At 40.8% G+C, this 55,218-nt stretch overlaps 2 protein-coding genes across 5 annotated transcripts; both read right to left on the reverse strand.

Annotated features, from left to right (window-relative positions):
- Nucleotides 1-8,582: 8,582 nt before the first annotated feature.
- On the reverse strand, nucleotides 8,583-35,322 carry fkbp15b (FKBP prolyl isomerase family member 15b). 3 transcript variants are annotated; one of them, XM_085424339.1, is made up of 30 exons: nucleotides 35,155-35,322; nucleotides 25,152-25,255; nucleotides 24,985-25,063; nucleotides 24,724-24,793; nucleotides 24,557-24,631; nucleotides 24,259-24,357; nucleotides 23,900-24,049; nucleotides 23,716-23,784; nucleotides 21,339-21,482; nucleotides 21,071-21,213; nucleotides 20,940-20,988; nucleotides 20,737-20,853; nucleotides 19,119-19,203; nucleotides 18,942-19,042; nucleotides 18,756-18,810; nucleotides 18,534-18,643; nucleotides 18,338-18,436; nucleotides 18,156-18,250; nucleotides 17,502-17,604; nucleotides 16,930-17,013; nucleotides 16,244-16,415; nucleotides 14,514-14,650; nucleotides 14,253-14,408; nucleotides 14,000-14,137; nucleotides 13,503-13,595; nucleotides 12,624-12,737; nucleotides 11,095-11,202; nucleotides 9,946-10,610; nucleotides 9,293-9,401; nucleotides 8,583-9,122 (listed from the first exon to the last, which is right to left on the reverse strand). In XM_085424339.1, the coding sequence occupies exons 1-30, from the start codon at nucleotides 35,202-35,204 to the stop codon at nucleotides 9,045-9,047; spliced, it is 3,651 nt and encodes a 1,216-aa protein (XP_085280465.1). In that variant the 5' UTR covers nucleotides 35,205-35,322; the 3' UTR covers nucleotides 8,583-9,044. The 3 variants fall into 3 exon arrangements, with proteins under 3 accessions (XP_085280465.1, XP_085280464.1, XP_085280466.1); XM_085424338.1 differs by having other exon boundaries at nucleotides 8,584-9,122; nucleotides 14,000-14,152; XM_085424340.1 differs by lacking the exon at nucleotides 16,930-17,013 and having other exon boundaries at nucleotides 8,585-9,122; nucleotides 14,000-14,152; nucleotides 35,155-35,321.
- A 4,054-nt stretch (nucleotides 35,323-39,376) lies between these two features.
- fgf17 (fibroblast growth factor 17) lies at nucleotides 39,377-47,420 on the reverse strand. Of its 2 annotated transcripts, none has more exons than XM_085424342.1 (5): nucleotides 44,124-47,420; nucleotides 44,002-44,038; nucleotides 43,584-43,728; nucleotides 41,630-41,736; nucleotides 39,377-39,823 (listed from the first exon to the last, which is right to left on the reverse strand). In XM_085424342.1, the coding sequence occupies exons 1-5, from the start codon at nucleotides 44,153-44,155 to the stop codon at nucleotides 39,542-39,544; spliced, it is 603 nt and encodes a 200-aa protein (XP_085280468.1). In that variant the 5' UTR covers nucleotides 44,156-47,420; the 3' UTR covers nucleotides 39,377-39,541. The 2 variants fall into 2 exon arrangements, with proteins under 2 accessions (XP_085280468.1, XP_085280467.1); XM_085424341.1 differs by having other exon boundaries at nucleotides 43,584-43,761; nucleotides 44,124-47,416.
- Between the last annotated feature and the right edge of the window lie 7,798 nt (nucleotides 47,421-55,218).

Consider the following 55,218-nt stretch of genomic DNA (forward strand, 5'->3'; position numbering starts at 1 on the left):
TCTGCCCCGGGGCCTCCTCCCGGTGGGACATGCCCAGAACACCTCACCCAGGAGGCGTCCTTGTCAGATGCCCGAAAAATAAAAGGGGTTTCTTTTTCTTTAGGAGTCAGCTGAGGTGGTTCAAGGTTCAAGGTTCAAGGTTCTTTATTTGTCACATGCATATACTTGTATAACTATGCATGTGACAAATAAAGAACCTTGAACCTTGAACCTTGAACCACCTCAGCTGACTCCTAAAGAAAAAGAAACCCCTTTTATTTTTAGATAATTTGTTATTAGCAGCCTGTCACAAAACAACATTTTAGTTTTTTTTAAATTGTGTTGTCTCAGTTTTAATTGTCTCAAATTGCGTGAGCAAACAGCAAAGGTAGGGGAGTGGCCAGTTGCATTAAGATATTTAATTGGGCAATACAGAGTCAGTAATGACAATGAACAAATGGGCTGCTGTCAGTCCTTGTACGGCCGGTGTACAGCAGCCATTCAGGCCGCCATCGGCCCAAAAGTGTTGGTCCACCGGCAAAGTGCCCAGGAAATGCCCTGTGTCCCAGATTAACAGTCCAATCACTATCTGCAGAGGGTCAAGCAAGTCCTTATAGTCAGCTGAACAGTGAGAACAAGATCGGGGCTATCAACACCTACGCCCTGCCGTGCCTGTCAGATACCCTGCTGGGATAATAAGCTGGCCACTAACATCAAAACCAGGAAGCTCCTGACCATGCATGGAGTCAGTACCACAGTCCAGGATGAGACAACAAACATCCACGAGTACATCAGGAAGATGTAGAAGATTAGAGGCACTAATCATGGCAGCAAAGGAAAAAGCTCTAAGTACAAGTGCCATAGAGGCTGGGGTTTGGGGGCAGGATGCAAGACGCTACCAGGCAGGGCATACATGGAACGCCATAATCAATAGTATACCGAAACATCTGTGCTGAGTATGGCCTGGAAGTCCTGAGGTCAAAATGGTAGACGTGGTCGACAACGACCGAGCTAAGATCCTGTGGGACTTCCAGACAAGTAGAGGAAGACGACCACTGTGTGTAGACATAGCGATACTGAATAACAGCGACATCAGGAAGAAGGAACATGAAGAGCTGGAGAAGTACCAAGGACTCAGAGAGGAACTCGAGAAGATGTGGAGGGTGAAGGTAACAGTGGTCCTGGTGATAATAGGAGCACTTGGTGCAGTGACCTCACAAGCTAGGTGAGTGGCTCCAGCAGATCCCAGGAGCAACATCAGAGATTTCTGTCCAGAAGAGCGCAGTCCTGGGAATAGTAAAATATTCCCAGTGAAAGACCCTCGAGCTCCCACGGCTCTGGCAGAGGACCTGAGCTTGAAGGATAAAGACCATCCGAAGGGGTGAGAGGGGACTTTATTCATACATGTATATAACCGGAGAGGGAAAGGAAAAAGTTAAATAGACTGGTAGCTCTGTCCTGACCAGTATCCTAGACCACATAGAGTAGGTGGGCTAGAGGAAGATGTTAGCCAAGATAATGTCCATTAGGGACGACACCTCTCACACCCTGCATGACTGTCAAGGCCCTGAGCAGCTCCTTCAGCAGTGACTGTTACAGCAGCACAATACCCACAAAGGATAAACACTGTTAAAAATCCATGAGTGTTATTATCGCTCCCACTGCACGTTATGTACACATAAGCAAAAAAAATTTCCTACATCGTCATTATTCCATCCACTGTGCAATGCACCAGTACCACTGGCAGCAAAACAGCCCCACAGCATTATGCTGTCACCACCATCCTTGACTGTTGGTGTTCTCACCTTTATTCCTGCAAACATACCTCTTGTTATTGTGGTCAAACAGCTCAATCTTTGTCTTGTCTGATCCTTTGGCTTGTCCATGTGGGCAGATGAAAATTTTAGACAAGTTCGAAGGTGCTGATTTTGGAGTAGGGACTACTTTTTTGGTCGGCACCCTCTCAGTCCATGGCACTGTGGGTCTTGGTGGTTCCTGGGTTGTTCACCTTAACCAGTTTCCTCTTATCTGACAGTCTGGGTCTTCTTCCAGACCTTGGGAAAATGTTGAAACTGATTTTTTAATAAGTGTGGGAGTGTGTTATTTGAGCTTGTATGTATACTTTTAACTATGTGCAAGAAAATCCAAAGTACATTTCAAATTTCAAATTATACGCCTTTGACGTGGTATATCAAAGGTGTACGCCATAATTCAACCCTGGAAAAGGAACAATTCAAAGAAATAATCAAAAGCCCAAAATTACATGACATTCATGCCCAAGATGAAAACGTATGTAAACTTTGGATCACAACTGCATGTGAAGCTGAGCACTAACTAAAGAAGGAAAAAAGAACTTGTATCAACTGGCGAGGCAGAGAAATAAAGCTGGAAAGGATGTGCAGCAGGTTAGGGTGTTTACAGATGTACTAACAAACATTTCTTGTTGAGACTGAGAAGAGAGGCCCCGATCAATGAGCAGCAGAATGACTTCTTGAGAATCAGTAAGAGCTCTTACAGATACAACGTTTGCTTTGTGCGTGTCAACAGATAAGTACAGAGAGGAGGTGCATAATGTCTGTGAATCTAATGACAGGATATGATCAGGTGAATCAGTAGAAGCAAGACAGAATGCATGTGTGTGAATGAGACAGAGCCAAGAGTGAAGCTACAAACAGTAGAGTGAAATGTGGACACGTTTAAATACTCAGAGTCAACTATCCAAAGCAATGGACAGTGCACAGAGAGGTGAAGAAGAGATCGTAGGTAGGTTGGAGTAAATGGAGGCGATTATTAGAAAAACTTTCCTTTACGTTTGGTGTGAACAAACTCCGTAACACACTTCCACTTTTGTTTGTCAGCACTTGGGGAGCTCCAACCGCTTGGGTCTGGAATCCCAGAAAGCACTGTGCCATCCCTGCAACAGGTTTCAGGAGATACAGACAAAAAGGACTCTGGAGGAGTCACGATTCATAATGTCACAGGAGGATAGAAAAAGCCAAGCCAACCAAGTAGCAGCGTGAAAACAGAACTGAAGACACTTGCAGGATTTAGCTAAAAATGACTGAGGCCAGAACATCAAAAAATGCTGCCTCTCCCTACAGCAAACCTGAGGTTATTTGACCTGCACACTGCATATTTAGTACGCTAGAATAAACAAACTGGTATTTCAAAGGAACTTTAGTGTGGGAGCTGGCAAAGTAGCCGACTGACAGACAGTGTCCTGTTAGTGGGCAGGGGAAAGGTGGCACCACCACACAGCACTGCCTGTGATTCAGAGGGGAAAATGTTATCGCAGTAAAGCTGTAAACACAAAATGTTCCAGAGCTCCCCTACGGGAACTGGGGCACTAACACATAAAGCTCATTGTGCCCGAGGAAGCTGGAAAACCATGTACACTAAAAGAAATCAAGTCATTTTTAATGAAATGACAGCACATAAGGTATTGTACATGTGAAAAAAACAGGCCTGGCTGTATTTTGTTTCCTTTGGTGAACTAGCAGCATTACTTGTTTACTTAGTAGCTAGCAGCACGCACTAATACCCAGTGACAAATACTCAGTGTTACTGGGAACTAAAATTAGGCATAGGTGTTTGTGCTGATATTCAACTGAACTGAGGTCATTTATTCAAAGGGCTCTTTGAAAGTCTTCAAGGTTTAGGGTGTGAAAATTTGGGACCAACCTGAATGGACAGCATGCGTTTGAAATCTGGGTTTGTGTAGCTTTAAAATACAATTTATACAATCAAACCAAGCCAAGGAAACTCACTTGTAAACAAAACAATGTTAGTATTAAAGCTATTCTTGCTTCTGCTGTTGTTGGTCCTTAAACCAGCCGTGGAGAAGAGCAAAGCTATGACACACACTGAGGAGAAACTGAGCTTTAAAAACAATCAAAGTTTTCACTGCAGCCGCTTCCTGTGTTTTTACCTTTTTTTTCACATTTCTCCCACTTCCAGCGTCTCCCAAACACCACCATCACTCCCTTCCCCGTATGCTGTGGCTCTGTACAGGGGCCCATGTGCCACAAACAACCACTCTGGGACACTCTGGTTCTTTTTTGTTGTTGTCAGCCTGAGCCACAGAGAAGGCCTAAGTCATGATATGAAATGGATTTCTTCTTAATGAAATGAAAGCTAATGTTTAAAAACAGTACAAGTGTCCACTAACTGTTTTTCTGACTTGAGCAAGTTTGACTTTGAGTTGAGGCCTCCTTGCCTCCTGCTCTGTCCCACATTTGTCATCTGCATTTATGAAGTGAGAAACAAAGGAAATTGTTACCTTTGACAACTTACTTAGCTCAGGTGGTAGAGCGGGTGACCTACTTACTGGAAGGTTGGTGGTTCGATCCCATTCTGCTCTAGTCTGCGTGCCAAATATCCTTGGGCAAGGGTCCATGTTGCCCACCGATGCATCCATCAGAGTATGAATGTGAGTGAATGTTAGATAGAAGCATGAAAAACCTTAGATAAAGTGCTTGTATGATTGGGTGAATGCACGAGTTGTATAAAGTGCTTTGACTGCTCAGTGAGAGTAGAAAAGCGCTATATACGGTAAGAATCAGTCCATTTACCATGATGAAGCAATGTGATGACAAAGTTCAGTGAAACCTCATGTTGACACCTGGCATAAACCTAAATCTTGTTGCAGTCCACATGGACCATTTCGTACAAAGACCTACTCTGCAGAAGAATGTTTTATGCTGGTTTTTTGCAGAGTTTTATTTTATGATTAAAAGGTCTTAGAGGATGTAATCTTTAAAAAACATTCAAGTCGTAGTTTAACTGTACAAACCTCTCAGATTTCAACTTGAGTGCTTCCAGGACTTTTGGGTCAGTGCTGCACCATAGTGACTCGTACTATATTAGATAGTTTATATTAGGTTGGTTTTCCTGTTGTACCTGATGTGGCTGGATGACAGGAAATGACTTGACAATAACAAGTATGTCCTTTTACAAGTATCCTTGGCATACATGAGAAGCTTATGAGGAGTTGAGACAGAATTCATTTCCAGCCTTCCTGCATGGAGGCCAGGGGAATCAGGAAAATACGTGATCAACAAGCACTCTCTACACACGACACTGAAGACTAAACCCAGCAGTTGTGTTTGTATTAGCACTTTGATCTTATTCCCACTCTCACTGTGCAGTTCCTGCGAGTTGTCCAACTGAATCCCACGTAAAAGACAGTCCTAGGGAGGGTCAGAGACCTCTTTGTGTCTGTGTCAGCCTCTGATTTCTGGGTCAATATAGACTTCAAATGAGGCACTCTTAAGTTGGTTTTTTTTTTGATAAATATGGTTTTATGCTTTTGATAACATAACAGGATATTAGTGGTGTAGTGCTGTTTTGTTATCTAAGTTTACTGTGGCTTCCCAACTTGTGCAGATTTGGGTTCTTTCACATATTGTCAAATTCCCAGGTGCAGTGTTTTGGTTGGCTTTATGTTTTTTTCACAACCTCACCAGTTGCAGTCCGGAGATGGGTCATTTCTTTCCCTCTACAAGTTTGGCTTACAGTTTTCCATGTACATGTTGCCTGGAAGGAGGCGCTGCTCTAAAGACAGTGTCAGTGCAGCATAAAAAAGATCGCCCAAAAAGACTGTAAAATGAGTGAATGTAACCCTGATCTTTAAGATATGCAATGATTCATCACTACAAGTCCAAAAGTAACACTGTGAGAAATCATGAAGTTGTTTTTGACCAGAACATATCATTCAAAGTGCAAATTAAACAAATGTGTTTAATATTTGTGCATATATGCATTTGTGCAACATCTCTAAAATTAGAAATATCCTGTCTCAGAGTGACGCTGAAAAACTAGTTCATGCGTTTCTTACTTCTAGGCTGGACGACTGTAATTCACTATTATTGAGATGTCCTAACAACTCTCTAAAAATCCTTCAGTTGATCCAAACTGCTGCAGCAAGAGTCCTGACAGGGACTAGAAAGAGACGGAAGATTTCTTCCATATTGTCTTGTCTTCATTGGCTACCTGTTAAATCCAGAATCGAATATGAAATCCTGCTCCTCTTGAATAATCAGGCCCCATCTTCTCTTAAAGACCACATAGGATCGTATCCCTCCAATAGAGCCGTTCAGGCTCATCTTCTGTGCAACCAGCTCCCAGTTTGGATTCGCGAGACAGACACCTCCTCCACCAAGTTAGCGCTCCACCTGAACTGTGGACAACCTTATTCCAAAGTGGGTTGAATTCATTTTTCTCCATGAACACCCAGAACACCCCATAATGACAAAGTGAAAGAAATTAGCTTCAAATTCATCAAAATTTATCAAAAAAATAAAAAAAATACATGTACATAAGTATTCACAGCCTTTACACAATAATATGTTGAAGCATCTTTGGCAGCAGTTACAGTCTTACGTCTTTTTGAGGATGACACTACAAGCACAGCTTGGTGTATTTTTACTCCCATTCCTCTTTACAGAACTTGAAGCTCCGTCAGATTGGATGGGAGCATCACAACCACGTGCTTCGCCCCAATCCAAGGTCCTGAGGAGGTTATCATCAAAGAGGTCTTAGGTCATTGCTGCATTCATCATTCCTGTACTTCAAATATAATCCACTTTCAATGTATGAGAATAAAATAAAGCAGGATACTTTCTCCTTGCTTCCTGCAGTAAAGCCACTTGGCTAATGGCAGTGCTAGTAGCAGCTTCTAAGAAATATTCTCCATTCCAGTGAGAGAAAATCCCAATGAGCCACTCATCATCAGCCCACCCTGACACATTAACCACAGTGATGGATGGAAACACATCATCTGGTAACACATATATGCTAAAATTAGCCATCAGCCTGCATGAAACACATTATTTCAAAGTGCTGCGGCGGGTTGAGAGATGTCCCCACCTTCATAACCTGTTGCTGTGGCCCTGCTGGAGGAAAAGATTTCACCAGTCCAGCCAAAACGAATACATAACAAGTGCATGTAAACATAAAAGAGGTTGTTGGCAATTTCAATTTTTAGACAACACAAGCAATATACAACCGAAAGTGAGCATATTTTCTGCCAAGGTGTGACATGGTGAGGCGACTTCCCTGGATTCATCCGCCAGTGTTTTAACACATTATGGTCTCAACACGTGCATTAATTTCAGTTCTGAGTCACAGTTTGGTAACGATTAAGAACCAAAAGATACTCGTTTAGGTTTCAGATCACGTTTTGGGTTTAAATGCCACTTTCTCAAAAGACCCCATCTGGCAGAAAGCCATGAAGGCTAACTTCTCTCCCATATGCAGTTATTTGTTTTTTATGACAACTCTTATAAAGAATAGTAAAAAAAAAAAAAAAGTTCCCTTTAACTATAAATGTTGCAGTGATGCTTTTTTCCTTCCTTTTTGCAGACAAATGCCGAGGATCAGTAGGAGCTTGGCCTGTTTTAAAGACAGTTACCTGGTGAGTGGCTACGTAAGAAAAATCCAACAAAAAGTGGAAAAAGTTCGCTGATCCTCGCAGGTCTGAGACGATCAGGTGATTTTTGTACCATCATACTACGAAAATTTAGTTACAGGCCCTCTGAGGGCATCAGGGTGGATAAATGTTGCTTTTATTCACTTTATTATCACAATCATCTTTGAGACCCAGATTCATTTTCCAGGGCCAAAAAATGCATCTAAGATCTGTTAAAAACTGCAGCCTTGTCAAGTGTCATATTCTAAAGCTAAAAAAAAATAAATCACATACTGGCACCTATTTGAGTATGAAGGTAAAATTATTACTTCATTAATTACCAAATATGGTGTTCACTGTATGTATGTAAATAAAGGTATTTTCAGCATTAATTGATACAAAGTAACTATGAGTTGGTGAATAAAAACTGACCTGGAGTAAATTGCCTGATGCTTAACATTTCATGGGAAAGCAAGGCTGAGAAATGCTTTTTCTGAGGACTTGCAACATAAAAGCTAGGTTCAGTTTATTAGTCCCACATGTTTTTATGCTGGGACAAATCAGAATGTTAGCCTTGAAAAAAATACCAAGTCACTAACTGTACTTAAAACCATGAGCCAATGAAAATTTGACAGCTATATCCCATTGGAAAGGACTACTCAGAAGTCATTTATATATGTTTATGTTTGTGTGTGTATATATATATTTTTTTTTTCTTTCCATATTTTTATAGAATTTAAAGGTACTAGATTTAAATGTAAGTTGCTGGGCCACTGAAAACACTGCACAGGGTAACATTAACCCCCCTAACAGACTAAATGTATTAAAGGCTCACTTCATGCCAACTAAAACTAGGAAAAAGGAAAAGTAGGAAATTTTGGCTTTTCTCACATTTGAATTGAATTCACTAATTACAGAAACCTTTCATCTGACGCCGAGCGTACATTTTCCTACAGGTTGCTCGTCAGCTTGATGGCGCTTACTCAGCAGCAGTGTAGCTTTCCTTTGGTCTAGAGCTCCCTCTCCTGGTCATTGGCAGACATGCCACTAAAGAGGCAATCATGCTTTGTGCTTTAACTTATAACCAATCAATAGTTTTTATATGTAAATAAAAGGATGATGTTCACTTCAGTGAATGTTCCTGAAATAGCCAGGACTGAACTTACACAGTTACAGTAAAACACATAACACTGAACCAGGAGAGTCAATAAAGGCCACGTGTCTCTGATCATTTATTTTTTGAAATTAATATCAGCTTAACAAAAGTACGTAAAAGTTCAGTTTTTAAAACTGTGATTAAAAACTTAGCGAGTACAGTCTGAAATCATTTATTCCTGCATGTGAATCTGCTACACTGCATGTTAAAATCTGGGCCTGAACTGATTGCATCATCAACTGTTATTAAACAAGTACAGAAAGGCATTTCATTAGATTCCTCTAATTACAGGCTTTCAAGGCTGAAGCTTTGCTTTGTCTGCAGCAGCCGATCAATGAGCAGGATCACACGGAGCTGCAGAGCTAGACTGACCATCCTCTGTTCAGTCAGTTCATCTCTTTCACCTTCACGGCTCTACCGTGGAGACACAGCTGGTACACCTTGCAGTGTTTGTAGCTTTGGAAATTAAAAGACGCAGACTAATAGTGCTCTGGTTCCATGTCAGTTCATCCAGTCCAGATCATCATCATCCTCGTCATCACCAAACAGGGGAGCAGGTGGTGGACGCCCCTTTAGGCTCTGGACACAAAGCAGAGGCAAAAAGAAGAAGAAGAAAATCACAAATAGTGTCCAAGTGCTAAAACATCTCCGACACAACACACAGGGGAAGGGCTGGGTTTAGTGGGATGAAGTAAAAGCGCTCAATCAAATCTGAGAGCTTTGCCTGAACTCTACAGATCCTTCCTTACCATCTCCTCTTCCTCTTCCTCCTCGCTGGGTGCTGCGGGGGGATTGGCAGGAGTTGTGTTCTGGAAAAATGGCTCCTCTCCATTTTCCTCATCAATTCTCCCAGTCAGACTGAGAGAATAGCAGAAAGAGGTGGGGCGAGGCAATAAAGCCAGCAGGATAGCGTTTATGCAAGCGGTTAGTTAGCAGGAGGGTATGTCAGTAGTAATGTAGACATAAATATGTTGCAAGTTACAAGTCTTTTCTTAACACTCTCTATGCGCTTAAGGTTACATTATTCATTGGCTCCACTGGTAAACTTTTCAGTATTACTGACAGCTGTTTGCCACGACAGTCTAAGAAAGAATACTTGAAACGTGATGCGTTCAAGGACGCATTTATAAGCACGAATTATAAGTCCTCACATGACGAAGTACATGAGCCCCAATTAAAGCAACCATGTAACAGACCAATGTTCACTCTGTCCTGTGTGTATAATTTTATACTGAAACATTGTTGTGATTGGCTGGAATAACATTAACCATAAAGTGTATATGAAAAGTGGACGCAGCTTCCCAGTCTATAGGGAGGCCAATGAGGCTTTTTGTTTTTTGACCAGCAGAGCCACAAAATCAAACTCGTAACTTTACCACCAGCCGTTATGACCTGTGCTCACCCTGTGTTCTCTCCCGAGGTGTCCTGAAGTTCGCTCGGTGGTGGAGGCGGGTTGGATGGGGGTCCAAAGGCTTTATGAGAAGCAGCATTTTTTTCTCCTACATCCTCTCCATCATCTTCCACGCTGTCCACGCATGCCTCACTGGTCACTGCAGCGTTCGTTTCTGACACAGCATCTTGCCCATCGTCAGGTGAACGCTCATCTGGATCCAAAGACTTGCTGGTGTCTTTATCTTCTGCAGAGCTTTCAGGAGCAGGTTGCTGCCCCTCCTCCTCCTGTACCTCGCACTCTGCTCCTGGTGCTGCCGTTATTGTCAGCTCTTCTGATTCGAGTTCAGTCGTTGAAACTGGATGGATATCTGTGCTTTGTGAATGTTCTGCCTGAGTTGTTGTGTTTGACTCACACACCGTCTCCTCAGCTGCTTCTTCCTGATCCTCACGAGTCTCCCTGACTTGATGAGAATCTGAATCAGCCACATGTTCCTCCTCCTCCTCTTCCTTTCTGACCTCTGTCTCTCCATTTATGTGCACATTCTGGTGAGGTTCTTCTTCCTGTTTCACATTTTCAACCTCTTCTTTCTCCTCTTCCTCCGCTGTTTCCTCCTCTTTTGTAATTGGTCTTGTTGCAGCCCCGCCTTTGGCACTAAGGAGCTGCAGAGTTACATTCTAGAAGAAAAGAAAACCACATTAATGGCTGGTTCTAGAATTCTGTGATTCAAAACCAAATGCCAGTCAAACACTTCCATTATCATGAGATGAGTGCTGTGATTGTACAATATGGATAAATGAACAATGCCTTTCCACCTGTGGTGATGTAAGACAAAAGATGTGTCGATTAGTCCAAACATTTAAGAACTCTGAATTTGTGCACAAAGGCTGCATATAAAAAAGAAAGGTGTGGTCTGTGGCTCTGCTGCAGTGGAGGGGTGGTACAGTAAGCTCACAGGGGGCGGTGCCAGGAGGTCTGAGGGGACAGGTGAAAGGAACTGGAACTAATGAACTCTTGGCGTGTGTGGTGTGGCAAGGAGCTGCAAAGCTGGCTTCCTGGTTGAACATAAGGTGCCGAAGCAGTGGAAGTGTTTTAGAATAAAGGCGCTACGACTGACACTCGAATGCTGTGAGGCTCCTGATCGCTTCAAAAGGATTTTACCTTAATGGTAGAGACAATGACCCCCAGCACAGCCTGGCCGGTGTAGGATTCAGTGAGATCGAACTCCCCTCGCAGTGAGTGGAACACTCCGTTCATCACACGCTTCACCTACAAGAACACAAATGGTGAGTTATGTCCCAGCATGCACTGGCCTTAGACTTCACACAGCATCACACTAATGCGCGTACCAATAAGCAAACTTTTACTTCAGCTTATTGATAAGCGCTTTGAGTGCTCAGAGTAGAAAAGCGCTATATAAGAACCAGTCCATTTACCAGCTGTGATCCATGATGCATACCCACACTAGGAAACCCACTGATTATGAGTGAGAACACGTGTTTGGTATTTTTAGGACTAAATCATAGAAGAAGAAACTCTACGTCCCAAAATCAGACCTACTGTTGATGTACTACAAAGGCTATGATGGTGATCGGTCATGCTGTCTCAGTTTAAAGGAGCATGAACATAATCCTGTATTTCATGCTCCTCACTCGATTTTTCTATATTATTCATTATATTCACTCATTACATTTCATCTAATGATGTTTGATTTTACAGGAGCTGCAGAGCCATCACTCCTCTGACCTAAGCTTTAAGCAACCATGACTATGGTGCAAATCAGCACTTTGACTTCCTGTTGAACCTGATGTCTCAGATATGTCTGAAGGTTCTCAGTCATCTAGGTCATGGATGAAAAGAGACTTAAAAAGAAGAAACTTCAGGAATGTTTTTCTGTCTCAGCTCCTTGGACTGATTTCTCAGAGAAACCTGTTGTCCTAACTGTTGGCTTCTCATAAAAAGATGGAGATATTCATACCGTTCTACATAGAAAACAAAATGAGAAAATGAATTTACTGAAGCATTATTTACGATACAAACCCTCTGTGAAAAACTGTGCTCTCAAGATATTAAACATTATACAAAGTGTCTCTTCAAACAATACATCAGTCATTTAAATCGTTTCATATGCAATCATGTTCCGAGTAAACCATTTAGTTTATATGGGAATTATTTTTTACCATAACTTTCTGTGTGTTATGACAAATCACTGGCTTCTGCTTATATTTACATTTAAATCTCAGCTTTTTTTGTGTTTGTTAAATTGTACATTAAAAAGTTTCCCTTAAAAAAAGTCAAATTCCTGCCAAACATACAGCATTTTCTATAATGTATATGTTACGTGGGTAAAGTTGCTAGATACACTTGAAAGTATCTCTCAACACGTCAATATAATAAATAAGAAATGGTTTTAAAATGGGTTCAACCGATATTTAACATGACGGACTCAACATCAGAATCCAGTACTGGATTGGAAACATCAGGCAGTATTATGGAAAACAAGCTGAAAGCTAAGACTAAAGCGCCTGCACTGGCATCTGGAGACATTAATGAGCTGCTGCTGATCATTTCTGATTTTCATTCTGTGATTTCTATCAGCTAAACAGCTTCTTAAAGTGACAGATGAAGACAAAGGCTGCACTGCACCTTCTATTAATTGTTCTGTTTGAAAGGTTTCATGTACTTCTCACCTCTGCTGCAGTGTCTCCAGAAGCCTCCTGCTCTTCCAGTTTGCTCTCCAGTTCTGCCACTCGTCTTCGCAGCTTCTGTCTTACAGTCGCTCCCTGCTGCTCCAAGGCTGTGTACTTGAAGAGAATAACATGACATAAATATATGTAATGTAAATCACAACGGTATGGTTGTAACCCCTCCCACCCCATGCACGCCTCCATGATGGACCATCGGAGCACACGCAGCAAAAGACTGGAAATGCAGAACTGATCCTTACAACTCCTCCTCACTCTGTAGGTGATTTTCCTGAGGATTAATAACAAGGCTATTCTGTCATTCAGACCGTGCACCAACAGTTTTTCATTGAATGTTTGTTTCATCTCCCCATCATAGCACAATACTATGTCACTTTAGAATCACCTGCACTGATAAGCTTCAGGATTTAGTTATATTGTTACTTGTTACAGTTATTTGATCTTATATTTTGCACTATCCTACTGTATACTTGTATTCTGTTGTACATATTGTATCTTATTCCTCTGCTCCTCTGCCTCTCTCGCTGCACTGAACATGTGTACAAAAGAATTTCCCTCAGGATAAATAAAGTTCTTCTTATCTTATTTTAATCAGTCATAACAGGCATTTAACAGTTACTTCCCAGAGAAACAGAGGAGTCCCCGCCACACTTATTACCATCACTTTTAAGATCAGGATTCTGTGTAGCTCTGCTTTTTGTTCAGGTGAAAATGTCAAGATTTGGCTACAGCTTAGGCACAGTCTCCGTGCTAAAGGGCCAAATATTCCTGGGTAGTGAAGTCGCTGAAAAAATGCATTCCCAGCTAATAATAAATATTTAATCTTGTTAGACAAGATGAGTCAAATGCAGTCATCCATCTTACTTTTTCCTGAAGAGCGTGCAACTCCTCATGATGCTTGTGTTGCTGCAGCAGACTATGTTCTTCTGAGTCTCTCAGCTGCTTCAGAGCTGTAAACTATTGACAGCAAACATGATTCAACAACACACCATGTAACGTGTACGTGTCCCAATATAAACTTTTCTCAACTTTAAACTGAACAATTGAAGAAACTACTGCTGAGTGGCACAGGACACCGCAGTAATGAAACGTGTGGTAGTATTATATTATATATGTGGAATGTTTGCTAGTTACTAAATGAATGGTGAGTTAAAATGATTATTATTGTTATAATAATCATCTAGAAAAGGTCAGTGTACTTCTCACATTTCTACGTTAATTAAGAGATTCATTTAAAAGTAAGTTTTTTTGTTTTTTTAAAACACGTTTCAGTGACAAAGCAACTCAAAGTGCTTTACATGAAGTGCCAAAGGGCGTAAAATGAACATCATAAGACGATATGAGAGCACGAGCTCATGCACCTTTTCCTGCAGCTGGGTTAACTTGTCCTGCAGACCCTCTCTCTGCTCTGTTAGTTCAGCCACCTCTCTGCTGTGCTGCCCTTTAGCTGAAGCCAACATCTGGGAACACTTGCCCTTCCATTCCTGCTCAAGCTCTGCCTGCAGCTGAGACAGCTTCAATAAGCATGTAAAGCAACGTTAATGTTCACAAAACACTGTTGATCTTTCCATTTAGAAGATGTGATCGCCCTTGGGCTGGATGCAGAGATGTGACCTGTTCTGATGCAGCGTTGTCACTGCTGGTCCTGGCCTTGCGAAGTTGAGCTCGGAGGTTGTCGAGCTCCTGCTGGCTGCTCTTGCGGAGCTCCTCCACCTCCTCATCCCGACGCTGACGCTCCACCTGCCATTTCTTCTTTCTTTCTGAAAGTGCCTAAATGTGAGGCACACCTTTTTGTCAGACATCCCTTTTTGATTTTGTTTCCATGGTGACTGTGTATTGCTGTAATTCATTCACAAAAGAATGAAATCCGCTTACTCGTTCTAGGCTCTCCTTGTCAGTCTTCAGGTCCTGCAGCTCCTCTTCCATGGTGTTCACTTTCAGCTCCGTCTCTTTGCGTCTTTGTTTCTCTGAGCGGTACTGAGTCTGAACCCTCTCTGCCTCCTCCTTCAGCTCTGAAACACATGAACACACAGATGGTTAGTCCGGTCCATTTTTCAAAAAAATAGTCTGACATCTTCTCCTTTGCTCTTTATGTACCAGGCACTAGATGTTCTTACACAGGGTTGCCTTGATTTTCTTGTTGCTGATGTCACACATGCATATTTTTTAAAAATCAAACGTTTCTGTTAAAGTAACATTCGTAGCTCAGATGTTGGAAGGGAAAATATCTGTGTGGTCGGTAGCTCTGGCCATAAGTTTACAGGGAAAGACAAAAGATTTAAGGCATGGACAGAACTTTCCAAATCACCACAAGGACACTGAGGCTGCTCTCCATTTCAGCAAAAAGGGAAAGCGTGAGCTCCCTGCATGGTCAAGAGTAGAGAGAGCATACATTAAGGCATTCGTTGAGAATGAAGAATTCAAAGAGAATTCAAATATTCAAATCTATCCATGCATGGATAGGGGGAGGGGGGGGAGAAGTCAGATACACCCTGGACAGGTCAGCCTCCTTCCACCCCCATGACATCTGTCTGTGCAGGCCACAGAGACAGCCAGATTTAACGATTAGCCTAACCCCATTAGCTGCGCGTCTTTGGACTGTAGGAGGAAGCCCGAGTACCCGGAGAGAACCCACACAAACAGGGAACATCCAAACACCCCACAGAAGGGATTCTAACCCAGTCTCTTCTTATTGTGGGGCAACAAAAGTGCTAAGCACTAAACTTCTGGTGCTAAACGTTATGAGGATACGGGACAGGCTTCCTTCTGTGTGGCTGCTGTATGTTTTGCAGTAAAACACAGTTTTGATTTCCTTTTCTAACAATCCGATTTCAGCTTCTGTGTGACCTCAACTAGTCCTGTTAACTGTCATAATAATGTGAAGGAACAGTTATGTTAAAGAAAGAAAATCTTCTGCTTTAAGTCAGACAATTTCAGATTCAGACAGATTGTTAGGAAAACGTTTGGGGAATGTTTAACAGTGGACCTAATGATGACTATGAACCAGCCAAAGTACAAGCTCGTTACACATTTAGTCAAATTTATGAGTTTGTTCGCTCTCTCGAGGCGCTCAAACCTTTGGGTGTTTTTGCTTCTTCACTTGTATGAAATGTATTCATCTGATAAAAGGATTTGTCCATTCTATAAATAAAATGAGTCTTATCCTTCCATGTTATGTCTAATATGTCCAACATGTCTTGCTTCAGCATCAGCTGCTCTAAGTTTAAACAACAGGACAAAGAAGCAGTTAAACCTGCGTAAACCATCGCTGTGTTTTTCTGTTGGAGATGTTTTAGAGAGACATGAATAAAACTTTAATTCTTTAGTCCCTGTGTGTTGGTCCTGTGACAGACTGGCGACCTGTGCAGGGTGTACCCCGCCTCTCGCCCTATGAAGGCTGGGATAGGGTTCAGCGCCCCCCGCGACCCTGAAAAGGATAAGCGGAAGCGAATGGATGGATATAATATCTGCGGAGGTAGACTCTGTATTGAATGCACCTCTCTGATTGCAGCACCAAAAATTCTGATATTCATAAAAAGGCACAATTTTTATAATGTTTTTTATACTTATCGGGCACAGTGTATTTAAATCGAGCACACAAGCACCTTCCAGCTGTGCTTCCAGGGCAGCGACGCGTTGGCAGCGGCTCTCACCGTCCTGCAGCGCTGTGCTCAGTTTACCCTGCAGCTCCGCGGCCTTCTGCTGGTGAGCTGAAGCTTCGAGCTGCAGCTGAGACACCCGCGCTGCCGCTGAAGCCAGGTCCTCTGTTAGACGAACCTGGGGGAGTTGGCGAGAGGTGAGAGGGGAAGATGTACTGGTGGCACTATATCAAAATAAAAGCCACAGAGATGGTGGAACAACATAGAAACAAGCCTGGATGAGTGTCTGCTGGTGCTAGCAGTGTGTCCCTGTGGAAGGAAAATGGTGAGTGCTGATTGATGAAAAGGAAGCAGAAGGACAAAAACAGAAATAAGGTTAGTTGAGGTGCCAGTGAAGGATGATGAAAAAGGGTGATCCAGTGGCTGCAGTCAGACTGGGATCAAATAGGAGCTTCTCACAGTTCTTTGTGCTAAATTTTGTGCTTTCTGGTCTGCAATGACCTGGAAATGACTATTTAGAGTCTCGGGATTTTTTTCAGCTGCGCTCTCTTACAGCATAACAACAAAACTGCTTTAGGCAGCATTGTCTTCCTGTAATTTAAACATCGATTATAATTCTAGATGCTTTTTCTTATTTTACAGATTCTAGCTGACCCCAGTCTGATGGCACTACACAGAGGAAACAGGCTCACCTGGCCAGAGCCCAGGTCCAAAGGCAGAGGATGCTGAGAAGAGAGAGCAGTGAATAGGAGTTTTTCCTCAGAGCAGCACTGCAGCTTGAATACAATGAAAAGAGCATTTGGAAAAGAGTGGAATCAGCAGACAGCAAACCTTTAACCAAGTCCAAACTACAAACTGGCGACACACAAGTGTACAAACTATAGGAGCACAATAAGAAGGCAGGCTGGAATCACCAAATACACCACGTTATTAAACCTTACACCACACCCTTTGTACACTTAATAAGCAATTCAATTACAAAATCACAAATAAATCCAAAACAGTTTAACCAACATTTATTCTCAGGTTTTAAGAACAAAAAAAAAAAACAAAAAAAACATTAAATCTCAATTGTGAAGACCCGCAGCCGCCTGCCACAAAATCAGCAGACTGTAATATGCTGCATGTGACCACTAAGTCCAACACATGTCCTGTTAAGTTCTTAGTCCTTTCACTAAAAGGGAAGTCTGTCACCACAAACATCCAAAACTCAGCCAACAGCCTTATTTGATTCATTAAAGACCAAAAATACCAAACGACTCACTTTGTCCTGCTCAGCCTGCAGCAGTCTCGCCTGGTTCTGTTCACTGGACGACTTGAGGGAGTCATTCCTCTGTTCCAGCATCAGGTGACTCTGCTCCATGTACCTGAAAAATCACACGTCTGCATCAAGCACACTCAGGCTCAAAGACTCCCTCGTGCTTTCATTAGGCTATGTGGGACTGCTTGGTTACTGTTAAGATCAAATTACAACGTGACAGAGAGACAGACAATTAAACATTAGAACTAGAAGCAACCCATTCTGAACTGTTAAAAACTGCATCACACTAAAACTCGCTGGTACTGACAGAACATCCAGGCTTATGTCATTAAAAAGTCTGAATTACAGCCTGGTACAAAAAAATGTTTTAAACTGTTAATGTTTCTGCTGTTTCTATAAAGTTTCATAACAACTGCAGCATCAAGGAATTCATCTTCACGTTAGCATTTCAGCTGCTTCCACATTGTGCCTGTATTAACAAACAAGCAGCCACACACTTAACAAACAGGCTTCAAAAGTCAGAGTCTATAAATCTCTGAATTTTACTGCCAAGATCCCTGATGGCACTGTGCAAGGAATAAGAATCTGAACATCTAAAGAGACTTAAGCTTTAGGCTGCCCCGTATCTGTGCGTAATTCTTAATTCTTTCAACTCACCTCTGGTTCTGGTTGATGAGATCTCCGATCTTACGGTTTTGCTCCTCGATGCGAGAACTTTTCTCAAACACTTCTTTTTTTAAACACTCATTTTCCTGAAAGCAAAATAAGTGCTCAGAACAGCTGCAGATGGGGGGATTTAACAATGCCTCTATAAAGCACTGCGCTGCTGATGCATGTACCTGAACAATTCTTTGGATATTGTGCAAGATCATGGAGGTTTCCATCGACACAGTAGACAAACCCGTGGAAAGGCCCCCCTGCTTTTGAAGATCATCGATCTGTTAAGATTTTGAGGAAAGAAGAAAAAAAACGAAATCAAATGTTTCTGCTTTGCATTAAAGCTGCTTCATGATTTTGTACCATTTCAGAGTGTACCTTTGAAGCCAGCTGATCCACTTTATCGCCTACTTTTCCAACAGCTAAGCGAATCTCTGTGTTATGCTGTCTGGCCTCAGTCATCAAGAAGGAAGTCACATCCCCAGAGCCTTGAGAAACAACAGGAGCACACAAGGGTGTGTAATTTGAAACCATTGCATCCAGCATTATTATCATGAGGTCATCAAATGAACTAGTGGCTTCCTGGTGGTTGAATCCTACCCATGTATGGAACAGCTGGTGCAGGGTAGACCTGGCCCACAGGCTGCAGTGGAGTCTGTGTGTAGGAGCAAGGCTTTGAAACGATGTAATGCACTGACATAAACACACATTTTCCATCTCTGCCACTACTTCTTCCAACATGTATTAGAAAATATTAAGTTAGTACAAACAGTGGCGATGCTACACCTGGAACGCGTGGCTGCTGGTTGGCAGTCCAGGCTGTGCTGTCACAGTGCTCATAACAGGAAGTAAGGCGGAGGTGGGAGGAGCATGAGGATGAGGATGTACTGCAAAAAAAAAACACTGCAATTTTACAGATGCAGGAAGAGAGAACTGACGGATGAGTAAGGACAAGAAGTTTACCGTGTGCAGCAGCTGCAGGAGCAGTGGTGATCGGCACTGGAGATGAAACTACGGGATGATCCTTTGCTCTGCTGCCACTGGTGTCCTGGAGATAAACGCACAGCAGTGTGAACTCACCAATGATGATGCCAGAAAACATTTTGTGCGTCATATTTTCATGTGAAAGAGATGCATTAATCTCATCATTTTTCTTTTAGACTTAGATTAGATTTAAGGACATGGCGAGCACCACTGCAATTTAAATTTTTCCTCTTCGGCTCTGCTGTCTGGTAATGTCCACAGTTTTGAAATCAAAATGCAATGCTAGTTTCCTGTTTAACTAAAATTAATCTAAGAGCATAAGACAGTGTAATAATCCCACACACCTCTACAGCCACAGACCATATTTATCAACAAGATGACTTAAAAATCAATAAAGACAAAGTGTTAAGAGCATTCTAAATGTATGAACATACGGTTACAATCGCAGTTTTGTAAAATCAAACTAACCTGAAATTTAATGACTCATACACACTGTCTTCTATTGCTAAAGACAAACATAAAACACTATTTTAACCATATGTTTTAAATATCATTAATAAAAGGGAAAAAAGTAAAACATGTAAATGTTTTACAAACAGAAAAACATCCAAACATTTGTGTTTGTGCACATCCATGGAGACACACAGACACACAACAGTATGAAGTACAGTTGTGTTTGGGACAGTGTGGCTAAGTGCCAGCTGATCCACATTTCACTCAGATGCCACTTTAAATGTAACAAGAAATAACATACAATATAAAACAGTTTCATCTTTTGTGAAAACATAAGCAAGGAGCCATTTTATTCCATATACGGCGTTTGTGGGTTTTGTACAGACAAAGTTAAGCAATTAAAGCACTGGACTAATTTTCCTTTGTTTTTTTTACAGAAAATAGCCTCCTAATCTAGATCAGCTGTGAGAGCCAAGGAACAATCTCAGGGACTTCCTGACATGAAGTTTTTACCATAAATTTGTCCTGTGAAGCTTAAACACCAAGTCTTTTGAAGCAGGTACTGCAGATAACACTAATAACGCTAATACTTCTAATAACAACCCTAATAATAGTTAAAGTGCAAACGACAGTCAGGACCCATTCCATGACCTGAAAACATGAAGAAGCAACGCTCCCATCCACCAGTAAGAACCCCAGCATACTGGCAGCAAGTGTTTTCTATCTAACATTCATACGCGTATTCATGACGCATCCATTGCAGAGCACTGGGTTAGTATCTTGTCCAGCGGTGTTTGGTATGGAGACTGGAGCAGGCAGGGATTTAAACACCAACTTTCCAATTAGTGGATGACCTGCTCTACCTCGTGGACTACAGCTACAAACAGTACACTGGCCCTACAGGAGGGCGGTGGTCATTTCCAAAGATAGAAATCTTTTTAAAGAAATGCCTAAAAATACACTAAACCAGGCTTAGCTGCAGGATTCAGGTACATTTTCTGGAGAGTATTTTAAGCACCTGTGGGTTTAAAATGATCTACAGGTACAGGAATAAAGTTTATCAGGCTTTGGATACAAGGGCAGTAATATTTAGGTTACTGACAACAGGAAAATGCTAAACCAGTACACATGACAAGATACTGACCTCAAGCTCAGAGTCACTGGATTCAGGCTGGCTGGCCGCCCCTGTCAGAAACGGCAGCATGGGCTGGCCCATTTTTGCCATCCGAGAAATCAGTTTGGCTTTAGTAGCATCTGGGTTCTGAAATTGGAGAAGAATAGCAGCTCCAATCTTCACAGCACCAAAACAAATGAATACCAAAAACACAAAATGAGGTGCTTGCTTACAGCCAGCTGCTCACTCAGAGAGTTTGACTTTGCACGAAGTGGTGGCTCCCTGGGAAGACAAATCAGCTACTGTGAGGGGAAAAAAAGTTTAGAATAATAGTGCTAACTATTTTATCAGGTTTAAATCTTACCCTGGTCTTCCTGAACCTGAAGAGGGGGCCTGTGCTGAGGGCTCTGGGACCAGATTTTCAATACTGAGGGCTGGGGAAGGAGCAGCAGAGTCTCTGGAGCCAGCACTTGCCCGATCAGAGCCACTGTCCTTTGAGAACTTGACCTAAACCACAAAACAAGCTCAATAAGCTTCTAATATTTCAGAAAGTGGTTGAACGGTAGACTATAGTTGCTAAAACAGATACAAGCAGATGAGGGAGATGTCGAGGACTGTGCAGCGGATGTTACCCGTCGAAGCTCTGCTTCAAAGATAAGAGTGCTGTTAGCCGGGACACGGTTAGGGACACCCTTAGATCCGTAAGCTAAATCGGGTGGGATGACAATGAGACGACGGCCTGCCTTCTTCATCCCCAGCATCCCTTCCTCCCAGCCCTGTGCATACAGCGAAGGAGAGGAAAGAGATGATGAGGTAATAACATAATAGCAACAGAAGAGTGATAAACGGCACAATCTCAGTGCTCACACACTAATTTAAAGCTATGCTAGAACCTTTCAAAAGGAACTGTAGCATTTTTGGATGATTAGAAATGCAGGACAGACCCAACACAAGAGCAAATATAAATAAGTGATGATTTAATAAACTGAAAATTATATTTATTTAATCGACAACATCATAAGTTAAGGTGAGCCTAAAAGCAGCTGGCTAATCCACTGGTCTCATTTACGACCCCAGCATTGTAAAACAAATTAATATCAAACCTAATGTGAGAATGTAATATTGGCTTTTTTTGTCATTTAAGCAGGCTGTAGCTAAGCCGTTTCATGTATTATGTGCTTTTTATTTTTAATGAGTGAATGAACTGTAACATATCTTTAAAAATGAGGCATTCTCCAACTTTCTTGGTTGACTAACAGTCTGGACAGTGAAGAATGTGGGCTGTAGTCTCTCTAAGTGAGAAACAAACGGCTTTAAGCACAGTGCAGGTTACAATCTATAACATAAGAATAGAACCCTCTAGTGTTTTGTTAGCTTGTCAAATTACATCACAAGCTAGCATGAGGCATGTCAGACAATGATGATTATTCCCATCACCAAGTCTTGTACAAAGAAAAGAAAAAAAAAAGAAAAGCACAAAGATTTCTGCAACATCAGTACTGATAGGGATGAGTTTTCTCTCTTCACTGGCTGTACTGTAATTCATTATAATCATCAGGATGTCTTAAAAACTCCCTGAAAAGTCTTCAGTAGCAAGAGTCCTGACAGGGACTAGAAAGAGAGAGCACATTTCTCCTGTATTGGCTTCCCTTCATTGGTTCCCTGTTAAATCCAAAAACCTGCTCCTCTCATACAAGGTCTTAAATAATCAGGCCCCATCTTATCTTAATGACCTTGTAGTACCATATCACCCTATTAGAGCACTTCGCTCTCGCTCTGCAGGCCTAATGGGAGGCAGAGCCTTCAGTTTTCAGGCCCCTCTTCTGTTGAACCAGCTCCCAGTTTGGCCCAGGGAGACAGAGCTCCCCTCTACGTGTAAGATTAGTCTTAAAATTGTCCTTTTTCATAAAGCCTAAAAAAAGGATATAGTTAAGGCTGGATCAGGTGATTCTGAATCCCCCTCTACTTATGCTGCAATAGGCTTAGCTGCTGGGGGCTTACCATGATGCTCTATTTCACTCACCATCATAATCATTATTCATTATTAATATCTGACTCCCTTCCACAGTGTGTATTGTATGCCGTCTTCCTCCCATCAACCCAACTGGTCATGGCAGATGACCGCCCTCCCCAAGCCTCATTGCACCAGAGGTTTCTTCCTCTTTTAAGGCAGTTTCTCTTTACCACTGTCGCCAAGTGCTTGCTCAAAGGAGGTTTGATTGTTGAGGTTTTGTCTGTATTATTGCAGGGTCTTTACCTTATAATTTAAAGAGACTTGAGGTGACAGTTTTTGTCATTTGGTGCTATACAAATAAAACTGAATTTTAAATACTGAATGTAGAACTAAATCTTTTCCAAGAACAGTCAAGATGGGAAGATTAGGCAGCTCTCTGCAATATGGAGAGCATAATGTTTCGAGCTTAGTCCTTTTACAACAAGCTACTTAGTCATGGTAACAGGAACTCTGATCATCATACCTAAAATATATGCTAGTTGATGTACATACCGTACATATAATATTACAACATCGTAGTGAAGGACAGTCTGGTCACACAGTGTGTTAACATGAACGACACACAAACTTCAGTTCACTTAAATCCTGTGTGCATCAGTGAGTTTATCAAGTTGCACAGAGCTCCATAAAAATGTAGCTGGAATTACAGTGTTTAGCTATGACAGCTACATTATTCATTCACGTTTTACTTGATTCAATGAATCCACACAGAAAGCAATTAGCTCAGCATGCATTATCTTGCTGCTGAAGGTTGGTTGCTAACACACATTCAATGCTCAGGCTGCCTAGATAATCCTCCGATGTATTTAGCACCCTGCCATGCCAATCAGCAACCACCTCATTTAGTTTCACTCGAACCACCAACTTCATATCGCCCGCACTTATTTCACCCATTCTTTTTATGGTGTTGGGTTGCCACATCACTGCATGTCACTTCCTGTGTGGACAGCCCTTTGAGCTACTATTCACAGTCACTGCAGTATACTTTCACTCACTCTGATCACTTTCCCAGCTCCAATCTTCAGTCGCAGCAACTTGTCTTTGTTTTGGTTGGAGTCAAACATCTGTAGCAATACAAATAAGATTCAAAGACTTGTTCGTCATCATAACCAGAAAATCCACAAGAGAAAAAACAAAAAACACTGATACTTGTTAAAATGAATGATGTGAGTGTTTGACCTGTCCACAAGTGTGGTTCTCCAAAAGCCAGCCCGTGTACACCACCTCCACAGAGTCTCCATTCTCCACTGACTGGCCCTCACCAAGACTGAGGTCCTGGAGTACCACTACATCTACAGTCGCAGCGCTGTTCACTTTTGCTAAACATACCTGATGATAAAAGATAAGATAACCTTTATTAGTCCCACACATGAGAAATTTGTGAAGACTTCTTCATCATGCTTGTACATAATGTAGACTACACACATCGTTTTTTGAAGATCGCCTGATACTTTTGGACTTTGTGCTGTCAATAAACAAAGTCTGTTTGTTTTGTGTTGGCCCAACTGTAATCACAGTATTTATTATTTGAGGCTCACCTCTTTGCAGAAGTCTGAAGCTGATTTCTCTGACTCAAACATAAGGGACCAGTTCTGCCTCTGGTCATCATAAAAAGTGCAATAATTGTTTTGCTGTACCTGCAGAGGAAGAAGAGCATGTAGCCATGAAAACAGTCAGTGGGGGAAACAGCTATTCTTTACAGCTGCTACAAGCTTTTCAAAAGAAAAACTATCTAAAGAACAGGGTTTAAACAGGTATCGCAATGATTATCGGAAATATATAACTAACATTTTCAGATGGTGCATCTACTTTTGTATCCTTCATGACTATACTCACCGTGAAAGCAAAGCCCACGTGAATCTTGGCAGAGGTTACTTGTTTCTGTTGGCTTAAATACAGAAGCAGCTTGTACTGAAGAAAAGAAGAGCTGAGCTCATTATTAAAAACCAAACAAAAGTCAAACCAGGAGCATAAAGTAAGAGACTAAATAACAAAGCTCCAACCTCTTTTGTTGTATGGTTGCCCAGCACAGCAGCTCCCAGCTTTCCCTGCTTCATGTACTGTCCATTAATACTACATGAGACAACACAGCTGTTCAGTGAACAGAGAGAGAACTTTGGGGGAGTAAAGAGTTTAATTTGTGTAAAGAAAAGGGGGATAATGCTCCAAACAGATGTAAAAAACAAATAAACATGAAAACTGACATTTAGAATATAGCACCTGACATATTTAGATGAGTGCTTAAAAATGGTTTTCAAACTCACTATCTGAAGGCTTGGACTGCTGTTGCAAATAATACTGCTGGAGCTCCAGGTTGTGGAGCTGGCTTCTGATTGGATGGAGCTGCAATAATATTAAAGAAATGATCAGTGGTGGCTCTGCACGACAACTGGATGCAAATTCAGCAATGCTGCAGTTCTGAGACTGTTACCTTGGTTGGAGCTCTTTCTAGGCTGTTTGGGGGCTGTGTACTGGAATGACTCGTTCCCCTGACTGGTTTCCTGGTCTAATCCAAACAGGGAAGCCAGCTTGGCCCTAAAAAACACAAAAGATTATGTACATGTGGTTGTATTTGCATTGCTATATGGTGCTTTAAAAAAAAAAACAAAAAAAAAAAACATGCTGGACATCTATACTGATACTGGGTAATGTGTTGGGAATGAAAGTATGCAAAATAATGTCATGGAAATTAAAATGATTAAATAAAAATTATTATATTGTATGCATGTCTGAAACATCAAACCATGATCCCATGATCGATTCTGTAGTATCGTGATATTTTGTTTGCTAATAATGTATCGATACAGGGACAGCAGAAATCGATATTTTGTTACAAAAAAGGGTTTTTTTGCTCTGACTTCAGAGCATGTTGATCCTTTTTCTGAGCAAGAATCCTGACATTCCTTCACTGTCCAAATGTGTTTAACTTTATTTTGGCAGCAATAAACATGACAGTTTACTTATTTTAATTTAAGACACGTTTTATTTTAATTAAGTTTAAAACTTTTTTATTTAATGTAAAATTATATTTTGTTTTAATTTACTTTTAAATTCTTCAGTTGCTGAATGGGCTGCATAGTTTTCATAAATTGCATAGTTCAGAATAGCTATAATTGTACCAGATGGTTGCATTCAGTTAAGTTGGCCAGCTCTGTTCTAGGATGCCCTCTGGACCCAGTGGAGGTGGTGAGTGACAGGAGAACGGCGGCTAAGCTGTCATCCCTGTTGGACAACGTCTTCCACCCCATGCAGCAGACTGTGACAGCACTGAGCAGCTCCTTCAGTGGGAGACTGCGGCACCCACGGTGTGGGACGGAGAGATTTCGCAGGTCTTTCCTCCCCACTGCTGTCAGACTCCATAATAAAGACTTTAACTGATCAAGCACACACATCCATACATATGCAATAATACTAAGTGCAATAATCCTTTCTGTCATCGTTGTATTTTTACTCAGTTGTATATAGTATTTGTATTTGTATTCTATTTTTATCTTATTGTATATTTATTTTATTTTATTCTACTGTATATAGTATTTTATTTTATTCTATTCTGTACAGTTGTGTACTGTATTTATTCTTATTGTATTCTAATTTTTGCCTCATAACTTTTGCACTGTCCACTTCCTGCTGTGACAAAACAAATTTCCCACGTGTGGGACTAATAAAGGTTATCTTATCTTATCTTATCTTCTTATACAGGTAGACTACAAAGACAGTTGTCAGGCACAGGCTACATCCACACTAGCCCGGATAGATTTGAAAACGGCGTTTTCGTCTGAAAGCGAAAGCGAGTGAGAATTAAAGAATTTGAAGAAAAGCTATCTGCAGCATGTACAAACTGATATTAATCTTTAATAGGACTGTCAAAATTGAGAGCAAACAAAACAACTGCCGTATAATGCCTTCTATCTTAGTTTAATTGGTCACATGACTGCATCACATGACTAAAATGTAATTGTTTTCAAAAAGTCTTTTCGCTGTCCACACCGCGACGTGAAAGCACTGTTTTTAAATGTATGCATTTTCGAGAGCGTTTTCAAAACGCTGCATTTTCCTTCAGTGAAAACGCCGTCTCAGTGTGAACAGGAGGCCAAAACGGAGAGAAAACGAGGTGTGGACGTAGCCACAGTGTCATGGTGCTGCCCCCACCACCCACCCCTCTTTACTGAAATCCCACCTACTCTTATGTGTGATGGCAAGTCTTCAAGAGACAAAGACCAGGAAGGAACCAGGTCCAGACAGTGTGTCACCCTCCTGCCTCAAAGTATGCTCTGACCAGCTGGTTCCCATCTTCACACTGATCTTCAACAGATCCCTGAAACTGTGTGAAGTCCCCTCCCATTTCAAGCACTCCACAATCATCTTGGTCACTGGGTTAAATGACTACAGACCTGTCACCCTGATATCCTTTGAAAGACTGATGCTGGCCTGCTGGTGCTGGTTGTGAATCTTAGCTTGGCAATTCACCAGGCCTCGAGTATGGACAGCTTGTTGTACTTCTTAGGCACCAGTTTCTTCATCACACCTTCCTGCAGTTCTGACAGATGGCTAACTTCCCTCCATGCTGCCTTTATGGGCATTATTCAGACATATGCAGCAGCACAGCGCTCCCAACTACTGTACACCTTTTTTGTGGTTTTGTCCTCTAATGCAGCGGTCCCCAACACCCGGGCCGCGGACCGGTACTGGTCCGTGAGTCGTTTGGTGCCGGGCCGCAAGAGTTGAGGCTCGGGTGTGAAATGTATGGTTTTCAGGGTTTTTATCGTTAAGTCGGTTTCCCTGGGTCTTTTTCCGTGTTGTAGTCGTATGTCTTATTTTGAAAGAACTATTTACGCATTGCCATAGCGATCAGAGAGCATCAAGAAGCAGAGAGGAGGATCTCCAAAGGTTGATTCTGTTCGTCTGGACGTAGCGTTTTGTGGGAGAAACGTTTCGTCACTCATCCAAGTGACTTCTTCAGTCTCAGCTGACTGCAGGTTTCCCCAAACGCTACGTCCAGAGGAACAGAATCAACCTTTGGAGATTTACTCACTGAGCATGCATCAAGACAGAGAGGATGTTACTCTCAATGTTGTTGGCGCATTTCAGGAGGTGGCTGCTAATAAAGTTACACAATTACACAGTGAATTCGGTTTATTATTATATTTGCAAAATACCACAGTTTGTCTTTGTCTGTATCATTTTATTTTGTTGTATTTGTCCGCGACACCTTAAAGGCTGGTCCGTGAAAATATTGTCTGATATTAAACTGGTCCGTGGTGCAAAAGGTTGGAGACCGCCGCTCTAATGTGTGCCTTTCTCTTGTTTTGTATACATGTCTCATATTTGTTATTTATTCCTGCTGTCTTTATATTTTATGACCCAACTTCCTCACTCCCCCTTGCCATAGCATTTGTGTAGAGATTAAGGAGTCAGCTGAACAAGAAAAACACGATTCAGGGAGTTGCCACATATGTCCTGTCAGTCATCAGATACTTTACTGGGATAATAAGACAGTCAAAGGAGGAGACTGGTCCCACTGACATCAGGGCAAGAAAGTTCCCTAGCATGTATGGAAGGTTTCACCACAAAAGTCCAGCACTCTGACACTTTACGCTAAGTGGAAGGAAAGAAGCTTGGGACTAGTGAGTGCCAGAACCACTGTTCAGGATGAAACAAAGATCCGCCAGTATGTCGGAAAGATGACACAACTCAGTGGTTCCCAAACTTTTTTTGCTGGGCCCCCTTTGTTTTACAAGAAAAATGTTCGCGCGCACACATCCTCCAACCACACACACACCCATATTTTGCTCCATTGCGGTTTATTTCAAACATTTAGTAAATAATTAAGCAAATACAAGTAATCTGCAATAAATTACAGGTAGTAAGAAAATAAACGACTAACTCTTTTACGCTACGTCCGCACCTACACGAGTATTTTTGAACACGCAGCTGTTTCGTCCACATGGAAACGGCGTTTCGAATCACTGAAAACTGAGATTTTTAAAACTCCTTTTTTGAGTTTAGTGTGGACGAGGAATACAGAGTTCGTCACACAACATCAAAGGTATGTGCCTTTTTCCACGTCACGCTGTACGCCACGTTATTGTTTACATGAGATGAACTGCAGAATGGCAGACACAAAATACTGTTAATCTGACTGACTGCAGGTTTTACACACAGTTACTGTCCCTCCATTTACAAAGGCAGAGGCGTCACAGTGTGATTATTTTACGTGTAGTTGTTTTTTTCCCCGTGTAATAATATTCAACATTGCTTTTTCAAAAAATGCCTCTCTGTGCAAAATGGGTTTAAAAACATAAACAGCTGTGGGATACTGTTTGTCCATGATTTGAACCGGGGAACAAATCGTGGCAGGATCAGCCTGATGTTATTTGTATCCCGCTGTAACTTTACTGTATAAAGTATAGTATAGTATGTACAGTGGGGTAAAAAAGTATTTAGTCAGCCACCGATTGTGCAAGTTCCCCCACTTAAAATGATGACAGAGGTCAGTAATTTGCACCAGAGGTACACTTCAACTGTGAGAGACAGAATGTGAAAAAAAAAAAAAAAAAAAAAAAAATCCATGAATTCACATGGTAGGATTTGTAAAGAATTTATTCGTAAATTAGGGTGGAAAATAAGTATTTGGTCACCTCAAACAAGGAAAATCTCTGGCTCTCACAGACCTGTAACGTCTTCTGTAAGAAACTTTTCTGTCCCCCACTCGTTATCTGTATGAATGGCACCTGTTTGAACTCATCATCTGTATAAAAGACACCTGTCCACAGCCTCAAACAGTCAGACTCCAAACTCCGCCATGGCCAAGACCAAAGAGCTTTCGAAGGACACCAGGAAAAGTATTGTAGACCTGCACCAGACTGGGAAGAGTGAATCTACAATAGGCAAGCAGCTTGGTGTGAAAAAATCAACTGTGGGAGCAATCATCAGAAAATGGAAGACATACAAGACCACTGATAATCTCCCTCGATCTGGGGCTCCACGCAAGATCTCATCCCGTGGGGTCAAAATGATCATGAGAACGGTGAGCAAAGATCCCAGAACCACACGGGGGGACCTGGTGAATGACCTGCAGAGAGCTGGGACCAAAGTAACAAAGGTCACCATCAGTAACACACTACAACGGCAGGGAATCAAATCCCGCAGTGCCAGACGTGTTCCGCTGCTGAAGCCAGTGCATGTCCAGGCCCGTCTGAAGTTTGCCAGAGAGCACATGGATGATACAGCAGAGGATTGGGAGAATGTCATGTGGTCAGATGACACCAAAGTAGAACTTTTTGGTATAAACTCAACTCGTCGTGTTTGGAGGAAGAAGAATACTGAGTTGCATCCCAAGAACACCATACTTACTGTGAAGCATGGGGGTGGAAACATCATGCTATGGGGCTGTTTTTCTGCCAAGGGGACAGGACGACTGATCCGTGTTAAGGACGGAATGAATGGGGCCATGTATCGTGAGATTTTGAGCCAAAACCTCCTTCCATCAGTGAGAACTTTGAAGATGAAACGAGGCTGGGTCTTCCAACATGACAATGATCCAAAACACACCGCCCGGGCAACAAAGGAGTGGCTCTGTAAGAAGCATTTGAAAGTCCTGGAGTGGCCTAGCCAGTCTCCAGACCTCAACCCCATAGAAAATCTGTGGCGGGAGTTGAAAGTCCGTGTTGCTCGGCGACAGCCCCAAAACATCACTGCTCTCGAGAAGATCTGCATGGAGGAATGGGCCAAAATACCAGCTACTGTGTGTGCAAACCTGGTAAAGACCTATAGTAATCGTTTGACCTCTGTTATTGCCAACAAAGGTTATGTTACAAAGTATTGAGTTGTATTTTTGTTGTTGACCAAATACTTATTTTCCACCCTGATTTACGAATAAATTCTTTACAAATCCTACCATGTGGATTCATGGATTTTTTTTTTCACATTCTGTCTCTCACAGTTGAAGTGTACCTCTGGTGCAAATTACTGACCTCTGTCATCATTTTAAGTGGGGGAACTTGCACAATCGGTGGCTGACTAAATACTTTTTTGCCCCACTGTATATCTCCAAAATGTCAGAAGTAGTTAGTCATTACAAGAAGTGTTTGTGAACAAAAAATCACGAATGTGGGATACTGTTTGTCTCTGCAGGGAGACCTACCTCGGCACTTGTGCAGGTGAAGCCAAAGGGCAGATTTGCTTCACCATATTTTCTAGTCTTTGGCTTAGAATGAAGTTGGTTTGGAAACATATTCAGCGATGCTTCATCTCCTGCTTTGCGTTTCTGTAGGTGCCCGTGCTAGCAGTGTCCAAGCGTTTTGTTTTTTTCCCCCCTTTCCATCCCGCGCCCCCCCGCCATGGCTCTGCGCCCCCCACACTTTGGGAAGGTCTGACACAACTGATCCTACAAATGGCTGGACAAAGCTGGACTAAAATACAGCACAGAGGCACTAATCATGGCAGCACAGGAATATGCACAAGACTGACAGAGGCTGGGTCTACAACACTAGGCACGAGCCCAGGTGCAGGCTGAAATGGTGGTTGTGGTTGAGAATGACCAGGCCAAGACTTCCAGATACTGATGGACAAATTGGTGGCAGCTAACCAACCACATGTAGTAGTGGTGGGCAAGAAGCGGAAGAAGTCTGTAGTAACAGATATAGCCATCGCAAGTGATAGCAAAGAACACAAAAGCTTGAGGAATACCAAGAGCTAGAGATGTGGAAGGTGAAGGCAACAGTGAGCCCTGTGATCATCAGAATACTGTTGACCACAGGCAGTACCCGCCAGACGGCGGTAACAGCACCAACATTTTATTTTATAGTCAAGTTCCCAGGTATAAACTGTATATATAGCAACCAGACATGTGTAAACAAGAAAGTGTCACAAAACCACACATCATCGAGCTGGCATCAAGATGTCATTATTGTAACCATTTTAACCACTACCAGCTGATGTTTGTTTTTTTTTTAAATTCAAATATACTATTTTGTCCACAGTCATAATACCCATATGGAAGAGATATTTATAAATCTTCTGACGTTTGTATCTGTCTTGTGTGAAACTTGTATGAAAAGCATACAAGAGTGAAAACACATATAAGATCCCTTGAAAAATTATATAAATGAAACTTGTATCTTTTGGATATTTACTAAAACAATATATGAAAGTGGCCACTTTCATGAGTGAATCATATCAGCCTTATATGATTCACTATATGAAGAAGGCCACATCTGATGCAAGTCTTTTATAAGTTTATTCTATTTCTTTTCCATATGGGGGGTAAATTATGTGGGACAGTAAGTAAAGTGTCTGTCACATATTTCACATGACATCAAGATTCTTTCTCTAATCACATATTTTATAAGCAAATGGCTGAAATGATTAGTTCGTTATCCAATTACTTGCCAAGTAATTTTTAGTCACTGGTGGCAGCCTGATACTGACCCCTGGAACTCCTTCCACTGGTAATCACTGGCATCTCCCAGAACAGACATGTTGAAAGCCTTAATGCATTCATCTCCGACGGTAAGGAACTGGGCTGAGGAGGGGCAGCCAGTTTGCATGTGTGAGTCAGAATCCTTTTAATGCTTGTTCCAATGCTCGTCTCGCTTGCTATGCTGACCACTCAACCCCCAGTGCTATCACACTTGTGTGACAAATTCAACAGTGTAGCAGAAAAAGAAGAAAAGCGCAGCGCTCTGGCTTTAGTGCTGCACGGGTCTTTGGAGGGAAGAGATGGGCTGTAGCAGAAGCCTTCAACTCCAGTCTACTCTAACAAGCAGCATGTGAGAGGAATTAGATTCCATAACACTTGTCCCTCCTCAACAACAGGCTCTACGCTTGCCACTGATCCCAAACGCTCACACACACACTGCACTACAGTCACACAGAACTCGTGCAGAGGGAGGAGGCATGAGAAAAGTGGCAAAGATTAAAAAGTCAGCTGGAAGCTTTCCTAATACTCAGTGAGTCTGTCCCATGACAAAAGTGCACCAAGTTTGGGTCTTTCAACACACAGATCCCTTTTTTCTTTAAAGAAGAAGAAATAATTCAAGCTTCTGGAACTACTTTTCCAATGACACTAAGAAAGCTGCAAAACGCTGCATTTTGAAAATAGTGTCAAATTAATTGTTTTAATTGTTATGCAAAGGTTCGAATTTACACACAGCTGCTTTAAGCTACCACATTCTAAGGCCAGGCTTTGGCTGAAAAATGTAAAAGAATAAATAAATGAATGACTAAATTTATTCATAGGTTTGATAGTGTGCTTGGCATCATTGTCCTGTTACATGGCTGTCTCAGCCAACCTTTAGCCCTCGATAGATGGCCTTTTACTCCACAATACATCTCCCAGATGCTCTATGAGTGTCACCTGGTCCAGCTCGAGACATGATTATCAGATAATGAGTTCATGGTTTTTAGAAATTTAGAGAGAACATAAAAATTTAACAATAAAATACATCACTGTTGCAAGAAAGAAAAAAATTAGATTAATACTTTATAAAATTGTTAATCTAGTGATTTAGTATGCAGTGGTAAAATACACAATTCAAAACAGGTTAACTGTTTTATTGCTGCGAGCGCTCTTTATAGTGCTGCACATTAGAGCTCTGAAGCTTAGTGGATACAGTCAACATAAAATATAACGTCCCATAGCGCAGTAAAGGTGAAGCGAAAATGATTTGGTTTTTTGGCATATCAATGTGAAACTGCTCTTACTGATTGAATGGGTATTTGTGGCACGTGTCCTATGCTCTAACTGCATTTCCAGTAGTGTAAAACAGACTAAGAAGCTAAGTCAAAATCAAGTATAAATATGTTTACACATTTTGTGAATGGTTAAATGAATACACACACATTCCCATGACAACGTGACACACAGTTTGCATTAACAACTGGGATTACATCATGTATTCTCCAGTACAAACTCTATAGTACTCTTAAAACACTGGTTTTTATTTTTCCATTGGTAGTATTTTAAAACACGTCCAAACGTCCAAAACTTGCTTCTACGGACATACGTCCCCATTCTTATCAATGACCGTTTACCTTCCTAATTCCTATGGAAGCAGTAAACTCTATAGAGTCATGTGAATTCTTTTTCACATAACTGTATACCACAGTTAAATGTAGTATAGCCATCAAAGTGTCTATATCACTGTGAATCAGCCTGCAGTGTTCTCATTGTATTCATTTTATTATTATTTTTAAACTGTGTGTCACAGTTTTAGACATCCCATATCATGCTGCTTTTGTGGCTTTAGTTTCTAGAAGTAACCTCTTTATATGCACATGCACGCTTCCATAGTAAATACATTCATTTTCATTTACCAGTTAGATGTTAATAGTCAGAATGTGGTTCAGTAAGTTGGCTTGAGGAATCCTGTACTGCTTACATTGAGGGCAGGATGGGTTAAATGTTTTTCAAGAACACTTTGAAGCTCAAACAACAGTCCAGTATCTCACAATTTACTTGGCTTTCATTTTTTCTGAAAAGAAAATATCCCGATGTCAGATCTTGTTGTGCTCATTCACCCTGTGTGCAAAGCATCTCTCCTCACTCACACACATTTTTAAACAAGAAAGTCTGTGGCCAGTTCACGCATGAAAAAACATCACGCACCAACTAATTTTCACGCACCTGTCCATAAAATAAGTTAATAACTTCAGTAAATGAAAATAATGAAACTCTTTAATTTGCAGTAGCGTCCTTCTGAACGCGATGACGTTTACTGTGAAAAGGGGTAAACATCATCGCGCTGTTTAAAAAAAACAAAAAGCCCCGAAGTTTTGCAGGTTTTTGCCTGATAAAATCATCTACTTCTTTTATGCTTTTATTGCGGGCGACAGATAAACACGAAAGAAAAATTACATTTGATGAAGGCTTGAACAGTCTGAGAAGCTACATTCATGAATGCTACTTGGAAAATGAGCCACAGAATCATGTGAGCAGGCAGAACCAACACCGGAGTGTTTGATATAAGCAATCATACTGCCGCAAACCTATAAGAGGTCACACTTTGCATGACAAAACGATTCAAACCCGCTCATACCTGTTAACTTTACACTGCATTAATAGTCCTGAACTTCACTTAAATGCCGTTTTATTTTCTTCATTGTGTATATGAGGTCACTTTGAAATTCGGCACAGATATGTTGCTTTGACAAAACTTCACATCACTTCACCGGGATTCTCTTGATATTCCGGTAAAACACGTAACAAAGGGAATTAAAACCATAACTGAAATATGTACTACATGTTAGAAAGGGGCTTAAAATGATCCGCCTGCTCTTTAGACTTTTTTAATGGTGGTGGACTCCATTTAATCACGATTAATACAAAGATTAAAATGAAAGCTGGGTCAACGGCTAGAACATGGGCTAAATCCTGGTGAGCTAGTTAGCTTATAGCCTAAAGAGCATTAGCTCGGAGTACAAAACCAACTCACCCTCCTGTGGGAGACAAGAAGTCTCCGTCCTCATCGTCCCCAACGAACATTTTTTTAAAAGTTTGAAGCCTTCGTCTATTAAATAAAAGAAACGCACAAAAATGTATTAACTGTTTGACATGACTAGTCTGCGACTTCCCCTTCCTGCTTGTGCAAAAGTCAGCTGACTGTCCACCTGATCCGAGTTCAATTGACCGCAACTACCACTAGAGGGGGCCAAAGACCATATATAATCCCTGAAACACGACCAGGACAGGTGAGGTAGGCAAACCGCACAAGGTCATCAGGAGTTGAGTGTTGCTCAGGCTGTGTTCCAATCCAGGGTCTGCAGCCTTAAAGGCCGCATTTTAAGGCCGATTACATTACAGCGGCGCGACGAAGGCTGTCCCAATTCAAAGGCTGCTCGAAATGCGGCCCTCAAATGTGGCCTTCATTTCCCTGAATTTTAAGGCTGTGGCGGTGTACATATCCCACAATTCATAGCGCGGCAGTCGGTGTGGATAATTTTGCCGCAGACGACAGAAGCGGAGCGGTCAAAGGGTAAACTGTCAAAAGTAAGTACTGAATATGATGTCACTTATTTATGTGCAAATGTTTAATAATGAAGAACATTAAAACATTACTGTTGGCCACATGTCGGCAAAGTTATGTGACATTAGTGATGTTTGTACTTTCAGCGTTTACTTTGTTTTAAACCCTTTAAAATATAATAATACAATAGTCGACCTTAATCTTACAGAGATTGTGATGATTTTGTGGATAATTAAAGTCAGTCATATATCCACAAACACAACAGGCTGAAAGTCAGTGATGCTGCTCGGTTTGCAGTCCTGAATATCACGGCACAAGCAGGATTCACTGCACTGTTAATGTGAGCTGTGTTATATTGCTGCCTCTGTTCGGTCACACATGTGTCCACTGCACAATCTGGGAACTCTTCTTGTTTCGTAATAACACAAACACTAAATCCTGCTTCTCTGGTGCTGTTGTGTAGCAGTGTGTACACCTGAGACTGCCACCTGTCTGTCTCTCCTGCACTCTCTCTCTGTTTCTTTCTCTCTGATTGTGGAATAAAAGTATGAACATGTGTTTATAAGTTACACTTGTGTTTGAATCCTGCAGCTTATCGCACATTTCATTTCCATGTGTGACAACTGCAAGTGTCCAGAGTGAGGACAGACTGAGGGACCCACTGCTGCACATTATCTGTGAGGCTTTGCAGCCCTGATGATCCACCAGGACAAACTCAGCAGTGTGTGAGGAAGAGGAGGAGGAAGAGCCAGCAGCAGCTGACAGATGGAGAGAATAGACAGACTGTTCCCTGTTTGTGAAGGACTGCTAGGAAAGTTTAACATAACTGTCTGTGCTGAATCAGTCTTATTAGGTAATGTTCAAATAATGTGATCATCCCAGTGTTTCCAGTGTGGGAGAAAGTACTCAGGGCCTTCAAGTTACACACTATGAAAGGCAGCAACAAGTTTAATATTCAGAAACCTAAAGTATGTATCAGCAGCAGAATGGAGCTAAAATAAATGTTGGTTTCAGTTCTATGAAGCTTTGAGTATTTTGGATCAGTAGCTGCTGTGTTTGTTGCATCATATTGCTGTAATTGTTTATATGCTTTATATATTCTGAGCTAAGTTGATCTATAGTGTTACATCATATTCTATAAGGATGTTATGTGTTTGTAGACTTTCTGCCCAGTTTGACCCATTTAGCAGACGTCAGCCTGTTTAAGGCTCTGATATCTATTCTGTATGACTTAAAGCAGTTATGACATGGTCTGATTTTCTCACCCAATAAAGGAATATTTAATATATCAGTCGACTCTTCATTCTATCAGAAACAGTTATCACAGCTCGAACATTTTCTTTTTCCACATATAAGTAAGCATTGAGCCAAATTTAGTAATGCCAACATATTAAAAGAACAATATTTGCCTCTTATATATAATACATCTATAGATACACTGTCACAGACACTTGTCTTTGAGTGAAGATTTAAGGTGATTGGAAATTTAAATAAACGCAACTTGAATCTTTACTGAAGCTCAGTGTTTGACACAGAGTTCAAGTTCACTGCTGTAATATAATAATCTGACAATAACTATAATATTGGCCATATTATATTTACATTACCAAAGTGAGATGATTTTAGTCTCACGACCAACATTAGCTAATTGTTATTTACTAGCTAATCTTAAAATGACTGTTCAGTACAGAAAAGCCCAACAATCATGTTTTACAGTCACGTGGTCTCAGCCTCAGATACTCAACTAATCAAAGTGATCTCATTGAAAAAAAAACGAATTTACAAAAAAACATTGTTCTCCTTCATTTCTGTCAAACAAACTGTATGAAACGTTTCGCGCGGTTAGTATCATGGTTGCTAGGCAACCTGAGCAGCGCGACGAAGGCTACACCGTCCCATTTCACAAGCCTCGCACTTCCGCACTTCTCGTGCTTCCTAGCACGCGCCGTACCTAGGCGAACTGCGCATACTCCGAAGCATGGGTCGCTGGATTGGGACACAGCCATTCAGGGGACGCTGTCCTTTAGTCAACTCTGACCTTCGACCTTACAAGAAAAAGAAGAAAAAGAGCAGAGAATAATTTCAAAGATAAAATAAAAGTAGTAAAATACATTAAATTCTGCTGAGCTTTCATTGTTATTCCTGATTTTTAAAAAAGACAAATGTGAAATTCATAATCAATGAGGGCTATGATCCCTACACATGCGACTGAAATGACTGCTGCTGTACTTTTGGGAGCACTAATTATTACAAATAATTGTTATTGCTTTGTGGTTATTATATATGTAGTACATTTCATATATTATATCAATATTTTTTTTAATGAGGTGAAGATACTATACATACATATTCACATCTGGTTTATCAATATTTAATGAAATCATTTGAATGTTATAAAATTATTTCTATAAATTTACTGTGAAAAACATTCTGAAGCCACACATCTGATTTAAATGGGATTATTAAATACTCGTGTGCTTCCTCCATCTTTTTTTTAAGTGTTTTCCTACCATTGTTTTAAAAATAGATCTCATTATATTCACATAAATGCAAGCACATTTCCCTCCATCAGTGTTAATACTGAGTAAGACTCAAACCTTCCTTGTTTGCCAAGTTCATTAAAAGAGCTACATTCACTGGCTCAACTCCAAACAGCATAGGTCAGTCCTGACCGACAGCAACACAGTTTAATGTGATATGAGCACTGGTGTTTGTATGTAAATGTATTTGCAGACACTAACAACACTCCATCCTTTCTGTGAAAGTATAAGTGGACCACTTGCAAGCACAGATTGGTAAACTGTTAAATGCAGACTGAGTTATCTCAAATAACTTATTTTTATGATGAGATGTCTGTTTGCCTGCGTCAGGCTGGCGACCTGTCCAGGGTGTACCCCGTCTCTTGCCCTATAGTAGCTGGGATAGGCTCCAGGCCCCCCGGGACCCTGATAAGGATAAGTTGAAGAGAATGGATGGATGTTCACGGCGTACACAGAACAAATCTTGCTGACACTGATAATGTACAGATTTCACCCTTGGCATTCCCATGAGGTTGAGTAGTGTCCTAAAATCCAAAACATTCCCTTTAGTTCATGCATGTTGATACATGAAATATCTTTGCCACTAGGCTAGGAGAAAATGTGGTATGTCATTGATCCGATTACAAAGTCAGAGCAAATATCTAGACAGTGATTGTGTAATACAGCTAAACATTTAATGTCATTTTATTAGGAAAAATTAGATTTTACATCAAAGTAAAATATGTTTCTCCATTCTTTCTTTTTTAATTGAAGTGGCAACCCCCCTTCTGATCTCTCTGGATAGATTACCCCTTCATAACAATGTAGGGCTGAATCCAGCCAGCATGTTTGGGCCAAAAATTCAAATTTATTTTAAATCTAACTGTCCAACTGTCTCCAATATGACCTTATTGGAACTCTTTGTTTGTTACCTGCTGCTTTAAAAATGTTTCCTTGTGGTATGAATGGTAGTATTGTGTCGACCCACTGGGATATAAAGAAAAACATCCTTTAAAGCACAACTGAATGTATTTTATGATTGATTTGAAATGTGAAAGTGTAGTATCTAATGGTGTCGTGGGCTGTTTCATAGGCTTCCTCAGATTTCTTGCTAGCCACCCTATGCATCGTGTCACTTCATCCCTCAACACTCGCACAGACGTAATAGACAATTTAATACAATCCACTTGCTTTACTCTCTTTCAGTATTTACAGCAATATTATGGCATCTAAGGCATTTTTCACTTGTCAAAAAATATACAAAAATAAAGTTGCATCTGTTTCTTCCCATGTCACAACTGTCATCAGTCCATCACTTTTGCTGCGCCTAGGAAGAGCTAGGTGATTTTCCTGTTCCGCTTCGCTCTACGTGTGGACGGAAATCTGATGAACTCAAATGGTTTACTTTGGTCCGTGTTGGGGAAGGGAGGTAATCCTGTGTGCAGCCTCTTGATGAAATGGACCTCTCTCTGATTCTCCCTCGTTCTGGAGGCTTTGATGGGCCTCCCTTTCCGGGTGAAAGCCACATACCAGCCCTCATACTTGGCATTCTGGAAGGCTGTGTAATTGTTCTCCAGTACAATCTCAGTGAAGATACAATCTTTGCTCCGGCCATTTGGCTGTGTGAGAAGACAGAAAGGTTTCTTGTGTTACACCTGGACAAAAACTGATTCATCTATATATAAAATTATTGCCTGAACTCATGGAATAAATGGCTTTATACAGTGTCAAAAAATGTCAGTGCAAACAGCTTAAAATAAGACTAACATTTGGAAGACAAAACCAAATTCTGATATAAATGAGATGCTGAGAGAACGAGCAATAACCCAGAACAATAACCCTTCTTATTTCAGTTTACTCAACAGTGAGCTTCTGCTGACTCACTTATGCAAATAGCTTCTGATGTGTGTCAGGTAGAATTATTATTTTCTTTCTTCACTAATTGCAAAAACAAAACGTATTCAGATTGCCTAAGGTGAGGGTTAGGGCTGGAACTGGCTGGAGCCTTTATGACTTGTATTCATGGATTTCAGTTGGAATTATTGTTCTATTTGTTCCCTTATTGCCAAGATTTGGAAGAAAAATGGAAAACCAAAACGTTCATATTATCATTGCCTACGATTAGTTAGGGTTAAAGTTGTGATCGTCAATGATAACGACTTAAGCCTCACGTGGTTAAATGCTGGCAAATATTGTTACCTTTGCACAGAGATGTGCTAGCTGTCTTTATGCTGTGCTAAGCTTCTGATTTTAGATTATGTTAAAACAGTTGATAGGTATCAAATTAAAAATGTAATCACCCCTTTCCCCAATGATCAAAGGAAACTAATGTGATTTAATCATTTGTTGTCATCTTCTGATATGTTGATAACAGGTACAATCTATAATACTAGAAAAATGTAACAGAAAATGTGTGATGGTTACATTCAAGTTTGTTGCAACTTTGTACACAGAATTATTGAAAAGAACTGTTCTTTTTATCTTTACCTACAGACTGTGTCACTGAACTTCTTATCTCTGTACAGATATCACAGCAGCCACAATTTCAACACCTCTGAATTGTGATGAGAACGAGATTTATGACTTGTCATGTCAGCCAGATATGTGATTCCATCTTTTCCATTTCCGTGAAGGAAGTGGAGAGTTGACTTATGACCAAACACACAGGGTGTGCATGATGGGAGGGTACTTCCCCCAGTCATTGTCAACCATGGCCAATAGGACTGAGTGATATCACTCAGTCCTGAGAGGATCCCTTTTTTCCAGTACTACATCATGTCCTGAAGTGACTGACAAGGTATGAGAATTCAGTAACAATGGACTGGAGCTTTAGCATCTGAGCTACAGTGTATGTTTTATTGGATATGCAGTGTGTTAAAGTAAAGTCTGTATTTCCTCTGAGGAAAAGTTTTCTCATCAGTGGTAAGTTTTCTTATGGGAAGATGGTTACGCTAACTTTACATGCTACAGACGGAACAATAGCACTGATGTGTTCTACCTGATGTGTTCATTTTCAAGATGTTCAAGGTGTTCATTTTGCCTTAACCTCTCAGTATCCACCAGCATCCACCAGATCATTGGGAACCTAGGGTTACAGTTAGGGTTAGGAGTGGGGTTTGCGTTCAGTTAATATCTACCCCAAATAAAAGTTTTGGAAAAAAAATATATACTGCATTGGCAAAGTGTGCTTCATTTAAAATATAAAATATTGTAGTTTCTGAAAACCTTCCTGTTTAGAGTGTAGCTAAAACAAAACCCAACACTAACCCTAGATGGGTTGACCTGGTGGATGTCTACTATAACACAGTTTGACTGCTTTTTTGTTTCTTTATTTCTTTTTGCTTCACCACATTTGTCCCCTACTTTGCTCACTAAAGTCAGCATAGGTGTAGTTTCTGTGTTAACACATACTCCTCAACACATACCTTTCCAACAAGCTTCCCCTTCCGGTTCATACAGAGGTAGCGCCCACTTTCTGCACCTCTTATCCTAACTCGACTGCCAAAGGTGTCTGTCTCAACAAACAGGCGAGCTGCGGGAAAGACACAAGACTGTCAGGGGGCTGAAGACAAAAGGAGCCTAGGACACAGCCACAGACTCACTTTTGTCTTGTGTGTGTAATAAGTCATGTACAAAATGTCTTTATGGGAATCAGGTATTATTAAAAACACACAGTGACACTGAAATATAAAGCCCAATTTCTGCTGTACCATGTATGACCAGCATTTAGTGTCTGCTATTCACTACAGATATAAAACCTGCAGGGATAATGAGTTAATGCTGTTAGTATAAGAATCTGCACTTCTTTGCTCTGTGGACTCTGTTGAGCTGAAACTCCTTAGTGATAACAACCTGATGAAAGTCAAAACACCAACTGATTAAACAAATGTTATGTCTGGTCATTAAAGACCTAGATCTTGCAAGCTGAATATACATTCTCACTTATTATTCTGCAGTTAATCATGGCCATTACAACAGTCTTGTGTATTGGGACTACAGAAACAAAGGGCTTGTCCTAATCAGCCACTAAATTCATCAGACGATGGTTTCATGGATGCAGCAGGGAGGCTGAATTAACATACAGGACTGAAAACACCTCAAAGTGGGAGGGACGGGCAGGCTGGATGTGAAACTGCTGGCTTTGCCTGAGGACATCAGTGCCCAGCAGGGGCTAAATAGCTGCGCTGTGGGGAACCACAAAACTCCAGATTGTCACTAATTCCTCGGAAGAGTCTCTTTAACAAGGCATTGTCACTGATTGCAGACTAGTGTACTGCATTCTGCCAAACTATGCAAAACCCTTAACCTCTTAACCTCCACCAAGTCATTTGTGACTTATTGGGACAGGAGTACGGTTTCGGTTCAGCTGACGTCTCAGTGGATTTCAACTGAATCTCTACTGAATATAGAATTTTCTCCTATTTGGAAGATCGAAATGTTAAAGCTTTTAACAGAAAAATATGTATGACACTTTATTAACATGTTCAGCTACTTTGTGGAAAATGGCCCTTTTTTAGTATGTGGCTAGCATCATTTTGTGCCTTTTGATAATGCAACTATTACAATATATAGAAATCTTGGAATGAACAAACTTCTTCAATTGGATTTTGGAAAAATAAATTAATACTCAAAGCCTACTGATGATATCCATGATTTTTAAATATCAAATATATTGTGAATGTAATACACATTTGAGATATGGTAAATAAGTATGCAATTGCTCTTTTCAAGGTTTCTGTACAGGTATAGTTACATAGTCACAAAATGTACTATCATTATTATCATTATTATTGTTATTATTATTATTGTTATTATTCTTATTATTATTGTTGTTGTTGTTGTTGTTGTTGTTATTAATTTATTATTATTATTATTATTATTATTATTATTATTATTATTATTATTATTTCCTAAGGAAACATTAATAATAATATCAGTATTATTTTACATGAATATTCAGCCATAATATTAATGTAGAGAAAAGTTCATATTGTGGCAGCTCTATTCAAAATAAAAATACAATCCGGTGGTGAGTCTGTCAATATAAATGTATTAAATTATATCTAAATGTATAAAACCAGTTTGTGATCATTACAAATTTATCCCGACACGTTTTAAATGATGTTAATTGCCCAAATGTTAACTGTACTTCACAGTATGCGTGTTTGAACAAAAATGTACCTTTACATTAAGAAAAAGAAGAACATAAAACAAATCAGTTGAAAATCTTTTTCACGTAAATGTTTTTGTATTATTTTTTCGAGGGATGGGCTGCTGGAAAGAAAATTGACAACTTAATGCTTTCTCATGAAATATCTACCGGTAGGCCTTAGTGATCGTAATCCTTGGTTATTCTTAAAGTAACTTGTTAGCTCTTACCGTACAGATTTCCATCCTCGGCGGTGGCGGTGACCCTTTTGCCGTGAATCTGGACGTGTTTCCCGCTAGTGCGACTGTAGAGCTGGTAAACTCTGACCTGTCTTCGGCTGAGCTGGTCCGTCACTACGCCCTGCGTCCTCACATACTGGTTAAAATTAGGAGACGGGTGATTCTCCCCCTTTTTTATGCAAAGGGAAAAATGAAATACATAATGTTGTCTTTCTAATCTGGGATAAAGAAACGATAGCCAATTTTAGAAGCACCAAAATGCGTCAGATTTTTTCACAAATGAATAGGCTATTCTTTTGCACACTAACATCGGCACTCATATTCAAATGTCGTTTGGATCGTAGCCTTGTAATTGTTCCTTCTTTCAGCTATTCCTTATTGTTAACAGGTTTAAGTTTTAGTGGCTTACCTGAGCCTGACACCACAGCACGAAAAAATGAAACGATCTGCAGGAGTAACAAAAAATGAATGAGCAACAAAGAAGTGATTTTTTTGTGGCTATCATACAATCAGAGTGTGTGGCCCGCTTACATGTAAATACAGTGTTGGTTTATTCCATACATTCTCTCTCTTATTTTAACCGGTCAAGGAGCAGAGTTCTTTCGGCAGTAAATCCCAGAAGGATGCGGTAAATAAATCCAAGCGTTCCCACAGTGTCGCATATGCACTCCTGACCTGTCCATCCACACCGACAAAGTCTGCAGCAGTTATTTCCTGTCACATTTATCAGAAAACTGATCCAGCTGATTGGGTAGTGAAAAATTCTTCGAAACATCAAAAGCGGACGCATCCATTATAAAGCAGAAAGGCTGTAATGCTGCTCTTTACATGACTAGGATGGAAACGTGAGGGGATCCCCAGCTCGCTGCGCTGCTGCTTGGTTTGATTCCAGCTTTTGAAAAGCCCTCTGTGTCACTGGGACCCGGCTACTCACTGGTTAAATGGTGAAAGGCTCAAGTCCCTCCTTGAAATCTTGTGGGTGGGGACAGCAGCGGGACCAATAATTTACAGTTTGTCAGAAGTGCTAAGACAGATTTCTCGAAACTTTCTGAGCTTTTCTTGAAACTGTAAATGCAAAATACAGTTTTCACAGCACATTTGCATCACACACAGTTTCAGTACAACGAAAAACACGTTTGCCCCGAACAAAGGTTCAGTCAGCCTGTTTGTTGCAGATGTTGATGATTACGCTTCAATTCTTTAAAAATACCCACAGGATCTATTTTTCAATTTACCCCTGCAATTCACTGCTGTCGTGGATTAGTGATATATAAATAACTGAAGCGAATGCTGCTGTCAGTGTTGTGTTTAAGAAATGACATCTGTGCTTTAGTTATTTAACTTGTCCTTCCAGAGGGAAACACCTGGGACAGGTCGCCTGTCTGTCAGGGTTTAATCTACTTTCAACATTAATTACAGCACTGTGTTTGAAAATGAGAAGCCTATTAGCAATTTATGGGAAATGTTGGGAGGTGTTAATGAAACTACAGCAACCTCCCACAACACTTCTGCTTGTGTTACCTGGTCACACTTTGGGCTCATGTAGAGCAAATCATTTAGACAAAAAGTGTGTTTTTTCTTCACATGAGCAATCAGCATCCCGAGAGAAGCTCCCGAGCTGCGCTAACAGTGGAGTTCAGAACAGCCTTTTCTTAATCCGGCCAAAACAGTGTAAGAAATCTACGCAAGCCAATTTTGGATGTTGTCCTTAGGTTTTTTTTTCTGTTCCGATTTAATGTTGAAAACCACTCTAGTTTGTAAAAGCTCTCTGTTCAAGATAAACGACCTTTTGTTTTCCTACCCCACATAAAGCTTTATAACGTGAAAACAGGAGTGCAACTGGACACAATACCAGTGCAAGATTGTTGAAACCCAGCAGATAAACATCAGTCACCAGCTCTGCTATGTTTGCTACAAGTGTGAGACGGACAGCACATGAGTTTTCTGAAAAAATAGCAGTTTCTGCCTTACCTGAAGGCTCTTCCTGGAGCACTCACCTCACTTACTCAACTGCCTGCAGCATTCTCTCCACCTGTGGAAAAGCAGACCAGTCACCTCTTCCTCAGGAGTCCAAGTAAGCTACCTCACTTTCACTCACTAATTGGACTTTCCTTACAGAACTTATTTGGACTTCTCAGACTAATAGCTCTCTGTTCACCCAGAGTCACACCTGTCATGTTCATATCAGCTAAGAAGAGTCACCTCCGTCCTTGCTGCCTAAGTTCAGCCCATGTGGCCCATTAACAAAAAGTGGTTTGGGGTTCAGTGGTTGAAGCACTGATCTTCCACTCAGCAGATGCCCAGTAGACATTAAAGCAATAGTCAGTGGTTTTGAGACTGCATACTGGCCTCTGTGTTCCCGTATTACATTCCCTATGGGCTGTTTTAACTGCATGCAATCAACGTATGGTCAGATACACGATATTGCCAAAGGTAGTCTCTTTCCCATGTAAATCACTGAATTCGGGAGTTCCAATCATTTCCATGGCCACAGGTGTATAAAATCAGTGACCTAGTCATGCAGACTGCTGCTACAAACATTTGTGAAAGAACGAGTCTCTCTCAGGAGCCCCCTGGGGAACAAGTCCAGTCATGAAAAGGCCTCGCTACTAAATATTCCACAGTCAACTTTTAATGGTACTATAACTATGTGAAAGCGACTGGTAATGACAGAAACTCAGATAAGAAGTGGTAGGGCTGAATAAAATCACTTAGTGTGGTCGGTGGATGCTGAGGCAGAAGGTCTTCATCTTTCTGCATAGTCAATTGTTACAGTCCTCCCCACCTCATGTGGCCTTCGGATTAGCTCAAGAGCAGCGCATGGAGAGCTGCATCCAAACCTTATATCACTGAGCACAATGCAAATCCAGGGATACAGTGGTGTAAAGCACATCTCCACTGGACTGTAGGTGTAGACGGGTTCTCTGGAGCGATTAATCACGCTTCTCCATCTGGCAATCTGACGGATGAGTCTGATCTGTGGTTGTTTTTCAGGAGTTGGGCTCAGATCCTTAACTCCAGTGAAAGAAACTCTTAATGCTTCAGCATACCAAGACAGCTCTGGACAATTTCATATTCCCAACTTTCTGGGAACAGTTTTGGCATGAACGTTACGGTTCCAATCTGACCGTGCACTAGCGCACAAAGCAAGGGCCATAAAAGCATGAATGAGCGAGTTTGGTGTGAAAGAACTAGACTGGCCTACAGAGAGTCATGAGCTCAAACAGATGGAATACATTTGGGGTGAATTAGTATCATCAGTATCTGACCTCAGCTGACCTGGAAACTTCTGTCCAGGTACCCTCTCCTCCAACAAAATGGGAAACCCCGAACAAACCTTAATTCTGTGTTGCGTTGTCAGGATTTAGAAATTTGATTTAGAGCAGTAAAATGTTACCTGCACGCAAAATGCTCAAAAACAATAAACAACAAGAAGAAAACAGAAAATCAAACAGAAATGAAAAAAGACGAATGAGACAAAATGAAAGAGAAAATAAAGGAAGGTAAAAAAGAGGAGCCAGAAAGGACAAGGAAAAGAAAGATGATGGGGAGAATTAGAACAGGGGAATATGAGAGGTGAAAAAGAACAGAAAAGGCAAGTGGAGAAAAACTAAAGAGGGGAATAGGAACGAGAGAAAAGGTAGAGAAGAAAAATGATCAAAGAAGATCTGAGAAGACAGCAGAGCTGGTAGATGGGCGTGTATTTTGTTAGCTGCTGGGTCCAGATGAGGTGTATTTTGTGAACAACAGTGTAACATGAAGCTTCAAGTGCCTTCACGTCTTGGCCTTCTCACGTTCTCTTGACCTCACTACTACAATCATCCCCACCGAGGGCAATAAAGCAGTAAAATGCAGCAGTTAGGCATCTCTGACATGTTGATCTGTTTTTAACTGCTTGACAGGAGTCACTGTTACTGACTGCTGATGTCACCTTTACTGTAAGCCCATCAACTCATCCATCAGTTCTCCTCTAGTGGAACAACAATTAGTATTGTCTTAGTAAGAAAACACACACTTAGTAATGTGAGTGATGATTTAACAGCATGATGCAGGCTGCAGCAAGTGTGTTTTTGTTTGCCTGGGGAAATAACTTGGCCCGTGCCAGCTTATAATGCTGCAGTGACAGTTCCACATCATCCATGCGATGAGAACGCTCTCTCCGATTCATCGTAAACTGTCTGAAAGAAAAAATAAACTGACAACAAAATTCTTACAAACAGCATAAATTCAGTGACTGAGTGAATGATTTGTTCATGTGATAAATGAAATGATAAAACCTGGATTTCAGACAATAAGAAAACTAAGACTAGGAAAATTATATTAGAGATTATATGGTTAGAAATAAAAAAAATAAATACAAATATATGTTTATTTTTAACTGTGAAAGAAATACTTTGATCAAACTGGAAGCATCACTGCTTGCCGTGAAACTGCTGAACTGCAAATTTCTCAGAAGAAAATTTGTTAGTGTGTCTGTGCAGCGTTCCCTGATTCTCAGGGACATCTGAGGTGAAACGAGTTTGAAATGATTATTTTTCCAAAATAATTTCTATTAAAAAAATGAAAAGAACTTGGAGCACCATCCCTACAAATTACTTTGGAAACGGTGCACACCAAGGTCGCTGACCTACGCTATAACTTAAATACGTTTTGTGCTCCAAATCAGTGTGTTGAAATTGTGACTTAGCATCCTAAGAATACTGTAGCTATCATGGTTGTTAGGTTGAGGGTATAAGATAAATGCCTGACCACTAATCTTTTCCTTAAGCCGAATCTGTGATTGAAATGCATCTTATCTAAAATCCATATACATAGTTGGGGTAGTGAATGGTGCCCTTTCATTGTATGTTAGTTTTTGGTTTTTATTATAATTTGGTTGAGTTTAGTGATACAAAATCTGGTTAATTTCTTTTATAAAACAGGTTTAGATGTCAAAAATTAATGGCTGGGTTTGGATTAAAAAAACAAACAAAAAAACAACAACCTAGTTCTAGTCTTGTTGTAGCCCTGATGAACAATCAATATGTAGCATGAGAACAGGTTGGGCATTAGCATTGTGCTGACCATTGCGTACTTGCATTCTGTTTATGGATCCTTACTCATCCCAAATACTTTGTATATCCCAGAAACACTTTTCACAAAGTGTCTGTGAAGGTTCTCAGTCATCCAGGTCATCGTAGTCAAAGGAGCTTGTCTATACGTACAAAGATTAAACATTCATAAAGATATTCTGTCAGCAGGTCTGCAGATTGCATTACCGTCAGTTAAGCTGCTTTATACCAGCTCAGAATATGTTATGGAACTGATTTCAAGACTTTTGGTCCCAGTTAAATTAATGACCTACTGGTACCACACAAGGCAGTTATAGTGCTTTAGAGCCTCAGACCTCGGGCCTCAGTGTGTGGACAAGTCTTTATCTCCTTTTCTGACTGCGTGCCAGCTGTTCCTTTGATGTGCTCTTGATAGTGCCTGACGTTGTTTTTTACGTTGTGAATGGAGATCATTTTTCAAAACAGTTCTAGAGTGGACAAAATTTTCTTTTTAACAAGTGTGTTGAAAAATCGCATTAAAAAAAAAACTACATACATGTTCGTATAGACAAAACTTAAATCAAGAAAGGGAATAGAGTATTGGCAGTCAGGGCCACTAAAGCCCTGGAATAACTTAGCAGGAGAAAACCAGGCAGTCTAAGTCAACAATGTATTTCAATCCCACCTTTCGAGGCTGTCTCTTCATTCATAGTATTTCAAAGACTCTTAAGCACTGTGCTGCAGCCCACACATGATGCAAAGCTCTGAAGCTGTTCAGATGTTTTTCTAGAGCAAAGCGCTTTTTGTTTCAATGTTAGTATTTCTTTTGCTCCTGACATTAGCTGACACAAACTGGACTTACTTTACAAGTCACATTAACAATTCACCTCATAGGTAGCATTCTGCAAGCTTAAGAAACATGACCCACAGTTACACAAGCTAGCAGGAATTATTCTGTACTTGATGTATGATGGCTGTTGCAGGACTTGCTGTCATCACTTTGGAACTCACTGTTTTCTCGTTGTCAGCAAGATGTTTATGTAATGGGATACAGAATGAAGATTCAGAGGAGATGGCCCTCATGTAGCTTGCCCTGCTCCTCTACATCGTCAACTTCCAATACATATGTCAAACACATTACTGCAGGGCAGAAGATACAGAAAATATTTAATGCCACATGCAAAAACTCTGTATAATACACCTGCAAGGCCCTTTATAATTCTTCTTAAATTCCGTTTGTTTTATCTGATAGTTATATCTTATTATTAGTAATAGCAGACAAGTGCTGCAACAAAGGAATACTCCAAATCTGGGGTAAATAAGACATTTAATATCTTTATCTTTACCCCCAAACGGTTGATTCTGTTCATCTGGCCGTTTTCAATTGGAGAAATGTTTGGTCACTCATCCAAGTGACTTTGGTGTCACCTGGACCTGGTGCACCTAAATGTATAATGAGGGTATGCTGGGAATGCCTAACAAAGGCCGTGGTCCACAAGATCTTCAACTCTCACCAAAGCATTTCAGCAGAAGGATCATCATCAGCACCTCTGTTGCTGAGGCTGCTGCACTGAGCGGTGGCTGCAAGGTTGTTGGTGCCTGTCATGGGGATAACCCTGGAACCAGCTGGTGGACACCAGAGGTTGAAGCAAAAACTTGGATCTGGGGGGAGTTCAGTGAGGCTGTGGAAAAAGAATTACAGACTGCCTTGAAGTGATTCTGGCAAACCCTCGGGGAACACAGGACGGGAAAGCAGTGTTTTACTGACACAGTGTACAGTGTGGTTAGTGCTGCTGATTTCAACCGAGGACTGAGGGCGGTGGAAGGAATACTTCAAGGACCTCCTTAATCCCACTGACACATCTTCCATAGAGGAGGCAGAGTGTGTGGACGAGGGGGGCGACTCAGGTTCTCCCCTCACTCTCACCAGACTTGAGAATGTGCTCCAACTATAGGGAAATCACACTCCTCAGCCTCACCATGAAAGTCCATGCCAGGGTGCTGAAAAGGAGAGTCCATTGGTTTTTCGAATCTCAGATACAGTAGGAACAATTTTTGTTTCACTCTGGTCGCAGGACACATATTTGAGGGTTCATGTGAATTCATTCAACCGTCTAAACGTATTTTGTAGACTCGGAGAAGGCATTTGTCCCTTGGAGTATTCTGTGGGAGGTGCATCAAGGGAGTGATGGATCGCCAAGGGTACAATTTTTCACAGCCTCCTGCACCTCTTGGGTGAGGTGTTCCTCCATCAGGAGGAGACCCTGGGGAAAACCCTGGAGAGATTATATATCTCGACTGGTCTGAGAATGCCAAACCCAGCCATTAATGTTGTTCTCCTCGACAAGCTGGGTGAGATGGCTGAGGAGAGGGAGTTCTGGGCTTTTCGGCTTATATAAAAAAGAAAGAAAGAGAAAACTGATGAATGGATGCATCTTTAAATCCAGCACTATATTGTACACTTTACTGTCTGGACTATTGATTTGGCAGCTGTTTAACTGAAAGTTAATTCGACTTTACCTATAAGTTTTAAAAAGTTTGGACGTTTCTGTGACTTCTATAATGTATGATTTGTACTCACCCTCACTTTAACCCCCATTTGTACTGTTTTGCTGAACACACTGCTCAGGGGTGCTTCCCCCTTCAAACTCCCCAATTTTTATGAAAAAAGCGAAGAGAACATGGACCAGGGGTCCTCTCGTGTCGACCTGTTTGTCCTCCCTGGTTTTCCCTCTCTCTCACCTGTCAGCGTGCATGTGGTCTCTTTATCTGTTTCATAGGCAGGGTTCCTCGAGGGTTTTATAATACGAGGCTTGTTCAACATAGGTAACTTTCTGTTATCTGAATTCACTTACACTAACAATGGCGATCAGGATAAATGCCACACGAAGCTGGCTGTCAGCTCATTAAGTTAACCCTGAGTTTCCCCTGCACATTCACATTAAAGGGAGAATCTAACCAATCTCTACATGGATCATACAACTTTTCTTTCACAGAAACTGATGCTTATTAGTGCTGCCTACTCCAGAGATGTTATCAAACGGTGATTAAACATCTGCAAAGGACATAAAAATACAACAGTTAACTAGAACACAAGAGAACGTAATTAATGCTGCAGAAAATGATTAATCTGGTGAGTTAGCGCTCAGAGCAGTAAAATAAACATTTTAACGCCAGTTAATTATTTTACCATGATGGCTACACATTAGAGCTCTGAAACAGTTTGATGCAATTACACATAGAAGCTTACCAACCTAATAAAGGAGAAATTAGTTCAGTTTATCGCAGAACAAAGTGACATTAATTTGACTGATTGAACAGGTATTCTTAGTATGTGCTCTGCTATTTATTAGCTGCCGTGCCAAGTTAATTTCAGCAGCAGCCTTTTCAACTGCACCATATTTGCATAAAAGTCAATAATATTTGTTTAGGAAATTTAATGATATGTGGATACAAATGACAGCATTGTGTCGCCTGCAAGTTTTGGTTTCATCAGACTTTTTTCTTTTGCAAACTCCCACACAACTCCAGCCTTTCTCAGGGCTACTGTAGCTCCAGTGACAAACCAAAGGGGAGCTGGTGGTCTCCAAACAGCTCTGACCACATCGTAAAAATCTCAGCCATAAAGAGCAACTGGCAACTCTTTCTGACCCTGCAAAAATAGAGGCAAAGGTTCAGAAAGTGGGTGGTCCCCTTATGAATGATCAAAAGAAGAGAAAATTTTAAAAAGAAAAGAATGGAGGATTCACTTGGGCGAGCAGTGGGGGTCTTCTTGTCCTTCACAATCAGATCAATCTTCACTGCTCCCAGTCAACTGATTCTGCATCCTAGGAATGTTCTATTCAGAATGTGTGTCATTAGTTTTTATTTTGATGACGGCTCACAGGCAGAGAGAGATGAAAATGTACAACTTCGTGCTTATTACAAAGGCTGCTGACCCTTAGGTATTGCCCTGCCATTTGGAAGCTGACCATTTGAGCTTGCCAAATTTGACACAGCTGACGCAGGCAATAAATTTGAACTAGTTTCCCCACCCCCTATATCTATAATGAGTATTCCTCTTTGTACACACACGTATTCAAGCAATCATAATGGAAATCCTAATGTGATAATCATGGGATAAAAGTTGCCTTAATGAAGAACAATGCCAGCACTGCAGAATTATGAATCTGCACATGTGAAAACAATGTTTAAAATGTAGCATCTGCAAGTCAGAATAAGGTGTGTGAATAACTAAAGCGGATATGTAAGAGGTAATGGGTGACAGACAACATTGTTAAAGTGACCAGACTGTGCAAATCCCTCCCAGTCCTGCAGCGCTCCAATGTCTGACAGGTGAAACCCAAGTTGCTGATCCGTGATTAACACTTGCCAGTTGCAGACAGGCTCTGCCTGCAGATGAAGCAGTCAGAGAACTTAGGAACATGTCAGACTTCAAAACTAATAAAGTGACTCACACAACTGCAATTCTCAGGGCAACAGACACTGAGAGTATGGGAGGGTGAGGGGTTACAAGGGGTGGTGCTAATGAAAATAGCTGGACGCTGCCCAGCTACGCAGAGTCCACAGTGTCAAACGGGGCCCAGCATCTGTGTTATTTTTAAGGAGCAAAACGTCACTGAGCAATGAACATGCTCAAGGCGCATATCTAACAGGGTTAGATGCAAGGTCATACCCGAGCCAGATCGCTTTCTGAAGACAGACGCTGTCGCTAATAGTAGTGACACACGTGCTGTTGCTTTGAAGCAGTAACTGAAGAGAGGGCTCGAGAAATTCATTGTTGCCTTTTAATTGATGGTATTGGCGTGAAGCTTTCTGTAGTGTAGTTTAAGAACTAACTGATATATACCCACAGACCAGAGCACAGATCCACAGGTGGGACTCTCACAGCTGCTTCTAAAATCTTGACCAAGACTAAATGAGTAAACAAACAATTAGCCAGAGCCTTTCAATTCTAGAGAATCTCTTCATACTACTCAAATCTCTTTTAAAGCCTTATACAAAAAAACATTTCTCTTTGTTCTCACTTTTGTTTTATATCTTTTAAGTATAATTTTGATCCTATTTATCTGTATTTTAAAATGCTTACAAATAATTTTATTGATCTTTTATTATCAAAATGTACCTATACAAAGCACTCAGCTGGTCATCCTGACTTCTACCATTATCAATTTAAATCTCATATTTAAATAAAACTCTGCAGGTATCTTTTTATGAAATTAAAAAAAACCTGTCACTTGTCAATTTCATGTTCACGTGTACAAACTGGATTTATAATTACTGGGTTGCATACATCTGCTGGCCACCATACTACTGCATCTGACAAAACACTGAACACTTGGGGATTTCTGGGCTGACTGAATCGTATCTTATCAGCTTACTCCACAATCAGGGTGGTGACCGTTGGTTCATGTTCACGGTGGATGCTTTATTGCCAAGCGGAAGAGCCTCTAGTGTTTCAATGTTTCAAATCGTTCACATTTGTTAAAGTGCTTTTCACTCACCGTGAAAAGCACTTTAGACTTTTGGCACAACTTATGGTTTTAGTCACCACTGATAATGAGCAGTGTCTGTAAACTCTTTTAATGACTCAATGGAAGAAATACATGTTGGCTTCTCATTTGGAACTGTCTTCATCCACAAGCAATTTCCACTCATTCTTTTTCTTCCTATTACAATCAAAGTCTAGCCTTTTTTTTTTTTATAGTTCATTTATCCAGAATGCATTGCACACACAATGTAATGGTAGCACAAGTTATGGGAAAAAATCTATATTAAACAAACTGACGTTCAAAGCTAATTAATAATTTATTTTTGTAGTTTTGTAATGATGTGCTTTAGCAGGGAAAGGCATCGTATCATATAGCACATTATGGTCAACAAACTGGAAATATAGCAGTTCCTTTTACTGACTGTGTTTACAGCCAATATTTTTGTTTACAACTTTTATATGGACTTTTTTTGGAAAGAAAAAGCCGGCTACATGAACTGAAGACCAAAAAACTACATTTAGTCACGTGGTTAAATCATCACAGTGTTTGTGGTGAAATAACTAGCTCTCTTTAAACAAATGATATTGCCAATATTTAAAAGGTTTAGGTGAGTTTCTTTTAATTTATTATGGAACAATTCAAGTCAAAGTTTTTTTTTAAACAACCTCCGTGGACCAAAGTGCTGTAAATGTTATACAAAAACAATCACTAAATTAGTAAAGTGAAGCAACAGAATAAAGAGCTGTCATTTCAGCATGTAGCTAATTTTCATTTTAACATTTGATAACCTCACAAAATTACTGAATCCGACCAGAGAGGAAAAAAAGCATCCAAACAATGTGACCTCTGAACACCAGCTCAGGGAAACTGGACATTTATTAGAAATTAGTTATGGATGGAGAAACATGTGACCTCTTGCTCCGGGAGGACACATCAGGCCATTCTATTTGGCTGGTTTGGGATTTCAAGGACTAATTGATGGCCATTTTCAAGATTCATTCTGTCATCAGTTGACGGTAAAGCTACAGACATATGCCACGGATGTCACTGGGCCTCGCAGTCAAAATACAACCCCCCCCCCCCCCCCCACACACACACACACAC

Source organism: Rhamphochromis longiceps, linkage group LG12 (genome assembly GCF_057381845.1).
Source record: "Rhamphochromis longiceps isolate RC_006_pf linkage group LG12, R_longiceps_female_GT1.1, whole genome shotgun sequence".
Taxonomy (NCBI): domain Eukaryota; kingdom Metazoa; phylum Chordata; class Actinopteri; order Cichliformes; family Cichlidae; genus Rhamphochromis; species Rhamphochromis longiceps.

What these genes read in the sequence shown, in the direction of transcription:
- fgf17 (XM_085424341.1), bottom strand. Translation starts at nt 44,155, where the DNA reads ATGTATGGAATAAACCAACACTGTATTTACAT. An exon ending in AACCAACACTGTATTTACAT is followed by an intron (nt 44,039 to 44,123) that starts GTAAGCGGGCCA and finishes TTACTCCTGCAG; the next exon opens with ATCGTTTCATTTTTTCGTGC. An exon ending in CGAGGATGGAAATCTGTACG is followed by an intron (nt 41,737 to 43,583) that starts GTAAGAGCTAAC and finishes TCTTTCCCGCAG; the next exon opens with CTCGCCTGTTTGTTGAGACA.
- fkbp15b (XM_085424338.1), bottom strand. Translation starts at nt 35,204, where the DNA reads ATGTTCGTTGGGGACGATGAGGACGGAGACTTCTTGTCTCCCACAGGA. An exon ending in CCAGCAGCCACGCGTTCCAG is followed by an intron (nt 18,811 to 18,941) that starts GTGTAGCATCGC and finishes TCCTACACACAG; the next exon opens with ACTCCACTGCAGCCTGTGGG. An exon ending in ACAAGGAGAGCCTAGAACGA is followed by an intron (nt 14,409 to 14,513) that starts GTAAGCGGATTT and finishes CCTCACATTTAG; the next exon opens with GCACTTTCAGAAAGAAAGAA.